Source organism: Teleopsis dalmanni, chromosome 1, assembly GCF_002237135.1.
Source record: "Teleopsis dalmanni isolate 2A chromosome 1, ASM223713v2, whole genome shotgun sequence".
Classification (NCBI taxonomy): Eukaryota; Metazoa; Arthropoda; class Insecta; order Diptera; family Diopsidae; genus Teleopsis; species Teleopsis dalmanni.
In genome coordinates, this window is record NC_051846.1 from 122,224,769 (window position 1) to 122,277,232 (window position 52,464).

A 52,464-nucleotide genomic window follows, 5' to 3' on the forward strand; every position below is an offset into this window, starting at 1 on the left:
GCGACTTATATTTTTATTCACTTCGGTAAATAAAAAAAATAAAACACAAACAAATTCTAATTTTTATTAAAATTTTTATTTTATTTGGTTTTTAAAAAACAAATTTTATTATAAAATTATTTAACAATTATATATTCGTTCACTTAGGTGGAATCTTAAGACTAAATTCTAAATACAAAATCAATATCTTATATACTACTTACAAATCATAATTGGCGAAAGTGGACGAGAGGTAACAATAAAAATTTGGTAACCTGTTGACAAATGAGGGTCATTACATTGTTTATGTGAAATGCTGATGCAGCTTGAGAAATGCTCAAATGCAATAGATTTTGTAATGGAAATTACTATGAATTAAAATATTGTTTTAATATTTTAATGATTTAGAAATTTGAATTTGGAACAGTGAAATTAGGAAATTTTGTTTTGCTTATTAAGAGGAAGTTAAAGTATCGTGGGATAAAATATTATTTCGATACTTTAATTGTTCTGCAACTAGAATAGTTACCAAGAATTACGTTTTGTAATTAATATTTGGAAAGTGTCGATTGAAACAAATTTGGTAATATGGGAAGTGTACCGTGGGATAGATAATTATTTGCGACACTTATGAGACATGTATTGTTGAATTTTGCAATTGATACAAATTTGATCACGTAGACCAATTAATTGGAATATTGTGAAGTGTTGGCGGAGCCAATGACATAACCCCTCCTTCCCTTGATTCAAGAATCTCCTGAGGCTTGGTGGTTATTTGAATAGCTAACTTGTTGTATCTTTTAGAGATATATATATATATTGTCAACAAGGTTATTATTATTAGTAATATACAGATTAATATTACAAAATTGTAGGTTGTGTTTATTTTTTTATGATATTTAAGTTCTTTAATCTTTTCAATATTTTCTATTTGATTAATTACAATTTCATCAAAGCTAGGTTGAATATTTATGTTCTTAATGTTTAAATTAGATTGTATAATATAATGTTCTTTAAATTCCTCTCCACTTTTATATATAACGCCATTAATATTAATTTCACACTGATTAAATGTTATTAAATAATTTCCATCTAATGTATTAAACCTAGAAGTGCAAGTATTATTTATCGTTACATTTTTCTGATTTTTTAATAAAATTAATCCTGGCTTAATTTCTAATATTGTTGTTACGTTATTTTTAATTCTCTGGCATTTCTGGTTTACAATACAAATATTTGATTTTCGTAAACTTTTAAAATCTTGATTGCCATTATAGTCATATAAAATTTGATTAAGTTTTACAATTTCTTGACTTGTAAATAAAAGTTCTTCTTTCTCTTTATTTGGTGAAGGTACAATCATAATTCTTTCTGTTTTGAATGTTTTACTTGGAATTTGTATAGCAAAAATAATTTTATTATTCTTATATTTGGCTGTATATAATTTTATATTTTGTAATTTGTCAATGTCAATGTCATACCTTATTATTTCCTCATTGGTTAAGATGTTGCTGCTCATAATTTTGAGTCTTGCTGAAGCCACATTATTTTGTATTTGTTCTCTGTTATCTTTTAGAATTTTTATCTTTAGCATGATGTCTAAGTAAAGAAGCTGAGACTGTAATTTTTCATCTCTATTGCCAATGTCATTTAATTTTTGCGAAATGATTTTTCTATCGTTTTCAATTGCATTTTTAATTTCGTGGAAGGTTTTATTGAAATGATCGTTAATGTATATATTTTTGTTTAAAGTTTCTATTGCTACATGATTATTTTCATCAATAATCCTAAGATGTTCTTCTATGTTTTGTCTGTCAGTGTCGTCCAGCGTTCCGTATAACCATTTGAATGCTGTTCCTCCTATATTTATAAGGCCTCGCTTATTTCTAATATGTGGTAATAAGGTATGTACTTTTGTCTTGAGTATATTTAGTTCATTGTGTAATAGTATTTTTTCTTGTGATTTGTGTAGTTGATTAGTGTTTTGATCTATTTGGTCAATTATTTCATATATTTCTTGTGGTTCAATGATGTGTAGTATTGTGTCGTAGTTTTGAATAAGATCAATGTCATCTAATTTTATTTCTATAAACCCGTTTTCTGATTCTATTTTTTCAATTGTCATTGTTGCTGTTGCTAGTGTTGTTAGCATCAGTATCAAAATTACTCGTAACCAATTTACCTGAAAATTTAGTTGGTCTTTTAATATTTATAGGGTGTATGTTGTCTAATTTCATTTTTCTAAATTTAGGCTCATATTTATGCCTGAGTGCTTTATAATTTTTTACATAGCCCTCATCGGTATTCTGCTGATAGTTTTCCCTATTTTTGTTCAATTTATTTATTGTTCGCTGTTTGTTTGTCATAAGTCGGTTAAATATTACAGATTTCTCGATTTTACCTTGTACAATGTCTATTGGTCTACACCTCAATACTGAGTGAGTTGCTTTATTATACCATTCTACACTTTGGAATATTTTTTCCTTTACTGATAAATTTGATTTTTGTGTTTCAAGAACCCTAATCTTTTCTGCTATTGTGCTATGAAATCTTTCAATGTCGGAATTCCCAGTATGGCTATTGGGTTTGGTGAAATGTACTTCGACTCTTTCTTGTTTGAGAAATTCTCTTACGTTAACTGAATTAAATTCATTGTCACATATAATCTTATTCGGTTTTGCTTTTACTGAAAAATAAAGTCTTAGTTTTTCTACTATTGTCATACTATTACGATCTTCTAGATAAAATATTACTGCATGTTTTGAGAATTTATCTATAAACGTTATAAAACTATGTTTTTTATTTGTGTATACATCAATGTGTATTAATTGGTTTGTATCATTTGGGGTTTCTGTAAGTGCATACTTAGGTTTCAAGGGTTTTCTGTCATACTTAGCTTTATTACAGATGTCGCAATTATTTATGTACTTTTGGATTAACTGCTTTAAGTTTTGTATATAAACAAGTTTTTTAAGTCCCTCGTAATTTTCATTAATTCCCGAATGGCCTGTCTCTTGTTTGTGATATTTAGCTATGTATCTGTATGCTATATGTACATATATTGTACAAAAGAAGTTAATTGAAATTTTTAATAGATCAGTTAAATTTTACAAATGCACTTATCATGCAAAAGATATGCAACATGAAGACGAAGCATCAGATACATAGCTAAATATCACAAACAAGAGACAGGCCATTCGGGAATTAATGAAAATTACGAGGGACTTAAAAAACTTGTTTATATACAAAACTTAAAGCAGTTAATCCAAAAGTACATAAATAATTGCGACATCTGTAATAAAGCTAAGTATGACAGAAAACCCTTGAAACCTAAGTATGCACTTACAGAAACCCCAAATGATACAAACCAATTAATACACATTGATGTATACACAAATAAAAAACATAGTTTTATAACGTTTATAGATAAATTCTCAAAACATGCAGTAATATTTTATCTAGAAGATCGTAATAGTATGACAATAGTAGAAAAACTAAGACTTTATTTTTCAGTAAAAGCAAAACCGAATAAGATTATATGTGACAATGAATTTAATTCAGTTAACGTAAGAGAATTTCTCAAACAAGAAAGAGTCGAAGTACATTTCACCAAACCCAATAGCCATACTGGGAATTCCGATATTGAAAGATTTCATAGCACAATAGCAGAAAAGATTAGGGTTCTTGAAACACAAAAATCAAATTTATCAGTAAAGGAAAAAATATTCCAAAGTGTAGAATGGTATAATAAAGCAACTCACTCAGTATTGAGGTGTAGACCAATAGACATTGTACAAGGTAAAATCGAGAAATCTGTAATATTTAACCGACTTATGACAAACAAACAGCGAACAATAAATAAATTGAACAAAAATAGGGAAAACTATCAGCAGAATACCGATGAGGGCTATGTAAAAAATTATAAAGCACTCAGGCATAAATATGAGCCTAAATTTAGAAAAATGAAATTAGACAACATACACCCTATAAATATTAAAAGACCAACTAAATTTTCAGGTAAATTGGTTACGAGTAATTTTGATACTGATGCTAACAACACTAGCAACAGCAACAATGACAATTGAAAAAATAGAATCAGAAAACGGGTTTATAGAAATAAAATTAGATGACATTGATCTTATTCAAAACTACGACACAATACTACACATCATTGAACCACAAGAAATATATGAAATAATTGACCAAATAGATCAAAACACTAATCAACTACACAAATCACAAGAAAAAATACTATTACACAATGAACTAAATATACTCAAGACAAAAGTACATACCTTATTACCACATATTAGAAATAAGCGAGGCCTTATAAATATAGGAGGAACAGCATTCAAATGGTTATACGGAACGATGGACGACACTGACAGACAAAACATAGAAGAACATCTTAGGATTATTGATGAAAATAATCATGTAGCAATAGAAACTTTAAACAAAAATATATACATTAACGATCATTTCAATAAAACCTTCCACGAAATTAAAAATGCAATTGAAAACGATAGAAAAATCATTTCGCAAAAATTAAATGACATTGGCAATAGAGATGAAAAATTACAGTCTCAGCTTCTTTACTTAGACATCATGCTAAAGATAAAAATTCTAAAAGATAACATAGAACAAATACAAAATAATGTGGCTTCAGCAAGACTCAAAATTATGAGCAGCAACATCTTAACCAATGAGGAAATAATAAGGTATGACATTGACATTGACAAATTACAAAATATAAAATTATATACAGCCAAATATAAAAATAATAAAATTATTTTTGCTATACAAATTCCAAGTAAAACATTCAAAACAGAAAGAATTATGATTGTACCTTCACCAAATAAAGAGAAAGAAGAACTTTTATTTACAAGTCAAGAAATTGTAAAACTTAATCAAATTTTATATGACTATAATGGCAATCAAGATTTTAAAAGTTTACGAAAATCAAATATTTGTATTGTAAACCAGAAATGCCAGAGAATTAAAAATAACGTAACAACAATATTAGAAATTAAGCCAGGATTAATTTTATTAAAAAATCAGAAAAATGTAACGATAAATAATACTTGCACTTCTAGGTTTAATACATTAGATGGAAATTATTTAATAACATTTAATCAGTGTGAAATTAATATTAATGGCGTTATATATAAAAGTGGAGAGGAATTTAAAGAACATTATATTATACAATCTAATTTAAACATTAAGAACATAGATATTCAACCTAGCTTTGATGAAATTGTTATTAATCAAATAGAAAATATTGAAAAGATTAAAGAACTTAAATATCATAAAAAAATAAACACAACCTACAATTTTGTAATATTAATCTGTATATTACTAATAATAATAACCTTGTTGACAATATATATATATATATATATCTAAAAGATACAACAAGTTAGCTATTCAAATAACCACCAAGCCTCAGGAGATTCTTGAATCAAGGGAAGGAGGGGTTATGTCATTGGCTCCGCCAACACTTCACAATATTCCAATTAATTGGTCTATGTGATCAAATTTGTATCAATTGCAAAATTCGACAGTACATGTCTCATAAGTGTCGCAAATAATTATCTATCCCACGGTACACTTCCCATATTACCAAATTTGTTTAATAGTGGCTTCAATCGACACTTTCCAAACATTAATTACAAAACGTAATTCTTTGTAACTATTCTAGTTGCAGAACAATTAAAGTATCGAAATAATATTTTATCCCACGATACTTTAACTTCCTCTTAATAAGCAAAACAAAATTTCCAAATTTCACTGCTCCAAATTCAAATTTCTAAATCATTAAAATATTAAAACAATATTTTAATTCATAGTAATTTCCATTACAAAATCTATTGCATTTTAACATTTCTCAAACTGCATCAGCATTTCACATAAACAATGTAATGACCCTCATTTGTCAACAGGTTACCAAATTTTTATTGTTACCTCTCATCCACTTTCGCCAATTATGATTTGTAAGTAGTATATAAGATATTGATTTTGTATTTAGAATTTAGTCTTAACATTCCACCTAAGTGAACAAATATATAATTGTTAAATAATTTTCATTTATAATAAAATTTGTTTTTTTTAAACCAAATAAAATAAAATAAAATAAAATTTTAATAAAAATTAAAATTTGTGTGTGTTTTATTTTTTTTATTTACCGAAGTGAATAAAAATATAAGTCGCGTGCAGGCCACAAAAGAGCATACAGATGCTATAAAACTGCTATCGGATGCTCTTAATAATTTTAATAAATAGAATAGGGCTAATGTAAGCTTTGATGGGAGGATGGGATTGAACATACAAGGTAAAGTGTCTGATTGCATTTAACATGGTAAATGCCAGCGCGATCCTTGTCACTGTTCTCTCCAAGTTGACACACAGCCTACACGTGGCCCCTCTGGATAGCAACAATCATCCGTGCGTATAATCATCCTGCACTAATGTGTGCAGCGAAATCCACCTCAGGGATATATGAGGTTATGTGTCGGGCTTGGAACCCACCATTTAAAAAATTCTTTCAATGCAAACGAAGAGGCAGCCTCGGATAAGGAAACGATCAACTGATCAACTGACGACAAACACAAACGTATTAAGGAACACGATTTAAAAATATGCACCTGGAATGTCCGAACTCTTTGCAGAGAAGGTGCATCTATACAACTGGTTAATGTCCTCAAGGAATATGAGGCTGACATTACCGCTCTCCAGGAAATGCGATAGACGGGACAAGGATGCTCTAAACGAGATCATTGTGACATCTACTACAGCTGCCATGCAACAAAGCACGAGTTTGGAGTCGGATTTGCGGTAAGCCAAAAGCTGAGAAATTTGGTCTCAACGTTTACACCAATAAACGAAAGACTCGCAAAAATCCGGATTAAGACAAAATTTTTCTTTATCACTCTAATATGTGCGCATGCCCCGACGGAAGATGACGACACCAAGGAAATTTTCTATGAACAGCTTGAACAAGCATATGAACGCTGTCCCCATCATGACATCAAAATCGTTGTTGGAGACTTCAACGCAAAGGTGGGTAAAGAAGGTATCTTTGGTGCTACTGTCGGTAAGTTCAGCCTTCACACGAAAACTTCTGATAATGGAAGAAGGCTGATTGATTTCCCCGCGGCTAGAAACATGGTGGTTAGTAGTACCAGATTCCAGCATCTCAACATACATAAGGCAACATGGCTGTCACCTGATCAAAACACAAGATCTCAAATTGATCACGTTGTGATAGACGGAAGGCATGCTTCCAGTGTCTTGGATGTACGTACTATCCGAGGAGCCAACATCGACTTGGATCATTACCTTGTTGCAGCCAAGATCCGCACACGTTTATGTGCGATGAAAAAGGTACGTGAACAAGTACCGCGAAAGCTAGACGTCGAAAAGCTGCAATCACAACAGATAGCTAATGACTTCGCTACTCGACTCTCCCAATATCTGGAAAATTCATTTAAAGAAGCCGATATATGCGCGCAATGGAACCACATCTCCAACTCTATGCGTACCGCTGCAGAAGAGGTGATCGGCTATCACCGTATACAAAGAAACAGCTGGTACGACCAAGAGTGTCGCAATGTTACCGCAGAGAAAGACGCAGCATATCAAGCCACCCTGCGGTCAGTTGCGACGCGCGCTGTTAAAGAGCGATATCGGCAAAAGAGAAGGGAAGAGAAACGTTTTTTCAGGCGAAAAAAGAAGGAAACAGAAAGACGTGAGTACGAAGAGCTTGAGAAGCTGAGCAACAGGAATATGGCTCGAAAATTCTATAAAAAAATTAAAAGCCTGACAAATGGTTATAAACCCGGAGCTAATTCTTGCAAAGATGAAAACGGTAATCTGGTGATAGATGTCCAAAGCATGCTTAATATTTGGAGGGATCACTTCTCGAAACTACTAAATGGCGGTAGTAGCAATATGACTGAAAGCGAAGATGATCCCGAATTTTCAATCGTTGACGATGAAATAATCGTCCCGCCTCCCGATCATAATGAAGTTAAAACAGCTATAACGCGGCTCAAAAACAACAAAGCTGCAGGCGCCGATGGTTTACCGGCTGAGCTGTTTAAAGCTGGTGGCGAAGAGCTATCAAAATGCATGCTACAGCTAATTCGCAACATTTGGTCGGATGAATGCATGCCCAACGATTGAAATTTAAGTGTGCTTTGCCCAATCCACAAAAAAAGGTGATCCTGCAAACTGCGCCAACTACCGCGGGATCAGTCTTTTAAATATCGCATATAAGGTTCTATCAAACGTACTATGTGAAAGATTGAAGCCAATCGTCAACCAACTGATTGGACCTTATCAGTGTGGCTTCAGACCTGGCAAATCCACTCTAGACCAGATATTCACAGTGCGTCAAATCCTGGAGAAGACTCAAGAAAAACATATCGACACACACCACCTATATGTCGACTTCAAAGCTGCTTTTGACACTACGACTAGAAGCACACTTTATGCCGCTATGTCTGAATTTGGTATCCCAGCAAAACTTATACGGCTATGTAAAATGACGTTGAGCAACACCACTAGCTCCGTTAGAATTGGAAAGAACCTCTCCGAGCCGTTTGATACCAAACGAGGTTTCAGACAGGGTGACTCCTTGTCGTGTGACTACTTTAACATAATGTTGGAAACGATAATACGAGCAGCAGATTTAAACCGTACTGGCACAATATTCTACAAAAGTGTAATGCTGCTTGCGTATGCCGACGATATTGATATCATTGGTCTGAACATCCGCGTCATCAGTGCGGCATTTTCCAACTTAGAAAAACAAGCAAAGCAAATGGGTCTTGTGGTAAATGAGGACAAAACAAAGTACTTTCTGTCAACAAACAAATCTCCTGAGCGTCTTGGGACCTACGTCACTGTTGACAATTATAAGTTAGAAGTTGTGAAAGACTTTGTTTATTTAGGAACCAGCTTAAACACCAAAAATGACGTCAGCCTAGAGATTCAACGAAGAATTACTTTTGCCAACAAATGTTACTTCGGGCTAAGTAAGCAATTGAGAAATAAAGCCCTCTCTCGACAAACAAAAATCACGCTCTACAAATCCCTTATCATGCCTGTCCTTGGACAATTACCAACAGTGATGAGAAGGCGTTAGGAGCATTCGAGAGAAAAATTCTTCGGAAGATCTATGGTCCCTTACGCGTTGGCGACGAGTATCGAATTAGATGGAACGATGAGCTGTATGAGCTATACCGCGACATTGACATAGTTAAGCGCATAAAAATTCAGCGGCTACGCTGGCTTGGTCATGTCGTGCGAATGGAAGAAAGTGCTCCGGCTAGAAAGGTATTTGATTCGGTACCCGCAGGTGGAAAACGCGGTAGAGGACGTCCGCATCTTCGGTGGAAGGACCAGGTGACCAACGATTTGGGGGCGCTCGGTACTACCAACTGGCGTCAGAAAGCAACTAATCGGGCTGACTGGCGGAGGCTTCTCGACGCTGCCAAGGACGACACACGTCTGTAATGGCCAACTAACAACAACAATGTAAGCTTTTTATGGTGGATAGGCCTACGGGGGTACCAGCCAAATAAAATAATTTGGTTAACGCATTATGTGCAACACCTCAGGGGTTACACGGAAATTTGCGCTTTTTTTATTAATAAAATAATTGTTTATTTTTAAAGTTTTTCTTCCTCATTGGACACTGAAGATGGTCTACAAAGTAGACCCAAATATTTGTAATACAAATAAGTTTTTATAAACTAAAATACAATTAAGTATCTAACACAAATCTATAAGTGTAATTTTTATGTGTTAAATTAACGACCTAAGGCCAGAGTATTAATAAAAAAGTGTAGATTATTGGTCATAATAACAACTTATTTTTAATAAAATAATATTTAAATAATAACAATATAAATAAATATATATTTAAACTTTTAATAAAAAGTCAATTAAATAAAACCCAATTAATATTAAAAATAATTATTGATTATTTCTTCTCTTGCTAGAGACGCTTCAGGAAAGGGTTCTTGTGCTTCAACATTGAAGAACACCACGGAAACCGAAGTGGCAGCGTCGTACAACATCTAAAAAGAAAAAACTGTTTTACTAGCAGCAGCAATGGTAATTATAAGGACTAAAAAACAACTTAATTAAACAACTTAAACTTAATTCATTGACCCATTATCAAACTCATGTAAAAGTTATCAATGGACAAGCAACAAGAGTTATATCCAAACGTTCATTTAAAATTCAGAAATTCGGAAAATACATGATGAGAATAGAAGCTGTTGTATCGAAGCAATAGTGTTACCAAAAATCACTTCAAAAATGTCGAATACAGAATTCACGCCAGGAAAATGGTTGCATATTGATGGATTGCAGTTAGACCCTTATTATGCTGAACCGAAGGAAATACAATTGTTAATCGAATCGGACGTGTTACCAGAAGTGTTCAAAGAAGGTTTGATCAAAGGGCCAGACAACTCTCCAACGGCTCAAAACACACTATTTGGATGGATATTATCAGGACCTTTAAATGTAGAGCGTACAATCACAAACAAAAATATGTTATGCGCCATGGCTTGCGACAACAACAAAGAGTATTTAAAACGATTTTGGGAATTAGAGGAAGTTCTAAATGCAGAGTTAAGAACAGTTGAAGAAAGGCGTGGTGAGCGATATTATGATTTAACTTGCACCCGCGATAAAACAGGACGATACTTCGTTAGGTTATCGCTAAAAAAATGATCGAGAAACGGTAGGTGAGTCCAGAAGGATGGCATTGAAACGGTTCTTTTCACTGGAAGAATAACTTGAGAAGAATACAGCACTAAAGCAAGAGTATGTGAAATTTATGCAAGAGTGCATAAAGCTTAAGCACATGAAAGAAGTTAATGAGAAACCAATGACAAAAGGTATACTACTTGCCACATCATGCAGTTATTAAAGAAGACAGCACGACAACAAAACTTTGAGTTGTGTTTGATGCATCCGCAAAAACGACATCAGGACATTAATTCCCGAATGGCCTGTCTATTGTTTGTGATATTTAGCTATGTATCTGTATGCTTCGTCTTCATGTTGCATATCTTTTACATGATAAGTGCATTTGTAAAATTTAACTGATCTATTAAAAATTTCAATTAACTTCTTTTGTACAATATTGTACTCATGTTCAGTTAATTCAGAAAAAATACCAACTATTCCCTTCTTTATAAAGCTTCTAAATATGTCAACCATGAAGTTGTTTTCGATGTCTGTTGAGTTTATGTAGATTTTTCTTTTAGAATTCACTACTTCAATTTCTTTGGTTTTCATATTAGTATCTAGCATATTGATTTCTTTTGTATCAATATTTATCCTGCTCATAAAGTCTGCAACTGTATTCTCCTTACCTTTGATGTAATTAATATTTATGTCATAATCTCCAAGTTTAAGTAGCCATCGTTGTAGCCTTGGGTTGATGTCCTTTCCTTTGTGCTTTGTTTGTAACCATTTTAATGGTTGATGGTCAGTTAATAACTCAAATTTTCTACCGTAAATATATGGTCTGTAGTAGTGCTGTTCATATTCGAATTTACGAAGTATTCGGAGAAATTCGAATATTCGAATAGTAAACGAAGTCTTCGAAGTTGAAAAAAACTTCGAAGTTTTTGTGAATTTTTGTTCTCGAAGTCTTCGAAGTTTAAATGTAGTGCATCACACAAATTATTTGAGGGATGAAAGCATTTGCTTCGTTTGTACGGTTTTATGTTTTTTTTTTTTTGGTATTCTATGCAGAAAATTAAAAACATGTTTTTTTGTTTTATTTTATTACATAAAATTTATTTTATTATTAAATATGTATTATAATACATATTATTATTAAATATGTTATTATTAAATATTATTTATATTAAATAAAAAATTTACATTTTAAATAACTTATATTTATTATTTATATTTAAAAAATCATATTTGAGAAAATTTTTAATATAATATAAAATATATACGTAATAATATGAAAATATTGATATTGATGGATTTTATTAGTAATGGAATTTTATAAAAATTTTCATTTTCCTTTAAAAAGAAAATCACAAATTAAAACCTTGAAAATTAGTTATGGAAAAATGAGTTTCGCTCATTAATGCCTAATTATTTGACCTGTATAAGCTGTGATGATCACGCAGGTAAGCGCAAATTTATTTTTGCATTATAAAATTTTGAATGTTTTGTTGTAGTTACAGTTATTTTACTGTTTATGGAAAATTTTTAAATCCCTTATTCTAGGAAAAGAAATACATAATATTATAAGGAAGTATCTAAATAAAATGTAAATTAGTGTATAAGCAAAATTGTATAAAAGAAATTCCATCAAATTTTCATGTATTTTATATTATATTAAAAATTTTCATAAATATAATTTTTTAAATAAAAATAATAAATATAAGTTATTTAAAATGTGAATTTTTTATTTAATATAAAAAATATTTAATAATAACATATTTAAAAATAATATATATTATAATACATATTTAATAATAAAATAAATTTTATGTAATAAAATAAAACAAAAAAACATGTTTTTAATTTTCTGCATAGAATAACAACAAAAAAAAAACATAAAACCGTACAAACAAAGCAAACGCTTTCATCCCTCAAATAATTTGTGTGATTCACGTTTGTTTGCATTGTGCGCTCTCACTTCCCCTTTTGCTTACGAAGTCTTCGAAGTCTTCGAAGTTTTTCACTACATTTAAACTTCGAAGACTTCGAGAACAAAAATTTACAAAAACTTCGAAGTTTTTTCCAACTTCGAAGACTTCGTTGAAATGCGAATATTCGAATATTCGAAGAACTTCGAATTTTTAAAAACTTCGAATAATGTGAACAGCACTAGTCTGTAGTAGTTAACAGCCCAAACAATTGCTAAGAGTTTTTTCTCTGTTGTAGAGTATTTCCTCTCATGTTCATTTAGAGTTCTACTGGCATAGCTGATTGGGTGTCCATCCTGTGTTAGAACTGCTCCTACAGCATAATCGCTAGCATTTGTTGCCAATTTAAATGGTTTTTCAAAGTCAGGATATCTTAAGATAGGTGACTCTGTTAATAATCTTTTAAGTTTTTCAAAAGTATCAATATATTGAGGGTCTTTTTTATTTATTTTTGTACCCTTCTTTAAACATCGTGTCATACCGTAAGCTACTTTAGCATAATCTTTCACAAATTTTCTATAGTACCCAGTAATACCAAGAAATGATTTTATTTGTTTTGGGGTAATTTAAGCAGTTGAATGCTTTCAATTTTACTTGCATTCGGCTTTATCCCCTCCGGTGTTAATACATGACCTAAGTATTCAGTTGTTTTAGAAAAAAAATTACACTTGTCAATCTGGATTTTTAGATTATGTTGTCTAAGTTTATCAAATATTTTCTGAATGCTTGTTATGTGTTCGTCTAGACTTGTACTAAAAATAAGTATATCGTCTAAATATACAACACATGTTTTATTTATATATTCTTGTAAGACTGAATAATTTAGTCTTTGAAAGGTTGCTGGGGCATTCTTTAGTCCAAATGGCATTCTTACGAACTCGTAATGGCCAAAAGGTGTTGAGAAAGCAGTTTTTTGTCGATCACTATCTTTAATCAACACTTGGTGAAAACCTTTCGCCAAGTCTAGTGTTGTGAAGTATTGTGACCTTCCCAATTTGTCCAGTACATTCTCTATATTAGGTATAGGGAATTTGTCGCTGATTGTCACCTCGTTGAGTGCTCTGTAATCTATGACGATACGCCACTTTTTTTTATCCAGAATTATCAGCCTTCTTCGGTACTATCCAGAGTGGTGAATTATAGGGAGAGTTGCTTTCCTTTATTATACCTTGTTCCAACATTTCCTTAATTTGTTTACTTATTTCGGCTTCATGCACTTGTGGATACCTATAAGTTTTTGAATAAGTTGGTCTATCTGTATTTGTTATAATCTCATGTTGTATTTCATGAGTATGTGTCAAATGTTGCCCTTCTTGAAAGAATAAATCTTTATTTCTTTCAAATAAATTTTTAATTTTATATTTTTCTTCTAAATTCATGTCTTCACGAATTAGTTTTGTAATTTTAGGTGCATCTGTTAGTCTGTTCAAAGTATGTATTTCTTCGTAATTATAAGGGCAAGAGTTGATAAATTTGGTTACCACACCATGAATTTCTAAGAAGTTGTCCTCAAGGTTCATTTTTGCTTGCATCGGCCTTAGTAAATTCTGTCCAATTAAGCCATCGAAGTTTTTGTTTGTGAACGTTGTAAGTTTCCAGCTCATGAAATTATTTTCATTGAATTCCTTTGGTAGAGGTGTTATTATTTCTTCATCAATGGTGGTTTGCCCATTAAGTGTAGTAAATGAAAGTGGAGTCCTAAGTTTTTGTCTTTTGTAATTCAGCAATTTATTTTTGTCAAGAAGGGTGGTTGTCGAGCCAGTGTCAATTAGGCATTTTATTTTAATGTCCCTTATAGTCAATTCAACTATCGGTAGACATGTGCCGGGCTCACATAATGAAAATTTTGCTCTTCTTCAGGACTTTGTTTTTTGTCCTGTACATGGTCAACCTCCATTGGAGTAGGGTTATTTCGACGACTTTGCATCGAATTTGTTTGTCTGAAATTTGAAGTTTTCTTTTTGTTTATTTTGTTTATATATATTTTTGTTGCACAAAATGTGTTTATTTGTCTTTCTTTTGTTCAAAAAAAAAAATAGTTATTTTATAAGCACGATTCATAAATTGTTATGGTTTGTTTTTTTTTCTGTTTTTCTTTAAGTTCCTTTAACTCACTTTCTATTACTATTCTGTACCGTTGTTCTTCAATTAATTCAATAAAGTCTACGGTTTCGTGGAGATCTTCGAATCCTCTTAAATAACCATGTTCACTATCAGCAACTGGTATGAATCCTGCTATTGCTATTGATACAGAATCGTTATCTTGTTCTATATCTGGCAACATTTATACATATGTATATTATCACTATATTTCCACAAATATATATTTTTCTTATCTTAAAAAAAAATTTCACAAATATATTTTCGTATATTTATATGTTCTCACAAAAATGTTCACAGAAACTTTTAAAACATTATTTTTCAATATATAACAAAGTTGATTAAATTTTGATTATTAAAAAAAAATTAATTTAAATTAACTCTTTTTCCTTTTTTCTTCGAGGTTCTTTTTGTTTAAATCTTTAGATTTAAACTCCGTCGACTGCGCCACTTATATTTTTATTCACTTCGGTAAATAAAAAAAATAAAACACACACAAATTTTAATTTTTATTAAAATTTTATTTTATTTTATTTTATTTGGTTTAAAAAAAACAAATTTTATTATAAATGAAAATTATTTAACAATTATATATTTGTTCACTTAGGTGGAATGTTAAGACTAAATTCTAAATACAAAATCAATATCTTATATACTACTTACAAATCATAATTGGCGAAAGTGGATGAGAGGTAACAATAAAAATTTGGTAACCTGTTGACAAATGAGGGTCATTACATTGTTTATGTGAAATGCTGATGCAGTTTGAGAAATGTTAAAATGCAATAGATTTTGTAATGGAAATTACTATGAATTAAAATATTGTTTTAATATTTTAATGATTTAGAAATTTGAATTTGGAGCAGTGAAATTTGGAAATTTTGTTTTGCTTATTAAGAGGAAGTTAAAGTATCGTGGGATAAAATATTATTTCGATACTTTAATTGTTCTGCAACTAGAATAGTTACAAAGAATTACGTTTTGTAATGAATGTTTGAAAAGTGTCCATTGAAGCCACTATTAAACAAATTTGGTAATATGGGAAATATATCTATCCGTGGGATAGATAATTATTTGCGACACTTATGAGACATGTACTGTCGAATTTTGCAATTGATACAAATTTGATCACATAGACCAATTAATTGGAATATTGTGAAGTGTTGGCGGAGCCAATGACATAACCCGCGCTCATCGCTGCCACCAGCAGATGGACCTGATCCGCTTGGCAGTTCCTTTCCTTCCTCAAATTACTAAAATTAAACATTTATTAGATTAATAATTAAAAACTATATAAAAAATAAAAGCGGTAATAAGGCATTCGCCTCTAATACTTACCTCTAAATCATAAAAACATGAAATGTCACTTTCAAAGTGCATTGCTGGCTCGCAGAGATCTTCCATGCCTTGCACCGCTACTGGATGCATTACTGCAATAATCTGTTCATCTAGATCAGTTAAATCCTTAATGCCAACGGACGCATTTCCAGTCAGCCCCATTGTATGTTTATAGTCCTTCACTTTTTTCTTGCTTTTGGATCTAAAATTATACAGTAGAGTTTTTTTATTTACAATTTTTCAATATAGTTTCTACAACTATAAAATTAAAAGCAACGATGTTATTTTACATGGTTTTATGTATAATTCTTTTATATATATATATACATATATACATTATTAACTGTTAACATATCTTATATTAATTTTTAACTACTTTCTTCATGTTGACCCATGCCTTCTTCCAACTATTGGCATCTTTAACTGCTCCACCAACTGCATTTAAAATAACAGCTAGAGAGCTCCACTATTCATTAAGACTTCGCGCACCATGATCCGACACAAATCTGTCATGAGCGAAATCTTTATGCTCTTCCACATACTGGACCAGCGTTTGTTTCTCCGCCTTGCTAATTCGTTTTGACTTTAAATCCACGAATTCCATCATAAAAATCTGAAAATTAAATAATAAGTAAAATATATTAAATATTATATGTATAAATATGTATATAATTTTATATGTATAAATATGTACAATTTCAAAAATGAAATGTTGAAAATAAAATACATTTGTTTACATTTGCTGAACATCAAACGCACTCTCACTATATTACTGCCACAAAATTTTTGTAATATTAATAATTCTTTTTTTTCATTTTACTTTAAATTCAAAATTTATTTCTATCACAATAAATTAATTAATCAATAAATATGAATATTATACTAAATACGTACAAAATAATTGCTCAATTTGTTTAAAAAATAATATTTTCACTTTAAGCGACAGCAAAAACCTAGTCGCCAAAAACAATCAAATTAGGAGAAATTTTAGTCGTTTTTAACGAAATTTAGCGATTGCCTATTTAGCAGAATACGAAATTTGGCGATTTAGCGATTTATCCAGAAAAATCAGCTATTTTTGAAAGTTGAGAAAATTAGCGAATAGAAATTAAGCGTAATGAGTTAGGAGAATCGCAAAAGTCGCTAAAATGCATTTAAAGAATTTTAGCGATGGAGTTTTAGCGATAGCGATTAGTGGAATCGGCCTGCAGGCTTCAAAATTTTTATCAGATTATCATTATTGTCTTTAAATGCGTCCCATTTCTGACGCAAATTCTCCAAATGCATCTCAAAATACTGCCTTGAGTTTCTTGTAGTAGAATCCTTTTTAAAATCCTAAACTTTTTAAAATTCTATGTCTTCAATCTCCATGCTGTGCTATGTTTGTATTTGATTTATATTTGTTGAAAGCCTCGGTACGCTTCTGCTTGTTTCACTCCGATAGTAAAAGTCTCGGTCCGCTAGTATTCACTTCACTCCGATGTTAAAAGCGTCGATACTCTTGTATTTACTTCAATTCGATATTAAGAGCCTTCGTACACTTGTATTCACTTCACTCCGATGTTAAGCTCGATACGCTTTTTTACTTCACTCCGATGTTAAAAGCATCGGTACGCTTGTATTTACTTCACTCTGATGTTAAAAGTCTCGGTACGCTTGTACCTGATTCAATATTAGAGTTAAATCTCTAAGTTTGGTATATTTGAAACTCTTACCACTGATGGGGGCAATTTCAAATATCCGGCTCGAAGTATCAAAATGAACAATGATGTTCAGTAATAATATATATGCTCCTTATCACTGGTGGGGGAAACAATATATGATTTGTGGGACATTGATTGTAAATCAATAACTGATTTTATTTAAAATTATTTCGTCTTTTATTCAAAATAAAATACAAGTTTATAGTGCAAGATATACAAAAATTACTTAATTTAATTTATTATATAATTCGAACAAATTGCTTACTAAACAATAAGTGCGAGCGATTAACTTATGACCTAATTCTTTATTCTTTGTTGATTCGTCAACACGTACTATACGACTTATTTATTTTATTATGTTGAGCTTTCCTCTAAATCCAAATTGGTGGTTGGGTATTATTCCTTTTTTATTTATGTATCATCAGCTGTTTTATAAAAAGTTTTTCGAATAATTTTGAGAGAATTGGGAGTAGAATTATGAATCGATATGAGGTGACTTGGGCGGGGTTATTTTCGGGCTTGGGTACCATAATAATTTTGGATAGCTTCCAGTCATTTGGAAAATATGCAGTCCTTAAAATAGCGCTATAAATGAAAAGTAGCTGGTCTTTGGCAATTTGTGGGATCTCTTTCAAGATTTTCACTTTTATTAGGTCATAACCTGGAGCTTTTTTGGTATTTAAATTTTAGATTTCGTTATTTAATGGTTTTTTATTATAGCAAATTGTCATATTGTCCTTTTGTTTGAGGTAAGGTGGAGAGTCTAGTTTTGTTAAAGCAAAGTTTGGGGTAAATACATATTTAAGGTAATATGCAAAAGTAGTACCCTTTTTTTCATTGCGTTTAGACCAGTTTCCATCTGGGAGTCGGAGGGTAGCTCTTTGTATAATGAGCCGTTTTTGAATTTGGTGGCTTTCCAAAGGACGTAGTTTGTTTTATCTCACACTTGTTAGAGACAAGTGTGAAATAAAATTCTAGTGTTCTATGCGATTCTTTTCTTTGAGTAATTTCTGAAGTGCCCTCGTAAGATTCTTAAGTTGTCTATTAATTCGGATGGATCTTTGTTGTTGCCGTTGACGTTGTACTTGTCGTTTGTCCTGTATAAGGGTTGCAATTTCGTTCGACGTGAAGCAGTTTATAGGTTTGTGACGTATTCGGACTGGGGTTGGTATTCGAGCGGCTTGCTGTAGTAGAGCTGTGAACTCCTGGACGGTCTTGCCAATTTCATAGTTTAATTTTAGGGAAGTGTCGATGTTAATATATGAGCTAATGTGTTTTTTAAATTTTAGCCAAATTGTGAATTGGTTTGTCAGCTTTTCTTCAAAATTTGGGTTTTCTATTGTTGTAATTTTAATTAGAAAAAAAGTCGGGGTGTGACCAGAGGAGAGTTCTAACGAAGCCTCGGTAGGAATTTGATCTCTTTTTAAATTTTTTGTAACCGCAAAATCAATGACGTCTGGAGTTTTTTCCGATCTGTCAGACCTTTTATTATTCTTATAGGCATATGTTTGTTGCCTGCATATATTTTGCTTCAAGATTGTGAGTCGGGAAATGTTTAATATTATTTTTTATGAGGAGAGCAGATCTGCTTCTTGCTCGTCCACTGGGGTGTTTCGTATCGTATAGTATGTAACCTGGTATATTAAAGTAGCCTTTTCCGTTAAAATGAGTTTCTGAGATAAGCATGACGTCAATTTGATGTGATTGTAAAAGCAGTACAAGTTCATTTTTATGTTGGCATAAGCCGTTAGCATTCCAGAAGCAAATTTTGATTACATTCATGATTTGAATAGGATTGAATGTAGGATATTTTGATTTTAAATCATTCTCTGCATCATGTTTTACATGGTGTTCACAAGTTGTGTTATATTTTCCATAAACAGTTGGATCATGTTTGCAATATTTGGGAATGGCTTAGTAGAGCTTTCATTTTGGGCTTTGTTTGAGTCATCTTTTATAATTAGCAGTGTGGATACCTCCACAATTTCTGAATTTTTTTGTAGCTGGGTCTTTTTTATTTGATGCACAGACCTTAGTGGGATGAAAGTCACCACATGCAACTCAAACACTGTGGAGTGTACAATAGGACTTCGAATGACCATATTCCTGGCAATAAGTACACTGCGGTTCTTCTGCTAATATTTTTCTAAGGAGCCTCTTTCGACTTAAGTTTCTTTCCATCTGGTTCAAGCTGTATTCTATATAGGGGTGTCGAAACTTTGTCGTGGTTTTTAATATTGTACACAGGTTTTGTTTTAAACCCCTTTTCTGTGAGCACTTCTTTAATTTTTGCTGTGTTCAGATCCAATTCTATTCCTGTTATAACCATTGTTAATTGTTTGGCAGTTTTTAGTTGGCATGTGTAAAATTTTTTACCATTTTTTTCGAGGTTATTTACAACTGCTCTGTAATGGTTGTCTTCATTGATCGAAATTTTTGTTTCATCGACATTTTCTTTATGAAGATTGTTGTGTATAGCGCAACAATATAAATGTAAACAAAAATAAATAATAAATTAGGTCATGTATTTTTGAAAGTGCTTATGCACAAATTATTTTATATTAACTAATGTAATGCGATCGCACACGGAAGAACCACCGCAATGCAAGTAGAATATTTGGTCATAGCAAGTATGCAATTGCTATTTGACACTTTTCTTTTCTGTGCTACTATTCTGCACTTGTCGATATGACACACTTGAATGTGTCATAATATTTTCTAAGCATTGACGTGGGTCAACCTTTTTAGTGCCGCCGCAATTAAAATTATTAGGAAAATATTTGTAAATTATTGTAAAACATTTTTGTATAAATAGTTTGGAAAATTGTTAATAAAATTCAGATTTTAAACTGAGCTCGAACAGCTTAACCAAAAGTCTCAAAACTTATTTTTGTCTCGGCATTCTTGGATGCCTAATAATGAGCAGATTTCTTCCTGCTAATCCTAATGAGAAGAAACTAATAAATTCGAAAATAAAAATCTTACAAAAATAAAATAAAAATAAAAATAATATATTTTGTATATGAAAACAAAATTTATTATTACAAGATGCACAATATGAAATGAATCTTTTCCAATTCTTTATGTTAGGGAGTATATGAGAGCGTTTGAATTTTTTTCATGCACAAATGTGGCAGATTCTGAGTAGGGCGGGTCGGGTATTCTTATGATCTTCGGCTAGAACGGCAATTTGATTCGCTGTTAAAATATTTTATATTTTTCGAGTTTTTGTTGAATTTGCATCCTTAGCATTTTCTTGTTTCGGGCTACATTTTCTTTTTATGATTTGTATATACTTATCCAAGCCCCGGACTTTGGGTGTTTTTGGATGATTTGCTATGTTACTATTCATATTCAAGATATTTGGCTCTATGTTAACATTATTATGTTGCTTTATTTTGTTGCACTGATGTTGTGTTAATTTTCGATGTTGTTGGTGGGCTTGATTGTAAATATGTTTTGTTTTGCGATTGATGGTTTGATGGCTTGGAAGAAGTTTTACCTACCGAGTATGAGCGTTGCCTTAAGGATATCGTTTCTAGATAAGTTATTTTAATGAATTTATGCTTACATTAGTACATAATAGTTTTATTAATATTATAATTGTAGAGTACTTATTAAATACATTACCGAAAAGTGCACAAGACAACACTGTTTACTATACACTGCTTTTTGTTTAGTCGTTCATCAGTCAGTTGGCTTACAGACATAAGAAGTAGTGAACGCTCGTTTATAAAATTATATTGTAAATCAGTTTGCATAATAAAGAAATATCTAAGATATTACACTGGCGAAAATAAAAAAATAAATAATGAATGGCACATTTTCAAATCCAAAATTAAACAATTTTTTATTGTTAATGATATTGAGGCAAAGAAAAAAGCGATGTTGTTAACAGCAATATCGGAAAAATCGTCTCATCTGCTGCTGAACTTATTGTACCCAAAGAGAGCGGACTATGAGATCACGGGAGAAGCAGAGGCTCAACAACAAAAGCAAAGAAGACAGTCTCAGCAACAACAACAAAAACTATGTACAGTGTGCGGATACAAAAATCATATGGCTTCGGAGTGAAGGTATAGAAATTATAAATGCAAAAAATGTGATGTAATAGACCATTTGAAAAAAATGTGTAATTCTAGTCAAAAGTTACAAGATCAAAAACAGTTTAATTTTTTGCAGACTGGTGAGGCTGTCTTGTATGCATTGAATGGCAAAGATAATGAGCCTTATATACATTCAAAATATGCCGTTAAAATTAGAACTGGATACAGGGTCAACGTACAGTATTATGCCGTTAAACACATTTGAAAAAAAATTTTAAATCAAAAACAATAGAGAAAAGTAGCATTGCGCTTCTTATAATTAGGCAGTAATTTTACTATCAACATTTAAACCTAAAGTCGCGGGATGTTCAATCGTGAACATGAATTATTACGTTATGACCCTCGCAGAATGTTCAATCATTAACATGAATTTATATATTTTATTATTACAGTTTATTATTATAAATTCATTATCAACTCAATTCTCCGAATAATGTACTAAGGAAAAATATAGGTAAATAGTAACATTTTTGAGCATCCAAAATATATTCGTAAAAACAATAAGAGGAAAATCCCTAGTGTTGGGACTTCCGTCCTTTTTTAACCTTTTTTGCAAACAATAAAAAAATGTAATACAGTAAACTGTAACGACACTTTCTTGTCGTCGTTGCTTATTTGCTGGGGTATACTCAGCCTGTCCAGATTCGTTACAATAAATTTTTAATTGTAACCAAAATATTCAAATACGTGATTTTATTTACAAGATTTAGGCTTTATTATAAATAAAATTTTATAATTCAAAAAATAAATATAATAATGAAATAGTTAAAGGAAAAAAAAAAAATTATATTATTAGGATGATTACTAATTGTTCCGGAGTACAATAATTGTTTTGGATGTCCTGGTGGAGATCTGGTACTGATGATGTCTTCGTATGACAGCCGATCGTAGTGTAATGATTAAAATTCAAAAGTATTCCTTCGTATGAATATATCCTGATGTGGATATATTCCTTTGTATATTATTATAAATTATTCACTTACAGTAGGCGTACTACAGCCGATCGTAGTGTAATAGTTTAAATTCAAAAATATTCCTTCGCATGAATATATCCTGATGTGGATATATTCCTTTGTATATTATCATAAATTATTCCCTTACAGTAGGCGTATTACAGCCGATCGTAGTGTAATAATTTAAATTCAATATATTCCTTCGTGTCAATATATCCTTATATGGATATAATTCTATGTGTTTTAATTAAAAATTATTTCATTTGCAGTGGGCGTATTACAGCCGATCGCAATGTAATAATTTTAAATACAATATATTCCTTCATGTGAACAAAAATTTATATCGAAATTTTTCTATGTGCAACTAGTGCTAATTTCAACTTGTAATCCCCAGGTGTATGTGCCTTAGTAAATATTTTACACAAAAAAAAAATAATCATATTATTTTAATCTTGATGTAAAATTAGTCTTAAGATAATTTTGTAAAAATACAGAACGTTGTTTTAAATAAAATCAGTAACTACAAAATAGTCATCAGTGTACGTCAATAATATAATAGTACATTTTGGTCCTTCGAGCTGGATTTAGCAAACGTGCTATATTCAAAGGAGAAATGAAATAAAATAAGGAATCCTCAAGTGATCCCCCATCAGTGGAAAGACACTTGATTATATAATCCAATTTTAAAGCCTTACAAACTCTAAAATTCGAAAAATAAATCTATTGCTTTCCCCAACCAGTGGTAAGAGACTATAGAAAATTAAAAGCATTGTCAGGGCTAAACATTGACTAATAAAAACAACAGAAAGCATTGTCAGGGTTAAACATTGACATAATAAAAATAACAAAAAGCATCATAGCAGCAATAGAGCAGAAAAACAGCAAGATGATGCAAGAAAATAAAACGTCACAGGAAGCAGAAAAGGACGAGATAATATCTGAATTTATATTAACAATTCTCAAACTAAAAGAAATGTTTATACAAGGACTGCAGTTAGAAGAAAAACAGGAGCTAATAATAGAAAGAAAAAGCTGGTAAAGGCAAATAGATATAATGAAAAATTATTATTATATGTTGCGCATTGAACACCAAGTACGTTCTGAAGAGATAGTTGATATTGATGATTGGCATCGTGAAGCTGAAGTGAAACTGCTAAAAAAAGTAAAAAAGCTAACTGAGGCTGAGCAGTCGACAGCACGTCCTTAGGAGACTAGACGTCTTAAAGCAGAGCTTATAAATTTGAAGGTGTCAAAATTAGAACAAGAAGTTGATTTTGGCAAATTCAAAAGTAAACTCCAAGAAGAAGTAATAGCTACTCTGAAGAAAGAAGTCGATAAACAACACAAATTTTCCACAGGTAAGATACAGGATGCAGAAACATATATACAGGCGGTACGTAAACGTGAACAAGTGGCTGAACAAGAATTGGTAAGAATACAACGTGAGTTGAATGATCTTAAGCATAATTCAGAAGATACAATACAAAAGCTTCAAAAAGCAAAAGATGAAATAGAAACAGAAGCACGTCAAATGAACCTACGAATGACCAACGAATTAGAAGAATATCGACTTCATACAGACAAGCTCTTAATGGAATTACAATTATTTACTAATTGGAATTCTGGTATGAGAAAAGAACTTAAAATATATAAAGAAAAAGCAAGTTTATATGATAGTTTGAAATTGCAAAATGAGAAAGATTTAAATGATTTTGCTAATTCAAAAATAAAAGATTTAGAAAGTCAAATCGCTTCATATGGGGATTTCCTGATATGAAAAAAGAAGTCGAGTTCTTGCGTGGCAAAAACAAAAATTTGATGAACTGATAGGTGATAAGCTATTGCTGGAAGAACAAGTGTATGATTTGAAAATGAAACTCAAAATTGAAGATCCTGAAGACACACACAGTAAAAGCGTTAAAATCGAAGCTGAAGCACCTGAAGAAATATTCAATGAGAATATTAAAAACAAAAATTACAACGAAAAGGAATCCGCAGAAGATGAACTTCTAGGTATATCAGGTGACACCAAAAACCATGAAGGCAAATTTAAATTAAATAATAATTTAATAACTTCAAAAACAAATTTACAAATAATGAATATAAAAATTTTGTTCAACACAAATGACTTTTTATATCTGTTTTTTGGCCCCGGAACTACTCACTACGGAGGATTTTGTATGGTAATTAATTATACTAGTTAGGCGGCGGAACAATCTATAATACAGAAATGTTGTGCGTCACCACATACATTAAATAATATCTCTACATTGTATGTAGTTCCAGTTCAGTGGCAGTTCGAAATAATACTCAAGCATAAGTATTGGAAGCTTTGGGAAAAATGGAAGGAGAAATACTTCATATATATATGATGACGGCGTCAGACATGAAGGAGGCGATACAACTACTACAACATAATCATATTAAATAATTATCATTAAAATTTTATTATGGCCCGGCAGAATGTTCAATCATGGACATGAATTATGGCCCCTGGCAGAATGTTCAATCATGAACATGAATTATTACGTTATGACCCCCGGCAGAATGTTCAATCATAAACATGAATTAATGTATTTTATTATTATAGTTTATTATTATAAATCCATTATCACCTAAATTCTTAGAATAATGTACTAAGGAAAAGTTTATTATTATAAATCCATTATCACCTAAATTCTTAGAATAATGTACTAAGGAAAAATTTAGGTAAATAGTAACATTTTTGAGCATCTGTATCTAATTATCACAATAAAATATATTTGTAAAAACAATAGGAGGATAATCCCTAGTGTTGGGACTTCCGACCTTTTTTAACCTTTTTTTGCAAACAATAACAAAATGTAATGAAGTCTATTAAAATCATATTATTATAACCTAGATGTCAAATTAGTCTTAAGATAATTTTGTATAAATACAGAACATTGTTTTAAATAAATTCAGTAACTATAAAATACTCAATCAGTGTACGTCAACAATATAATAGTACACGGGAATTTTTAGCTTAAAAACAGATGAGAAAGAAGAAATTGCCCAAATGTTTAAAAGCTTGTTTGACGGTGAGTTAGGCCAGTTCACAAAAAGTAAAGCAACACTAAATCTAGAGGATGAGACTAGACCAAAATTTTGCAAACCCAGACCCGTGCCATTGGCTACCCAAAGTTGAAAAGGAATTGAACCATTTAGTTAATATAGGTGTGCTTAAGCCAGTGACGTATAGTGATTGGGGAACACCAATTGTACCAGTGTTAAAGGAAAATGGTGAAGTAACAATTTGTAGTGATTTTAAAATCACAGTTAAACCCAATTTTATTGTAGAAACATATTCCTAAGCGGGGTTGAATTTTTAAAGTTGCATATGCCAATGGTATATCAGCAGATCGAATAAGATAATCCAGCGAAAGAATTTATAACTATTTCTGCTGCTAAGGGACTCTTTCAATATAATCGATCGGTATATGGACTAATTTCAGCACCAGCCATTTTTCAGAAAATAATGGACAAACTATTACTTGGGTTAGAAGGAGTTGTATTCTTTTTAGATGACATTTTAATAGCTCCGTCGAATAAACAATTACACAGAGAGAGGCTGATAAAGGTTTTAACAATATTAAGAGATGCGGGGCTTAAATACTTGATTATCAGTCATATCATTGACAGAAATGGGCTGGCCTCTTGTCCGCACAAGGTCAACGATATCGAAAAAATGCCCTATCCTAAAAGTGTTAAAAAGCTTTAAAGTTTTTTAGGAATAAATAATTTTTATAGAAAGTTTATGCCCGAGATTGCAAGTACATGTATACCCTTATATGATTTGTTGAAAACATCACCTCTGAATTTACAACATTGCATAAGGAAGCAGTAGATAATCTTAAAAGCGGGTTGAGTGCAGTTCTAGTTAATTTATGATAAAATTATAGTAACATTCGAAAAACGATACAGTCTTAAACCAGATAAAAGAATTTGTACAGAAAGAGTGGCCTTCAAATTGTAGCAATCCCGATTTAAAACCATTTTTTTCACGAAAATATGAACAACCATTTTTTTCACGAAAGTATGAAATTTATGAAGAATATAGCTGTTTTTTTTAGGGTTACAGAATAATTATACTTAGCAGTCTTCAAAAGAAGATTTGTAAATTTTTGCATGAAACGTTAATTAAAAATAAAATTAAAAATATGGCGAGAGAGTGTTGTTGGTGGCCTAATCAAAATATAGATTTAGACGAAATCGTAAAAAATTGCAACTCGTGTTTAATAAACAGAATAAAACATATCACAACACCATCGGGTAATCCTTCATCAAACAGACAGGCCGAAAATATGGTCAAGACGATCAAGAGCGTTTTAAAGAAATATTTATACCAGGTTGATTGCTCAGAATTTTAAACAGCACTGTCTAGATTTTTACTTGATTAAAGAAATACACAGCATGCTAGTACATGCGTTGCCACAGAACAGTTAATGTTTAGAAGAAGTTTCGTACCAGACTTGATCTTATTAATCCTAAGAGACAATCTGAAAATGTAAACATTAAAAAAATTAAACGAAATGTTCTTAATAATCAGGAAAAACAAAAAAATTATTTCAAAGGCAGTAAAAAAACTAAATTTTGTATAGAGAATATAGTAATGGTTAATTCTAAGCCAGCTAGAGATTCATTGGTTAAAGGTATAATTAAAAAGAAAATTGGCAAACAAACTTATATTGTAAAATTATAAAACACAGTTTCTTTTTCTTTTTTTCATTTAAGACATGTAAACCAAATGATCAAATGTAATGCAAATGTTAACAAAAATGTAGCAGATAAAAATAATTATTTCAACGAGTTATGAAAGTTGCAGTTATATCATTAAAATCATTTAAAAATGTATATAATGAAACTGACAATATTGTAACAGCTGCAACTTATAATGAAATGCAAAAAACTCAAAGATATAATCAAACACCTAGAAATTACAACCATAGTTCATGTAAGCAAAATTGTGAAGTTATAAAAGTAAATTAATCATAATTAAGCATTAGTCTTAAGATCCAATAAAAGTGAAATGCCTTCGATGAACGGCTAGTGGGTATTGTAGAGTACTTATGTTATTAAATACATGACCGAAAAGTACACAAGGCAACACTGATTATTGTGCATTGCTTTATGCTTAGTCGTTCATCAGGCAGTTGGTTTACAGATATAAGAAGTAGCGCGTTAATGTATAAAATTATATTGTACATCAGTTTGCATAATAAAGAAATATCTAAGATGTTACAATAATAAAATGATACATTTCTGTATATGTATCGTATATATTGTCTTCTTTTTCTTTCTTAGTTGCCCATTACAGAAGTGGGTCGTCCTTGGTCGCGTCAGTCAGCCTGATTAGTTGCTTTCTGACGCCAATTGGTAGTACAGAACGCCCCAAATCGTTGGTCACCTGGTCCTTCCACCGAAGATGCGGACGTCCTCTACTGAGTTTTCCACTTGCGGGTACCGAATCAAACACCTTTTTAGCTAGAGCATTTTCTTTCATTCGCACGACATGACCAAACCAGCGTAGCCGCTAAATTTTTACGCGCTTAACAATGTCAATGTCGCGGTATAGCTCATACAGCTCATCGTTATATCTAATTCGATACTCGTCGCCAACGCGTAAGGGACCATAGATCTTCCGAAGAATTTTTCTCTCGAATGCTCCTAACGCCTTCTCATCACTGTTGGTAATTGTCCAAGCTTCTGCACCATACAGCAGGACAGGCATGATAAGGGATTTGTAGAGCGTGATTTTTGTTTGTCGAGAGAGGGCTTTATTTCTCAATTGCTTACTTAGCCCGAAGTAACATTTGTTGGCAAAAGTAATTCTTCGTTGAATCTCTAGGCTGACGTCATTTTTGGTGTTTAAGCTGGTTCCTAAATAAACAAAGTCTTTCACAACTTCTAACTTATAATTGTCAACAGTGACGTAGGTCCCAAGACGCTCAGGAGATTTGTTTGTTGACAGAAAGTACTTTGTTTTGTCCTCATTTACCACAAGACCCATTTGCTTTGCTTGTTTTTCTAAGTTGGAAAATGCCGCACTGATGACGCGGATGTTCAGACCAATGATATCAATATCGTCGGCATACGCAAGCAGCATTACACTTTTGTAGAATATTGTGCCAGTACGGTTTAAATCTGCTGCTCGTATTATCGTTTCCAACATTATGTTAAAGTAGTCACACGACAAGGAGTCACCCTGTCTGAAACCTCGTTTGGTATCAAACGGCTCGGAGAGGTTCTTTCCAATTCTAACGGAGCTAGTGGTGTTGCTCAACGTCATTTTACATAGCCGTATAAGTTTTGCTGGGATACCAAATTCAGACATAGCGGCATAAAGTGTGCTTCTAGTCGTAGTGTCAAAAGCAGCTTTGAAGTCGACATATAGGTGGTGTGTGTCGATTTGTTTTTCTTGAGTCTTCTCCAGGATTTGACGCACTGTGAATATTTGGTCTAGAGTGGATTTGCCAGGTCTGAAGCCACACTGATAAGGTGCAATCAGTTGGTTGACGATTGGCTTCAATCTTTCACATAGTACGTTTGATAGAACCTTATATGCGATATTTAAAAGACTGATCCCGCGGTAGTTGGCGCAGTTTGCAGGATCACCTTTTTTGTGGATTGAGCAAAGCACACTTAAATTCCAATCGTTGGGCATGCATTCATCCGACCAAATGTTGCGAATTAGCTGTAGCATGCATTTTGATAGCTCTTCGCCACCAGCTTTAAACAGCTCAGCCGGTAAACCATCGGCGCCTGCAGCTTTGTTGTTTTCGAGCCGCGTTATAGCTGTTTTAACTTCATTATGATCGGGAGGCGGGACGATTATTTCATCGTCAACGATTGAAAATTCGGGATCATCTTCGCTTTCAGTCATATTGCTACTACCGCCATTTAGTAGTTTCAAGAAGTGATCCCTCCAAATATTACGCATGCTTTGGACATCTATCACCAGATTACCGTTTTCATCTTCGCAGGAATTTACTCCGGGATTATAACCATTTGTCAGGCTTGTAATTTTTTTATAGAATTTTCTAGCCATATTCCTGTCGCCCAGCTTCTCAAGCTCTTCGTACTCACGTCTTTCTGTTTCCTTTTTTTTCTCCTGAAAAAACGTTTCTCTTCGTGTATATTGTAACGACTAAACTTTTATCCCTTAATATTTGATCGTTACAACTCCTAACACAATAAATACAGATTTCTAACACAGTTCATACTTATATTAGAAGGAGTCACTCACTTAAATAAATTAATTGTTGATGAAATCTGAAGAAACCTGTTAGAAAAAAGTTGTTATAGGTATAATATTAAAAACATTAGTTTAACCAACTCACCGAAATCCACTGCCGCAGCAACAGAACTTTTACACCTGAGATTTTCTGGAAAATAAATTAAAAAATATGATTTGCTAATTTATACGCTAATATGAGTTAATGGAAGAATCTTATAAATACTGTAGACTACCGTTTTGAATGCTATCTTTTCTGGAACAAAACCGTTACTTCTTTTTATTTAAACAAATTTTATGAAAACAAAACAATAGAAGAAATGTGAAAACGAGAAAAGCTTTCGTACAACTGATGTGGAACTAGAGCAAAGCTTAGGCAAAAATAATATGAGTAGGAAACAAAATTTGCCGTAAAGATGCACTTTCGCTAGGTGCATTGCAGAATGATCAGATAATGAGCTTCGATCAACGGTCGTTGAACTTTAATGCATAATCAGATGGCACCTTTGATCGTTGACGATACAAAAGTGCGTGCACCATGAAGAAGCTCTCTTGTTTTCTTCGACGCAATGCAGTGAAATAGTTTTGGAAAACATCGAACTCCGGGTGATTTTTTTCTTTCGACGCAAGACTCGAGGCATTAGACTGGAAGGTACTTGATGCATATTAAGTGAAAGTTGAGTTAAATAAAAGCGAAGACTAAGTAATTTTAATATTAATCAACATATGAAAACTTGTAAAATCTTGAAATATTTTATTTAAAACAATAAAAATAAAACGTAAACAATATTGAAAATTTATTAATTATTATGTATATGTTAAATAAACTTAAGTAAATAAATTTAAACTTTAAATATTTTATTTAAAACAATAAAAATAAAACGTTGAATATTTGAAAATTTATTAATTATTATATATAAATAAACTTAAGTAAATAAATTTAAACTTTAAATATTTTATTTAAAACAATAGAAATAAAACGTGGAAAATTAGAAAATTTGGTAATTATTATGTATAAATAAAACTGAAAATTTTAACATTAATATGTTATGTTCAATGTATTCCTTTGCATTTGGAACATATTTGGGTTACGCTTGAAATTTTGTAAGAGTTTTCATTTTGCAAGAATGAGCCATTCGCTACTCAATTTCGATTTTTGACCAAAATAAGCCATTTTTGGCCAGTGTAAATGCCGAATAACCTTTATATGAAAATTTAAAAGAAACTTTAAATATTCTTTGTTCTAAATACAAATTTTTTTTTTTTTGTTTATATAAATTTATTTTATTTGATTAAATAAAATTTTATAAGAGTAACTAGCTAACAATATAATAAGCTAACAAACAATTTTAATCAACAATTATTAAGAATTTAATCAGAAATCACGCAAGTTCATTTATCACGCATTTCGGACAGGTTGCGACCAAAGATCACAAGGTTTTAGACTCTTAATGCGACATGTTGGCTCTATTGACGCCAGTTCGTTAGATTCATCATTCAGATGAGAGTACAGTCGCTGCAGGTGCATTCTTGTATTTCGCTGTATTTCTTCCACCACCGTATTTATCCCTAGATCACGATGCAGATCAGAGTTCCATATGTCCAAATTGGTTTCAATATTTGTTTGTAAATTAAAAGCTTGTTATGAAGTGACAGTTTCGACTTATTTCCAATTGATCTGTATTTTATATTCAGTTCATCTCTCTTTTTTTTTACATGTTCATTCCATCTCAGCTTTGCATCCAATGTCATACCGAGGTACTTAGCCGTATTAGAATGTGGAATTTGTATTCCATCAATGTAGAGGGGCATAAATCTGATATTTTGGTTTGTAAAGTTGACGTGAACTGATTTATAGTGGTTAAGTTTTATTTTCCACTTTTCAGCCCAATCGATAATGTCATTGACAGAAGACTGCAGACGCCTGGCTGCTGTTAGTTCATCATCTCCAATCGCTAGAACAGCTGTATCGTCAGCGAACGTTGCTGTAAACGTCGCTGAGCTCGTTGGCAAATCATGTGTGTATATTAAATATAACAAAGGACCAAGTACACTGCCTTGGGGTACTCCAGCGTTGATTTTTTGGAGTTCACTGTAATCGTTTCCATGCTTAACACGGAAGTAACGATTGGTCAAATAAGAAGAAACCATATCGAAATACTCCAACGGAAAAATGTCTCTTATTTTTGTTAGTAGACCTGTATGCCAAACTTTGTCGAAAGCGTGGGATACGTCTAAGAATACTGCTGAACATACTTTCTTTTCCTCAAGGGCAGTTTCGATTACGTTTGTGATTCTGTGGACTTGATCAATGGTCGAGTGATTACACCTGAATCCAAATTGATGCACAGGTATGGTCTGCTGTTGTTCAAGTAAAGGCAACATCCGTTTGAGCATAATTTTTCAAATATTTTTGAAAGCACAGGTAGGAGAGCTATTGGCCTATAGGAGCCTATAGGAATTTCTGAGACCTTCCACAACGAAGGGAGATATTTCAATCGTAGAACAGCATTGAAGATGTTAGTAACTTTAACTATGTAGTTAGCTAGGATTTCTCTAAGAAGTTCTGCAGTTATGAGATCATATCCTGGTGTTTTTTTTTAGCTTAAGTTCGTTCATTATTATCATCATTACTTCAAGCTCGCTAGTTGGCGGCAAATTGTTTATGCTATTAGTACCCAGATTACAAGTTTCAACACTATTCTCACTACCAGAAATAGAGAATACTTTTGTTAAATGTTCAGAAAAAAGTTCAGCTTTTTCTTTATCACTATTGGCCCATTGACTAGTGAAGGTCTTTATTGGTGCGTTATGAGAGGCTGGACGTTTTATATTTCGAGTGCATTTCCACAAGGAGTAATCTATCTATTATCTATGCGGACAGTTTGATTTCTTCCATATAGGAGTGCTTAACCACGCGGCTTGTTGAAGTTTTCTTGTAAGGTCTATAATTTCGAACTCCACATCGCCTTCACCGTAAATTTCAGTCGAAGCCGAAATATTATTAGAAAGGAATGTTCTAAAGTAATTCCAGTCAGTTGACTTATTGACAATTTTAGTCGTCACGTTGTTAACAATAGGAGAGCCATATGTAGTAAGGTATACTGGGGAGTGGTCAGAGTTAAGTTCGGTTCCGTCTTCGATTTTAAGATTGTATGTCGAGACTTGCTTTATGATGAAGAAATCAAGGAGGTCTGGTATTTTTTCAGTATCAGTTGGCCAATACGTAGGGTTTCTGGATGACATGCATTCACAGCCAGTTTGTTGTATCGCTTTTAGAAGTTCTCTCCCCTTGGTTGTGATTAGACGAGAACCCCAGTGCGTATGCTTTGCATTGAAGTCACCGCACATGATGAAACGGTGTTTGTGCATTTTAATAAGCTGTTTGTACTGCTCTGTTTTAATTTTGTGCCTTGGCGGGCTGTAGACACAAGTAATTTGTAATTTACATTGCAGATCAAGCGTAATGGTTATCGCCTGAAACTCTTCTTTGGAGATTATTTTGGATACGAAATACTTAAAAGATTTCCGAATTAAGATTCCACTTCCTCCTCGAGCACAATTACTGGGATGTACTACGTGATGAAACTCGTAGTTTTAAAATTTTAGGTATGAATGATGTGTGAAATGCGTTTCAGTAATAAGGCAAACATCTATTTCTCTGGCTGCTAAAACAAGTTCAAGGTCTCTAAAATGTTTGAGTAAACCATTAGAGTTCCAAAGCATTATTTTTAGTAAACTTGACATTATTAATTAAGTTATCTTTTTTTGTTCTAACTTAGTAAGCCTCTTATCTAACATTTTATAGTAGCTTTCTTGTAGAGTTAATTTTTCTAATATTTGGTTAAGAATTTTATGATTTTCATCAGGCTGGGCGTTGGATCGCACTATTTCAGCGAACGTTGGATTGTTTTTGTTTGTAGGTTTTAAGTTTTTGTTTATCAAATTTTTGGTCACTTTATTTCGCTGGAGGTTTCCATTCTTCTCTTGAATTATTTTTTTTCTTTGTTTTTGGAGCTCCTTAGCCACTACACAACCTCTGTAATTGGTCGGATGTTCTTCTCCGCAGTTGCAGCATGTAGGTTGTTGCTGATCAGGCTTTTTGCATTCTATTGTCTTATGGTTGTCGATACATTTAACACATTGGGCTATTTTGCCACAATAGTTTTGAGTGTGACCATATTCTTGACATGTTTTACATTGTGGTATTTGTCTCGACCGCTTTATTGTTTCTATTTTAACACAATTCAATATAGTTTTGATTTCGTGTATTTTTTTAATATCTTCAGACGCATCAAATGTGAGCATAAACATGTCGAGTGGCTCTTTTGAGAAGGGCTTTTACTTATTTACCGCATTTAGAATGTTCAATCCTTTCTCTTGCAGATCAGTTACAATCTCAGACGGGTCACATGACTTTGGAAGGTGTTTAGCTATTACTTTTATCGGACGCAGTTGTTTATTTTCATAAGAATACCAAACAATTTTTTGCGTAGATAGTGCTTTTGTTATTGATCTGTAGTCATTAACCTCAGATGTACTGATTTTGTACAAAGAACTATTTAAAAGTTTGATAGAAAATTCTTCTTTACAGTTGTTTTTAGCAATGAGAAGGAGATCTGAGTAGTTCATTCCTTCTGAAACCATAATTGGAGGTGGACGTGATGATTTTTGGTCTGCTGAGGCATTCTTAATTGTGTAAACTGATGCCATATTTTTGTCCTTGGAAGGAGATATGGAGTCAGGAGAGCGATCAGGTTTTCTCTTCTTGGCGGGCCTTTTCTTGAAGATCCACTCCGTTCCTTTCGCAAGTTTTTCTTCATCAGTTTCATATACAATTTGATTGTGCACATTCTCAGACTTTTGGGTAACAAGTAATGGAGAACCTTTAAGCAACTCATTTTCTTTTTTAAGAATTTCTATCTCATTTCTAAGTTGAAGACATAGCTGCTCCATATTGTTTATTTTTTCTATGTATGTAGCTATTGCACTACTAACGGCTTTCTCTTTAAATTTTGATACTTTTCCTCCACCATAAAGTGGAGGTTGCTGCGGATTCATATTAGATTCAGTTCTTTGCGTAATTTTTGTTAGTTGATATATATATAAAAAGAAAATAACTTACAACTACTCTATTAAAGCTGACAAATTGAATTACACAATATTATTTTTTTACACGATGTAAAGCCACTAGTTTAGTAGTTTTGCAACACTATGCTGTCTATATCAGCTGATTGTGTATGTGTAATAAAATATCAAATAAACAAATATCAGATGAATGTTATTTTTTGTTTTATGTTTTTGATTTTCCGTTCGGAATATTATAAAAAAAAATCTAATCAATTAATAAAATAACACTACGGGCGCGATATTTCGGCACTTTCGGCAAGTTCTTTAACTAATTCTGATATATATTATATTTTTTGATACTTTCGCATTTAATGACAAGTCTTTTCCCAGGTTTCACTTCGAAAAACACGGAGCGCACCACGAACGCGACAAATTCGCAAAAAAACGCAAAAATTCATAAATTCATAAATACAAATGAAATGTGAATAAGAGTTCAATAACTTATTAATGTGACTATTTGGGTTATTAAGTTTAATAAGTTCTTATGAAACTTTAATTTTTAATATTAATCTTTACGAATGAATTTTGTTTAGAAACAAAAGATTAGATTAGGTTCTATACATGAGAAAGAATAAATCATACAACAAATAATGCCTCTACGAACAGAATAGTATTGAAGTTTAAGAATTGAAAATAAAATTATAATTAATTAATTAATTCAATTATTCTACAGCTGGTTTATGATTTCGTTCTAATATAAACACAGCAAGTAAAATTGTTAATAAAAACTTTCATAGTAATAGTAACAAAAACTCCAGAAAAATATGCGAACAAAAAAAAAAAAAGTCAAGAACGGCTTTGGATCAATTGGTTAAGGTGCGCTGATTCTGAGCTTCACATTTGGCAGGACCCGAGTTCGATTCCTGGTACTTGCAGTCTCAAAAAAAAAAAAATAATTATTTAAGAATAATTAAATACAAGAATTATTTCCAAGACCACTGATGATGGGTATTTGGAAATACTCGAAACAGCTGTATGGTCAGCCAAAAATTCAATTAATTAAAAAATAATATAAAAAATAAATTTTTGTTGTTGTATTTCACTACTGTTCGAAAAAACCTCTTTATTAATTATTGTACATATATAAAACTTAAAAATTTTACCATATAAAAATGGAAAAGAAAGTTTAATATTTTTTTTTTGTGTTATACAAAAATACAGATGAAATCTAAATAAAATTTAATAATTTATGTGTGAGTGAAAAATCGAAATTTAAACATAATTGTAATTGCAAGCGGAGGCGAATAATTTCGAGGAACCTTGCGTATAGACAACGGCAGCTTTGAGTGATTTAAGTAATAACAAATTAAATTAGGTAGCGGTGGCAAATAGTACTGAACGACTGAATTGAAGGGTTATAAGATGAGTAAGACTCAGGGCTTGAACAGTGACTGAATCTAGGTTGCACGGCGTATAACACATGTAGCTTTAACAGTCACGTGTGTCTATACAATAGTGTCGGGAACTGTAGGTGGCTTTTAACAGAAACCTAACGTCTCCAACACCTGGACGCTTTAACAGTAAGCAGTGAAAGACGTGTTGTCCGCGACCCATAATACAGCACATCGCCAAAAAAATCAGACTTGTTAGACTCTATGTTACTGAAGAAGTGAAACAAAACGATAGGTTTAATGCCTTTAAGAATGCCTTTAGGTATACTCTTAAGTCATTACTTGAAATAAAAATGGCTCTTAAAACAGACTATAATATTGTGTTTGCAACCGAACATCAACATATAAGGAGTATCCAACAATCAGCCTAAAGATCCACGCCTCCAAACAATAAAAAACTCGCTACACCATTATGTAGCACGACTCAAGAAATATTAAGATCATCTGCTAGCAACCAGAGATTTGGAAATATGAAGAAATCTTCAACGACTTCATGCAACTACTTCCACCAACTACTCACTTTAGCGAGCAATCAAAAAAAGACATCAACGTACAACCCACCAGAAACAAACGAACAGACACAGAGAGATGCAAAGTCTACAGTTTTTATTCTAAACATTAAAAAGATCTAAATAGAGTAACTGAAGAGATTAGAGAGGTATAACACAGACGCAACAACTGGACTTTCCGATACGAAAATTCTCGATTTTCGACATAAAAGTCTAAATTAAAAAACTAAAAATGAATAAAGCACCCGGCTATGACTTATTTACGTAAAAAATATTGAAGGAGTTACTGGATCAAGCAATATTTCTACTGCGGAACATTCTTAATGCAAAGGCTTTATTAGGCTTTATTACAAAATTAAAAAAGGCTTTATTTTTCCTCACTTCAAGGTTGCTCAAATTAGCATGGTAACTGAAAAAACCGGGAAAGACAGCTGAGTAGTCTTGATTGTATCAATACCTATTGACTATTGTTTAAAACAGGAAGAAGAAATTTAAACATAGCAGCCAATTCAGGCTGTAGTGTCACAAGGCAGTGTTTTGGGACTTATATTATACTTGCTCTTCACGAGTGACTTGTCAACCACCATTGGAACTGACATTGGAACTTTTGTCGATGATACTGTGGTAATTGCTTCAGATGAAAATCACCAGTTAACTACAGCGCGCGTTAAATGACATTTCTCAAAGGCTTAAAAACTTGAGAAAAAATCTTCACAAATGAGTTCTACAACGAGAATATATGTTCACCGTTACGCCTTAACCATGTTTTAATCCCCCAATCTATCCAAACGAAATGTTGCACTTTGGCACAAAACAAACTTGGAAGCATCGTTTTTACAAAAAGAAAACCACTTGGCATCACACTGCGAGAGCTCTACTTGATACTGAACAAAAGCTCAAATCTCTCAATCGAAAATAAACTTCTTATCTATAAAGCCATACTTATACAAACCTGGACTTATGGCATTGAACACTGTGAAACGGTTTCATCTTTAAAAATAGAGATTATCCAACGTTTGCAATCAAAAACCCTTAGAATAATCTTAAATACTCTTAGATATATGACTGTGGCGACCCAGTTGGTTGTGCATTCAGTGAAATTGAAAAGTAAAATTCAATTTCAAATGTGTTTGAGTTTTTGAATTGAATTAAGGAAAACGTTTCAGATTTTTCTCTTGAAAAAAGTTGAATAAAATCTTATTAACATTGTTATTTATAACTGTTTCTATTCATTAGCAAGGTGAGAAGTCCATTGCTAAATTGGTGACCCCGACGTGATCAAATTATTGAGCCGTGATGTCAGTTGCAGACGAAGGTGCAGTGATGGCTTCTGATAGGGGAAGTTGCGTAAACCGTGTGTCAGTGAAGGTGCCGCCGTTTTGGTGCGAGCGACCGGAGATTTGGTTTGCTCAGATTGAGGCGCAATTCGCAGTAGGTACCATCTCGAGTGACGTCACACAGTTCAACATGATAGTGGCAGCGATTGAGTCAAGTATCGTGGCCGATGTGAGTGATACAGTGCTTCATTCCTCTGAAACTGGAAAGTACGCCAATTTAAAGGTTCGCATCATAGAAGGCTACAGTGAGAGCGAGCAGCGAAAGATTCAACGGTTGCTGTCGGAGGTTGAACTTGGTGATAGACGACCAACACAGTTGCTAACGGAGTTGACAGCGTTAGCTAAAGACAACGTGGCACTGGGAGAACTGGCAAAATTAGCAGACAATTGACGCTCACAAATGATGCTTCAGGCGTTGCGGTGGGTGTTGTTCTGCAACAAGTGGTGAGAGGAGTGACTCAGCTGTTGGCATTTTATTCAAGAGGTTTGAGTCTAGCGCAGAATAAGTACAGTGCTTATGATCGTGCAGCATTTTAAGTATGCGTTGGAGGGACATGATTTCGTCATTTTCACGGATCACAAATCATTAACGTTTGCGTTCAGGCAAATTAGTAAGAAGGCATCACCTCGTCGTGCAAGACAGCTGGAGTTTATTAGTCAGTATTGTACTGATATCCGTCATCTGGCTGGTGCTGTTAATACGGTGGCTGACTCTTTGTCTCGGGTTGCTGCGGTTCGGCTGGAGGCAAATGAGATTGATTTAATTGCTGAGGGGCAAAAGACTGATGCAGAGTTGCTCGCTCAGCTGCAGAACCAGTCTGAAGATGGTGTTGGGTTGAAAAAGTTGAGGTTGCCGGATTCGGGTATTGAATTGTACTGTGATGTGTCAGGCAGTCGTGTTCGGCCTTTTGTCCCTGCAAACTGTCGGCAGCTGGTTCTTACAAAACTCCATGCTTTGGCTCATCCTGGTGTTCGAGCAACGCGGAAGTTGGTGTAGGCTAGGTATGCTTGGCCTGGTTTGGTTAAGGTTGTGGCTGTATTTGTGCGTAGTTGCATCGCGTGTCAAAAGTCCAAGTACCAGCGGCATACTAAAACACCAAGCGGTTCGTTTGCTGATGTTGATAGTCGGTTCCAGCACGTTCATGTTGACATTGTGGGCCCATTGCCTTTATCTCAAGGCAAGCGTTATTGTTTGACTTGCGTCGATCGTTTTTCTCGGTGGCAACAGGCCCGCAAATAAACACGTTCCCTCAAATAAACGCTACTGGAACTTTAATCTGTGACCGACTACAACAGACGGATGTACTACATAGCACAGTCGACTCAACCCCACAATAATTTCAAGTATTTAGTCACTCACTCTTAAATATTGTCCATTGTCTATTCTTAAGTGAAAGATCAAAATAAAAGAAAATAATAAAAAAATAAAAATTATTGCAAATGAAAACGAATAAAAAACAAAATATGAAAATTAAATTTAAAATTTTGCCATTACGTATTATTGAACCAACTCAGTATTTATAAAAATATTGCTTTTTATTATACAAATTTTTTATTAGCAGCATAATTTAAGGGAATAATATATTTTAACATAGGTTTTTATTAAATCTGAACTGAAAGTTGGAGTTATTTACGTAAAGGAAGATCAATATTCCGAGGAACAAATTTTAGAAAACAATGAAAACTCCATTCATTTCGATGAATTTTTAACACTTTTTGGCGATCGCGTGCGGCTACGCGGTTTTGATAAATACAAAGGTGGTCTGGATACAGTACATGATTTAACAGGTAAAAAAGTATTACCGTGATACATTACAAAATTTTAGCATTGATTGAATGACTATCTATTCAAAAATTTTCAGGTCTATATTCAGTTTACACAAATTGGCGTAATATTGAGATAATGTTTCATGTTTCAACTCTCCTGCCATATGAAAAGCATGATCCCCAAAAACTACAGCGTAAAAGACATATTGGTAATGATATAGTTTGCGTAGTTTTTTTGGAGGCTGACAATACAAAATTTAGCCCGGCTTGCATTAAAAGTCACTTTCTACATACCTTCATACTAGTACGTAAGCAACAAAGAAAACAACACATACTTATTTCGTTAGTTTTTCAGGTTCGTGTATCAGCTCGCATTAAGCACAAGCCAACACGCTATGAAGTATCAGTAGTTACACGTGATGAAGTGGGTGCTTACAAACCATATTTATGGGAACAGTCAGTTTTTGAAAAAGGACCAATGTTTCGGTAAGTCATTGAAAGATTTCGAAATTAGTAAGCATTAATAATTTTGAGTATTTTTTTGAAACTAAGGGAATGGTTGTTAACGAAAATAGTTAACGGGGAGCGCGCTTCGTATTCAGCACCGAAATTCGCACGTATGCAGGAACGAACTCGTTCTCAAATGCTGGAAGATTTGGTCATGAATCTATCAAATCACGCGGAAACCGGCCAAATACCGAAGCCTTATCGTAGAGGTTCCTGGCGACCCATTGGTGAGGATGAATATATCAAAATGTTGCATGCAAGAGTTTTAAGAAAGGTTTCAGATACGCAACAAACGTCACCGATGGACGTTGGTGTGTGCTGTGTACATCTCTGTGTGAAGAATAGTATGTAGGGTAACCCTATGAACCCGAAAACTCCTTTCTTTTTATAGGAATGTTTTGACATTGGAGATGTCTTCCATAATTTTACCCACAAATATTAAATTTTTACTTTCTTCATGATAAACTACGGAAGTAAACAATGTATTAAAAGATTGTGCAGTGCTTGACTGTAAGAGTACAATTCCCATTAACTGCTTATTTTTTCAAATAATCAATATTTCTTAAGTATCAAATACTGATTTAATTGTAACTTCTGTTGTGTTTATAAAACAACATCACACAAATTTATTTATTTTTGTTTGATCTGAAGACATCTTCAATGTCTATATTAATTGCTTTTTAGTGTATATATAATACATGTCACATGTTTGCACATTTGTTAAATGTACACATAACCGCTCATCAGCATTATGTTGGTTGTATTTTATAAATAAGTATTGTCAAGACGTATCTAATTTTCAGTGTTGCATTATCTTATGTTCAAACAAATTTTTAAGTTTCATTTGACAAAAAATTTAAATAATTTTTAGTTTTAGCTACGTAAATGCATAAAAAAAAAGTGATCAAATTTATATTATCTGCTTGAACTTAAGATAAAGCAGCAATAATATGAAAATGCGTTTTGTTGGTAAGCATATAACTTGAAAATGGCTGACCCGATTTAGCGCATTTAAAAAAAAGCAATAAAAAATGTGGGCTTCTGCTATGCTGAAGCTGGGATATCATGTAGATATCCCAAATATACCATATGTAGTGTACTAGCTGAATTACATATATAGATAATAAAATATATATAGGTACGACCAAGAACAAACTTAATACAGGGATAGCTAGACATAAACACAGCATTAAAAATAAAAGGACTGTCGAAGCCAATATGACATTGGCTTTATATAATATTGACTGCAAACATGAACCAGGGCCCTGTTGCATCAACACTTTTCACTTTGCACTTTGCACTTTGCAAAACTTATGAGTGACTTTTTTTGCAAAGTAAAAGTGAAAAGCGTTGCACCAAAGACTTAACATGATTTACTTTGCACTTTGCAAATAAAAATTTCATTCCAGTCTTTGCATAAAATGCAAAGCAAAGCGTTGCACCAAAAAATTAGATCACTTTCATTTTGTATTGGTTTTTGAAAGCATTTCGTTTCTGTTTGTACATTTTTTTTTTGTTTGTTTGATATTTTGATGCTATGAGTACATGGTTTATGCATGGTATGTACTTATGAGTTTAATTTTTGTTTAAAATAAAAGTTTTTAAAATAATATTTTATTTTAATAAATTTTATTATTATAATTTCTAATATTTGTATAATTTAGTACAACTATATGTTATACATTAACACACAACACAAAATTTTTGTATATGATTTCTTTTATTGGCATTGAATCGTAGATAAAGAAGTTGTGTATATCCATAGAGACAATTTTTATGCTTTTAATTTATTTTGCAGTTTGAAAAGTTATAAAAAAAGAATTTATATGTAAGGAGTATGAGTTAACAACAATTATATTGAAAAACAAAGTTAACAAATATAATAAGTTGCTTTTATATAAAAATTTAGTTGAAAATATGTCATTATTATTAAATTTTAAAATATTATAAGTTATTATAGTATTGTTTACTTGTCGCTGTGTATTATCCTAATACAAAAGAAACCTACGCATAAAGGGCCTAAATTACTGATTTTATTTAAAACATTTCTCTCAATTTATACAAAATTACCTTAAAACTGACTTAACTAATTTTACTATCAACGTTAAAGAAATATGTTGTCTGTTATCACTAATTTTAATTTTATTTTTAATTACATTTCAAACAAGGTTCAAAAAACGACGCAAGTCCAGACACTTGTAATTTTTTCTTCTATTGTCTTTAGAAATATATTGTTATTATTATAATTAGATACGGATAATTAGATATTTAAAAATGTTACAATGTTAGCTATTATAGGATATTTCTTACCCATGTTTTTTCTTAGTTCATAATTCGGAGAATTTGAACGACAACAGACTTATAATAATAATAAACTGTTCATTATAATAAATAAGTGATCATGCTTGAACAATAATTCACATAAAATATTTATATTAAATGTATTATAAAGTTTTTTTAGAAACTGAACTCTTTAATTCACAATTTAAAAGTATTGTCCGGTAATATATCCCTTTAATTATTGCAACTAAATTTATTTTAAAAACAGCAATAATATTTGTTTAAACTAATTTTCTATTTCTATGTTTTTAAAACTATTTTTATTTATTTATTAATGATTTCCTTCATTTCACGCATTTTGTCTTTTATTAATACACATAAGAAACTTTTCTTTTGTGTAAAGCAATCATTTGCAAAATTTGCAGGGTGAATTAATCATTTATAATTTTTTTGTAAAGCTTTGCAGTTTACTTTTGCAAAGCGCAAAGTAAAAAGTATTGGTGCAACAGAAAATCCAAAAAAACAGGTTTTTTTTGTCAAATATTTCACTTTTCTTTTCATACTTTACTTTTCATTGAAACCAGGGCCCTGTTGCACCAACACTTTTCACTTTGCAAAACTTATGAGTGACTTTTTTTTTGCAAAGTAAAAGTGAAAAGCGTTGCACCAAAGACTTAACATAATTTACTTTGCACTTTGCAAATAAAAATTTGACTGCAAAGTCTTTGCATAAAATGCAAAGCAAAGCGTTGCACCAAAAAATTAGATCACTTTCATTTTGTATTGGTTTTTGAAAGCATTTCGATTCTGTATGTATACTTGTTTTTTGTTTGTTTGATATTTTGATGCTATGAGTACATGATTTATGCATAGTATGTACTTATGAGTTTAATTTTTGTTTAAAATAAAAGTTTTTAAAATAATTTTTTATTTTAATAAGTCACATTATTACTATTTGTAATATTTGTATAATTTTAGTACAATTATATGTTATATATTAATACAAAACACAAAATTTTTGTATGTGATTTCTTTTATTGCCATTGAATCGTAGATAAAGAAGTTGTGTATATCCATAGAGACAATTTTTATGCTTTTAATTTATTTTGCAGTTTAAAAAGTTATAAAAAAAGAATTTATATGTAAAGAGTATGGGTATGAGGTGTTTTAACAACAATTATATTGAAAAACAAAGTTAACAAATATAATAAGTTGCTTTTATATAAAAATATAGTTGAAAATCTGTCATTATTATTTAATTTTAAAATATTATATTATATTAAAATATTGTTTACTTGTCGCTGTGTATTATCCTAATACAAAAGAAACCTACGCATAAAGGGCCTAAATTACTGAATTTATTTAAAACATTTCTCTCAATTTATACAAAATTACCTTAAAACTGAATTAAGTAATTTTACTATCAACGTTAAAATAATATGTTGTCTGTTATCACTAATTTTAGTGGACTGTATTATTTTTAATTACATTTCAAACAAGGTTCAAAAAACGACGCAAGTCCAGGCACATGTGATTTTTTCTACTATTGTCTTTAGAAATATATTTTTATTATAATAATTAGATACGGATAATTAGATATTTAAAAATGTTACAATGTTAGCTATTATAGGATATTTTTTACCCATGTTTTTTCTTAGTTCATAATTCGGAGAATTTGAACGATAACAGACTTATATGGCGTTTACATTGGCCGAAAATGGCTCATTTTGAATGACCCATTTGAAAGTGTTTACATTCGTTGTAATTCGTTTGTTTTCATTTTAAACAGGTGATTTTACAACTTGCTTGTTGATTTGATTTTTGGCCTGTGCCAAAAAAATGTTGCATGAAGGTTAAATATGCCTTCAAACCTTACAATATAAACTTAAAACATATTTTTAACTTCTATTAATTACCTTTTGGGAAGTAGAAGTTCTAAAAAGAATTGCATCGTTTTCAAGAAAATGCAACCACCAAACATTTGTTTACTTTTTTTTGTAAATATATCAAAAACAGCTTTCTCAAACTGTCAAAATGCTATGAAAAGCTTTTATTTATGGTATGTTCAATGGATTCCTTTGCACTTGGAACATATGTGGAATGCATTCGAACGTCTTTCATACAGAATGTGAGAAAATTGCTCATTTTTGCGCTTGAAATTTTATATGCAAGAATGAGTCATTCGATACTCATTTTCGATTTTTGACCAAAATGAGCTATTTTCGGCCAATGTAAACGCGATATTATAATAATAATAAACTGTTCATTATAATAAATAAGTGTTCATGCTTGAACAATAATTCACATAAAATATTTATATTACATGTATTATAAAGTTTTTTTAGAAACTGAACTCTTATATTCACAATTTAAATATTTGCCTAAACTAATTTTCTATTTCTATTTTTTTAAAACTATTTTTATTTATTTATTAATGATTTCTTTCATTTTACGCATTTTGTCTTTTATTAATATAATATACATATTATAATATGTATATTCTTGTGTGTAAAGCAATCATTTGCAAAATTTGCAGGGTGAATTAATCATTTGCAATTTTTTTGTAAAGTTTTGCAGTTTACTTTTGCAAAGCGCAAAGTAAAAAGTATTGGTGCAACAGAAAGTGCAAAGAAACCAGTTTTTTGTCAAATATTTCACTTTTCTTTTCATACTTTATTTTTGATTGAAAGGTACATTGGTGCAACGCTTTGCCTTTTTTGAGTGTTTTCAAAACTTTGCATAACTCAATTCTCAAATTAATACTTTATGTTCTCAATGAGAGAAAAATGCTGAAAAACTCATAATGATTTGCAAAGTGCAAAGTGAAAAGTGTTGGTGCAACAGGGCCCAGGTCCCGGCGGGTTACAACAACAACAACAATTATCACTGAAAGCAACTCTGAAGAGATACATATGTTGAAACAACAAATCAAAAATTGGAAGATAAACTTAAAGCAGAAACCAAGTCAAAAAATAATGTAGTGCTTGTAGTCTAAACTCAGAGCAATTAAAAAAAATTTGATTTGCTCTTCTATGCTATAAGAAAGTTTATAAAAAGTATTAAATAATGTCTCCAATGCAATATTAATTCAAAAAAGAATTTGAAAAACAATAATAGATATAAAATTTCTTATGTCAAGAAATTTAGGAAAATTATGCTAGTGATGTCAAATAAATTGACTATGATAAGCGATTTGGATTAAAAAACTAAGGAGCTACAGAAAAATTTCAATTCCCGAAGCGTTCCGTAACTAACAATTTAGAGGAATTTAGATATCTTTGCACCAGAATTTACCGTTTTTGTGAATAATATTCAAGGAATTCTAACCTCCATTACTTATAAGCGTATAAAATCGTCGCTTTATGGACAAGTATGGTAGATGGTACAGCATACTCTTAGAGGTAATGAGAATAATTAAGAAGCGGAATGCAAACTTTCGAAGAAAAAAGTATGAAAATTAAAGAAATAGATATCAATAATCTAAGCACCATTAACTAATTTATTTACACAATTATACAGTGGATTCTATCATTAAGCAACAAGCAGCTATAAAAGATGAAGCTGATGTCATTTCAGTACATATTTATATAGATTTGGTTGGAGCCTTGTTCCCAAAGTCCATTTGAGTTCTAATAATGTTCCGTTGTGATTAGCGTTGTTCATAAGCGGACTAGAGGTCAGCGTATTAACAACACTAAAACAATGATATAAATCAATAGATTCATATTATTAGTACTAAAGTATCTGGTAATAAAATTATAGTTGGCATATCGAAATATAAAATAAATTTAAAAATTTTTCCGTAGTTCCAAAGCGATAGCAAAGTCGAGATGGAAGTCATTGTAATATCAAACTCACATAAATCTCTTCCAATTAAATCATACGAGATTTCATTAGTGTAATTAAAAATGTATATTTAATCACATCTCCGATTTAACATGGTAGACATTTCGGTGAATTTCTTTCAGAATGCGCTTTTGGAAAATTTGAGGTATAATAATGCGTTGTCCGAACATTAAACATCCGTCAACTATACATATGTCGTTTTTTCAGTTAAAGTAAGCTTTTAACTCACTGTTGTTGTAGTATTCGAAAATTTTAGCTAAAACCTTGTCCTTAGCTGTTTCGTAAGTAATCATTTTGCTGGTAAGCGGCAGCCTAGTTACTTCAATTGCGCCTAGTTACTAAAAAACTAATGTTTTTATATCGGGGACTTGAAATTGTCGATATTAATCCTTATCTATAATATTATAGTATAATGATTAATATTTAATTTAATTGATTAAATCAGACGGTTTGGTTCTCTTAAGCCGTCGTACGTTGTCTTCTGTTTGAAGGAGTGATGAAGCTTCTGTGTTGCAGTGAACTTCAAGTCTTTTTTGTGTGCTTCGGCCTGAAGCTTGATTATTCCAGCAACTGTCGGAATATGCAAGTCACGATGGTCATTGTATTGTCTGTCTATTTGACTCAGATGTGCAACGCCAGAGTTGAGATCCGTAGGCCCAAATTGGACGTAGAACCTGCTTGTTTATTATTAGCTTGTTTTCGATTGACATAACGGAATGTCGTCCAAGTAGCCACTTAATTGAGTTGAACTTAAGATTTAGTTCTTGACGTTTTTTTTGACATGTTCACACCACCGAAGTCTCGCATCAAGTGTCATGCCCAAGTATTTAGCTGTATTTGCGTGTGGATTTGTTGGCCATCCATATACAGAGGTATATTTCTAATTTGCTTAAATGTGAACACAACATATACAGTTTTCAAGGTATTTGATTGTACTTTCCATTTTTTAGCTCACTCTAGCACGTTGTTGAGAGCGGCTTGAAGGTTCCTTGTTGCAATGCTTTCGGTATTTTCCACTGATAATAGAGCCGTATCGTCTGCAAAAGTCGCAATTGTTGTGTTATTTAAACTCGGAATATTATGTGTATAAAAGAGATATAAAAGCGAGCCAAGGATACTACCCTGTGGAACGCCAATTATATTTAATAAAGACACAAAATTTAAGTTATATGTTTCTTTATTGAATTGAATCTTAAGACTAAATTAAAAATATTTCTTAAACAATACCTTAAGTCTAGAAACATAATCAAATTCAGTTAACCCTGAAATGCAAAATATCTAACTCAGCAGATTTTTGCACCTGGGTACCGAATTTGATGCTTGCTGTCTTTGCAATAGCATTACCTAGATAACGCTATAGTAGACAGCTTAATATTTATATCAACATGCATATTCGCGTTAATACGATATTTATGAAAATATGCATGTCTATACAAACATAAATAAAATGCATACTAAGGTATGCAAGAGGTATGAGAATGTAACTCCTCCACCCCTTGATTCGAGATTCTCCTGGATCTCGTTACTCCGTTAAATATTTTTTCTTAATTTCATCTAATTCAATGTCTTTAGATGAATGTTCTTGAATCTTATTTATAATTTTAATATTATTTTTCTTTTTTATGCAAAAAAATATTACTACTATTGCAAGTATTATTACAAAAATTAAAAATCCACTTATTCCATAAGATACATTTTGATGAAATTTTAGTTCTTCAATTTGTTTAATATTTTCAAAATTTTTAATAGCGATTTTTCTGAAATTAATTTCTTTTGGAAAAGTGATATTGACATTGGTAGTCGGAATATAGAACTTGTCTTGTACCATCACTTTTTTATTTTCGAAAACAAATTGTCTTATTTTTATTTTACAATTATATATTGATATTAAATAATTCTTGTTTAAAATTACATTTCTATCATCACAATCTTGAATTGCTACATCATTCTTTGCATTCTTAATTACAAAAGTTTCTTCATCCATATTTAAAATTTCGAATTTGTTATTAAACTTTAATACACAATTTTGATAATAAATACAGTTTTGACTTTCTTTTAAGTTTTTTAAATCCATTTCCTCTTCGTAAGTATATACAATATTTTTTATTTCTATTACATGTTCAAGTTTTACATTAATTTCCATAAATTCCTTATTTGGCATTGGTACTATAGCTTTTACAAATGTTTTAATAAAATTTGTTGGTATTTTAATTGCAAAAATTAACATAGATTTTTTATATTCCATTATACCTAATTTTAATAACTTAAGTTTATAAAAATCAATATTGAAACGTTCTATTTCTTCAGTGGATAATATGCTTGGATGTAACATTTTATGTTTAGCGGCTGATATATTGTCTTGTATTTGGTTGAGTCTATTTTCTAAAAACCTAATTTTTTGCATTTGGTCAATATATAATAAATATTTAACAACTTCACTATTCTTTAATTTAATTTGTTCATAAATGGTTTTGATTTTTTTTCTGTCTTCTTCTACATTGTTTTTTAAAGTAACCATGCTTTCATTAAAGTATTGATTTATTTGGACTTGTTTGTTTATTGTAGTAATGGAATTATGATTATTTTCTTCTGTAATTCGCAAATGTTCTAATATTTCCTGACGATCATCATCGTCCATAGTTCCGAACAACCATTTATATGTTTTACCAACGACGTTCAGCAACCCTCTTTTCTGCCTAACACTTTCTGAAAATGGAGTTATTGATTTTACTTTGGCTTGGAGTATTTCTATCTCTTTGTATAATAAATCTTTGTTAAAAATTTCTAAATTCTGTATATTTGCTTTGATTTGTGTAATTATCAAGTTAATTTCATTTGGATCGATCATGTGTACAATTGTAATTGTGTCATTAATTATTTCTACTTCCCTCAATCTAATTTGAGTGTAACCAATTTCCTCAGTAATTTTGGAGACTTGTAACATTTGTTGGGTTCCTGTTATGAGCATCATCAGAGTCATTACAAAAGCCAGGATCTGCAAATTTATATGATCTTTTTATATTTGATGTGTGAATATTTTCTAATTTTCTTTTTATGAATTTAGGTTCATTTTTATGCCTAACATTTTTATAGTTCTTAATAAATCCTTCTGTACGGTTTTCTGTATAATTTTCTCGGTTTCGGTTTCTTTTGGAAATTCTAAAAAGTTTTGCTTCGTCCATTCGCTTTTTAATTAATTTGTGATCGATTTTGTTATATTCTACTTCTAATGGCGTAGCTTTTATTGTACTATGATAAGAATTATTATAGAATTTTATAGCTTTACACATTTGAGCTGTGATTGGAAGTTTTTTTGCTAAATTTAAGGTTCTTATACGTTCAGTAAGAGTATTATTTAACCCTTCAATATCAGAATTCCCTGTATGACTTAAGTTTTGTGGCATGGTAGTCTATACCCTTAGCAGATAGAAAGTCACGAACATTTCTGGAATTAAACTCATTATCAAAAATAAATGTTTTTGTATGCCCTTTTATGGCTAAAAATTTATTTATTTTTTCTACAATCGTTCGACTATTTCTGTCAGGTAAATTGAAAAAGATTGCATGTTTTGAGAATTTGTCAATAAAAATTATAAAAGATTGCTTACTGTTAACGTAAGTATCTATATGAACAATTTCATTTACAGTTGTGGGTGTTTGGGTGAATAGAAATTTTGATTTAATAGGATTTCGGTCATATTTCCCTCCATTGCAAATATCACAATTATTGATTATCTCATGAATTCTAATTTTCAGTTGTGGATGGTAAACCTTATGCTTCATTCCCTCATAAGTTGGAATAATTCTCGAGTGTCCTACTTCATATTTGTGAAAAAATGCTATCTGTTTCTTTAGTTCATGATCTTCCTGTATATCTTTGGCAAAATAGCTACACTTCACAAATGACATTTTCTGATTATTTGAATATGTACTTAATAAAATTTGTTGTAACTTATTATACTCATGATGATTAAGTTCAGAGTATATTGCGACTTTGGCATTATCAAAATGTCTTCGTACTATATTAATAACATTTTCAGAGATAATATCCCGTTTATCGATAAAAACTCGTTTGTTTTTGAAAATATTGATTACTTCAACTGTCTTGGTTTTTACTAAGATTATTTGTTTCCTAAAACGGTTTACAATGGTATCAAGAATTTTAAAATGGTCATTAAAATTTTCTACCTGAGAATGAATAGTTTCGCCTTCAACTGATACATTATGGTTATTATCATTTTCTTCTAAATTCGTGTTATTATCTTGGGAGTTATTAGCTTGTACTTCCAAGGAAACTAATGTTTGGTTTTGTTGATTTTCGGCGCTTAAATTTTTGATTCTTAACATTTCATCCAAGGTGAATCCCAAATTTTCGGAATCTAACATATTTATTTCATCGCAATTAATTCGACTAAGAAAATCGGCTATTTTATTTTCTTTTCCGGTAATGTAATCGATTTTGGCATCGTACTCTCCCAGCTGCACTAACCATCGTTGCAGTCTAGGACTAATATCCTTACCAGAATTTTTTACTTGTAACCACTTAAGTGGCTGATGATGAATGTTTGCAGATCAAACTCTCTCCCAAAAATATAAGGTCTATAGTACTTTACTCCCCACACTATTGCTAATAATTCTTTTTCAATAGTGGAGTAATTTTTTTCATGGTCATTTAATGTTCGCGAAGCAAACGAAATTGGGTGACCCTCTTGAGTCAAAACTGCGCCGATTGCAAAATTGCTGGCATCAGTGATGAGTTTAAAACGTTTATTGAATAAAGGATATTTTAAAATGGGATGATTTGTTATGATATCTTTTAGTTTTTCAAATGAAATAATATAATTTGGATCATTTAAATTAACCTTTGCATTCTTTTTTAAATATTGGTTGCATATTTTAGAATAGTCCTTTATAAACTTTCTATAGAAACCAGTAATTCCTAAAAAGGATTTAATTTGTTTTTGTGTAGTAGGCAGCTTCAATTTTTGTATCACTTCAATTTTATTTGGGTTGGGCTTTACGCCCTCAGATGTAAGAATATGCCCCAAAAAATCGGTTTCTTTTTTTAGGAAACTACACTTTTCTAATCGGATCTTTAGCTTTGCTTCTTTTAGTTTTAGAAAAATTTTTTTCATGTTCTCCATATGTTCAGACAAGGAAGTACTAAAAATTAATATATCGTCTAAATAAACGACGCAAATTTTATTTATAAATTCTCGAAGCACAGAATTCATAAGTCGTTGAAAGGTGGATGGGGCATTTTTAAGCCCAAAAGGCATCCGCAAAAGTTCATAATGACCTAACGGGGTCGAAAATGCGGTTTTCTTCCTATCGTTGTCATGCATCAAAATTTGATGAAAGCCTTTGGCAAGGTCTATAGACGAAAAATATTGAGCTTTACCTAACTTATCTAAAATTCCATCTATATTAGGAATTGGAAATTTGTCATTTACAGTAACTTCATTCAGTTTTCTGTAATCAATTACGATCCGCCATTTTTGAGAACCAGATTTGTCCACTTTTTTTGGGACTACCCACAAAGGACTATTATAAGCAGAATTGCTTTCTTTA

At 31.6% G+C, this 52,464-nt stretch overlaps 2 protein-coding genes across 2 annotated transcripts; both read left to right on the forward strand.

Annotated features, from left to right (window-relative positions):
* The first annotated feature begins 38,452 nt into the window (after nt 1–38,452).
* Nucleotides 38,453–38,884, forward strand: LOC119665852. Its single transcript, XM_038075106.1, has one exon. The coding sequence runs from the start codon at nt 38,453–38,455 to the stop codon at nt 38,882–38,884; it is 432 nt and encodes a 143-aa protein (XP_037931034.1).
* A 126-nt stretch (nt 38,885–39,010) lies between these two features.
* On the forward strand, nt 39,011–50,696 carry LOC119665853 (rap1 GTPase-activating protein 1-like). The gene is made up of 6 exons (XM_038075107.1): nt 39,011–39,463; nt 40,089–40,281; nt 40,356–40,564; nt 40,616–40,746; nt 40,813–41,078; nt 50,650–50,696. The coding sequence occupies exons 1-6, from the start codon at nt 39,011–39,013 to the stop codon at nt 50,694–50,696; spliced, it is 1,299 nt and encodes a 432-aa protein (XP_037931035.1).
* The last annotated feature ends 1,768 nt before the right edge of the window (nt 50,697–52,464 follow it).

Coding starts and splice junctions, on each gene's coding strand:
- LOC119665852 (XM_038075106.1), top strand. CDS start 38,453: ATGTCAGTTGCAGACGAAGGTGCAGTGATGGCTTCTGATAGGGGAAGT.
- LOC119665853 (XM_038075107.1), top strand. CDS start 39,011: ATGATCGTGCAGCATTTTAAGTATGCGTTGGAGGGACATGATTTCGTC. Junction 39,464..40,088: donor ATGCTTTGGCTCATCCTGGT/GTTCGAGCAACG, acceptor ATTTTAACATAG/GTTTTTATTAAATCTGAACT. Junction 40,747..40,812: donor GAAAAAGGACCAATGTTTCG/GTAAGTCATTGA, acceptor TTTGAAACTAAG/GGAATGGTTGTTAACGAAAA.